This window comes from Phaethon aethereus, assembly GCF_964289735.1.
Source record: "Phaethon aethereus genome assembly, chromosome: W".
NCBI lineage: Eukaryota > Metazoa > Chordata > Aves > Phaethontiformes > Phaethontidae > Phaethon > Phaethon aethereus.
Genome location: NC_138581.1, coordinates 33,542,228 through 33,614,316, shown reverse-complemented (window position 1 = coordinate 33,614,316; position 72,089 = coordinate 33,542,228). Strand labels below are relative to the sequence as shown.

Below are 72,089 nucleotides of genomic sequence, written 5' to 3'. Positions count from 1 at the left end.
TCGGGCCACCGAAGAACATCAAAACAACCATCAGGTGGATCAGGCTGCTAAGATTGAAGTGGCTCAGGTGGATCTGGACTGGCAACATAAGGGTGAATTATTTATAGCTCAGTGGGCCCATGACACCTCAGGCCATCAGGGAAGAGATGCAACATATAGATGGGCTCGGGATCGAGGGGTGGACCTGACCATGGATGCTATTGCACAGGTTATCCATGAATGTGAAACGTGTGCTGCGATCAAACAAGCCAAGCGGTTAAAGCCTCTCTGGTATGAAGGACGATGGTTGAAATATAAATATGGGGAGGCCTGGCAGATTGACTATATCACACTTCCACAAACTCGCCAAGGCAAGCGCTATGTGCTTACCATGGTGGAAGCAACCACCGGATGGCTGGAAACATACCCTGTGCCCCATGCCACCGCCCGGAACACTATCCTGGGCCTTGAAAAGCAAGTCTTATGGCGACATGGTACCCCCGAAAGAATTGAGTCAGACAATGGGACTAATTTCCGAAACAACCTCATAGACACCTGGGCCAAAGAGCACGGCATTGAGTGGGTGTATCATATCCCCTATCATGCACCGGCTTCCGGAAAAATTGAACGATACAACGGACTGTTAAAGACTACACTGAGAGCAATGGGTGATGGGACATTCAAAAATTGGGATAAACATTTAGCCAAAGCCACCTGGTTAGTCAACACTAGGGGATCTACTAATAGAGCCGGCCCTGCCCAATCAAAACTTCTACGTACTGTAGAAGGGGATAAAGTGCCTGTGGTGCATGTGAGAAACATGCTGGGGAAGACAGTCTGGGTTACTCCTGCATTAGGAAAAGGCAAACCCATTCGTGGGATTGCCTTTGCCCAGGGACCTGGGTGCACTTGGTGGGTAATGCGGAAGGATGGGGAAGTCCGATGTGTACCTCAAGGAGACTTGATTTTGGGTGAAAACAGTCAATGATTTGAATTGTATTATGTTAATTGTTCAGAATGACATTACTACTATGGCTGCTATCTACCATATCAATGGTATTATAGTAAGAATCACCCAGACTGATGAAGAATGAGCTTCACTGAAACCAAGCAACATGCAGCAGTGATGAAACCAGAACTGGCTTCAGCAGCTTGCGCCCAACAAATCCCTCGAGATCGACATCTTCGACCTGCAGATCATGGACATGGACCGTGCCAGATGACAATCCAACACCACATACCATCTCCCCTGCCCTGAGAGACTGCTATGATGGATGAAGCCCAGAGTCATGGACTGACTGAACTCCATAGACATTTTAAGTGATGGCCCATGGACTAAGAGAGTGATATCTGTGTGTATATATTAAAGGACAGGAAGAGTAATAATGAATAATTGGAATGTACTGAAAAGTATAGGACCTGGGCATGACGTAAATGGTATGGAATAAGGGGTGGATACTGTCCTGGTTTCAGCCAGGATAGAGCTGGTTTTCCTCACAGAAGCCAGTGTGAGACTGTGTTTTGGATTTGGGATGAGAAACTGTTGATAATGTGCTGATGTTTTGGGTTGTTGCTGAGCCGTCAAGGACAGCCCAGCTTCTTGTGCTGGCCTGCCAGCGAGCAGGCTGGGGGTGCACGGGGAGCTGGGAGGGGACACAGCCGGGACAGCTGACCCAGACTGGCCAAAGAGATATTCCCTACCATACGACGTCATGCCCAGTACATAAACTGGAGTTGGCCGGGGGGGCGGAAATCGCTGCTCGGGGACGGGCTGTCGATCACGGGGTGGTGAGCAATTTCTGTATTGGGCATCACTTGTTCTTATACATTCCTTTGTTGGTATTATCATTATTGTTCCCTTCTTTCTTTCTGTCCTATTAAACCGTGTTTATCTCAACCCACGAGGTTTTTCCTAATTCTCTCCCCCGTCCCGCTGTGGGAGGGAGAGTGAGCGAGCGGCTGCGTGGTGCTTAGTTGCCGGCTGGGGCTAAACCACGACACCACTTCCAAGGTTCATACTCATGAATTTCATTATTTCCAATGGAAATTGCATGTATTCCAGGTCCCTGGAGCATCAAGGGGAGGCAATTTACCTGCTAATGTTAGTCTGATAATTTTGTGCCTGGGTTTGGAGGCATCCTCTACAGCTGTTTCCCCACTAAGTGTTTGGTGTCTTGAATTTTTCATGGCTAAGACATCTATGACTAAGGCATCCAGAAAGATTACTCTTTTATTTGATTTGTGTGGGTGTTATTTTACTCAACACTTCAGTGTCTTGTGACCCATTTATGGGCTGAAACAGGCTCTGGTGAACTTTCATGCCTTTATATTCAGATTGCTCTCAATCTAACAAAAAAAAATCCTCTGAAGCAACTCTATCCTTAAGTTTTAAATCAGAAATGGCTGTTCTATATAAGTGGTTGAAAAAATGTTATAACAGTTCAATTTATGAGTCTCATGAGAGCCAAGTGGGGTCTCAACAGGGCTCAGGGTGCTGGGCATACCTAGAAGGATAAAAAGTGCCAGAGAACGTCGTGAGCTTTCCTTAGTCCTCGTGAAAGCTTGTGTCCCACAGCCAAGAAGGTTGTGGACCTGGGGCATCTCCTGATTTACATGTGGCAGCTGAGGTGAAGCTGCTGCCAAGGCTCAGGAGCTCCTCATCCACCTCCAAATCATCCCGGAAGCAGAAGAGAGCACAGGGAGACATTCCAAGATACCTTTGGAAGAAGGTTAAAAGAAAAGCAAAAGAAGGAATACTTCTACCCCAAAACAACAGTGTCCTTGTGGGGAGCTCTGTTGGTGCCTGGCACTTTATTTTACTGGTATAATTGTGCCAGGAGAATGAGTCTACTCTTCTGTACTGATATGCCCTTAAGGAGTTTAAATGGTTGTCTGTCTTTGAAAACATTGTGAGGAGACAATTACAATGTAAATGCATCTTCAGAGGGAAAATATCACAATATAACAGCTAGGAGTTACAGTCAGGATATCAGCCTTAGAAATGTAGCACACTTGCACAATACCATCACCAGGTTAATCCTATGCAAATAAAGCTACCGAAACATGAAAAAGAAGCGTAAGGCTCCCAGTCTCTTCTTATCTTCACATCAATGCAGGATGTCTTACCAGATGTCCTGGTTTCAGCCAGGGTAGAGTTAATTTTCTTCACAGAAGCTAGCCTGAGGCTATGTTTTGGATTTAGGATGAGAAAATGTTGATAACGTCCTGATGTTTTGAGTTGTTGCTAAGTAGTCAAGGACAGTCCAGCTTCTCATGCTGGCCTGCTAGCAAGAAGGCTGGGGGTGCAAGGGAAGCTGGGAGGGGACACAGCCAGGACAGCTGACCCAGGCTGGCCAAAGGGATATTCCATACCACATGACATCATGCTCGATATATAAAGCTGGGACAAAGAAGAAAGAAGGGCTGGAGGGACGTTCGGAGTGATGGCGTCTGTCTTCCCAAGAAACCATTACGCATGATGGAGCCCTGCTTCCCTGGAGATGGCTGAACATCTGCCTGCCCATGGGAAGTGGTGAATGAATTCTTTGTTTTGCTCTGCTTGCGTGCGCAGCTTTTGCTTTACCTATTAAACTGTCCTTATCTCAAACCATGGGTTTCCTCACTTTTACTCTTCCGATTCTTTCTTCTGTCCCACCCTGGGGGAGTGAGCAAGTAGCTGCGTGGTGCTTAGTTGCCGGCTGGTTCTAAACCACGACAGTCCTTTTTGGTGCCCAACATGGGAAACGAAGGGTTTGAGATAATGACAGATTTGATTGGAATGTGCTAGATTGAATTTATAGCTGTTACTGCTGTTTAGCTATTAATTGTCAGGCTCCTGTGCTTTCCATGAATTTGCTTTCCTTACTGTATATTAGAATCTAGTGCTCGTTAGTGGCTTCTTTTTGCTTTCGCTGCTGCCGTGCTGCTCTACTGCTTATTGTCTGACACTGCTGTGCCTGGGAACATTTTGATAACAGCAATGGCCATGTGCCTGGGCTGGCAGATGGCCAGGGCACCGCTGCTGTTCCTGTGCTGCTGTACTGGACAGGCTGGAACTCCAGTGTGAACTTGATTCGAAGGGGCTGTGACCTGTGGATGAGTCCATGCGGGAGCAGGACACCCCGAAGTATCTGTGGCCGTGGACAAGCCCATGCCAGAGCAGGTATATCTCGAAGCATCTGTGGCCATGGTTATGTCTGTGCCGCAGCAGGTATACCTCTGATGGGATTGTGGCCCAAGAATAAATCCACACTGGAGAAGGTATATCTCGAAGCGTCTGTGACTGTGGATAAATCAATGTTGCAGCAGGTACACCTTGAAGCATCAGTGGTTGTGCATGAGGTCATGCTGGAGCACCTCAAAGCGTGTGGCCATGGATATGCCCTTGACAGTGCAGGTACATTCCTGGAGGGACTAGAACTATGGGTAAGGCCACACTGGAGCAGTTTTACTTCTGAAGGCATTGTGGCTCTGGATAAGGCCACGCTGGAGCAGGTATATCGCTGGAGGTATTGTGGCCCATGGGGGAGGCCATTTTGGAACAGGTGCACCTCAAAGTGACTGTGACTGTGGATAAGTCTATGCCGCAGCAGGTATACCCCTGGAGAGACTGTGGCTCATGGAAGGGACTGCAGTCTGTGGATAAGTCCAAGCCAGAGCAGGGCCAAGGGAAGGAGTTCATTGCAATGATAAACTGCATGGTCCAGTCCAAAGGGGCCAGGGGTGGGGTTTTAATGGAAATACCTTTAAATTGTAACCCATGATTTGAGTTGCATGTTCTAGGAATTACTATAGCAGGAACCACCTGAACCACTGGAGGACAAGCCTTACAAGAAGCAGTGCAACTGCAGCAGTGACCTGACCTGAGCTGGCTTTGGTGCCCAGTAACTCCACACAACACTCCACCTCTCCTGTCCCGAGTGACCACTATAAGAGATGGAGCCCAAAGTCATGGACTAAATTAACTCAATGGACATTCCATGGACATTTGTGGACATCTGTGGACATTTCACGGACATTTTACAGGGATGGTCTATGGACGAAGGGGATGATAATCTGTGTATTATATCAAAGGATGGGAAGGGGGGTGGTGGTCAATGAGCTTGTATTGGATAGTGTGGTACCTGAGCATAACGTAAATGGTATGGAATAAGGGGTGGATACTGTCCTGGTTTCCGCTGGGATAGAGTTATTTTTCTTCATAGAAGCTAATGTGAGGCTACGTTTTGGATTTGGGATGAGAAAATGTTGATAACGTGCTGATGTTTTGAGTTGTTGCTAAGTAGTCAAGGACAGTCCAGCTTCTCATGCTGTCCTGCTAGCAAGGAGGCTGGGGGTGCATGGGAAGCTGGGAGGGGACACAGCCAGGACAGCTGACCCAGGCTGGCCAAAGGGATATTCCATACCACATGACATCATGCTCAGTATATAAAGCTGGGACGAAGAAGAAGGAAGGGCTGGAGGGATGTTCAGAGTTATGGCGTCTGTCTTCCCAAGAAACCATTACGCGTGATGGAGCCCTGCTTCCCTGGAGATGGCTGAACACCTGCCTGCCCATGGGGAGTAGTGAATTAATTCCTTGTTTTGCTCTTTTGGTCTACTTCTAGAGTTGTCTGTACTAGTTCTAGTGATGTTCTAGGATAACAGTCCTTTGTTATTGTCAGAATGTGTCAAAATCAACAAATAGAACTAGCACTATATGAATGTAGTGTATTAATGTAATAAATTTAATATAAAGAAATATCATGTTTCAGATTTATACATACACCTATGAATATATAATGATCTTGATAAATGTAGTTGAAATGTTATCCTCAGATTTTGGGGTCATTTTTGTGCTTTTATCAGCCATAGACAAGATGAGGAATTAAGTAAAAAATATTCATTAAAGACATCTACCGTAACTTTAATGTTGCTGTGATGCAAGAAATTTTAGTTATGTCTAGAAATAGCATAGAGAAAATAGGCTCTCCTTATGCATTTATAGCTCCATTAGAATCAGAAACTATCAAAAGAAGGGGAGGAGGTGGAGTGGTTCTATGAGGTAGTACCTTCCAAGTGGTCCTCTATTGATGCTAGGAAGAGCTCTCTGAATACTCTATCACAGAAAACCACACCAGATCCCTCCTGGCTGTGGACATAAGACACAGGTATCTTGGAAGCAGCAGGTTTATTGTTCCTACAAATTGCAGGGATCAAGCACCAATGGGGATCAACCTCAGTCCCACCTTTTGCTACCCCTTATATTACTGCTCCCTCCTCTTTAGATCCTGAGCTCCACCATCTTGTGATCATTGACGCTTCCCATCTCTGCCATTTCTCCTGTTGCTGTCTTGTTGGTGTAGTCACTGGTCAAGGTTAGCCAGCTGCTGCATATGCATTACTCCTCTTTGCTCTTTGTAATGCCTTGCAACTTTTCCTGTTGTTACCTTGCTAGTGTAACTACTGGCCAAGCTTTGGCCACCTTCACTCATTCCCTAATATTTCCCTTCTCACAGATAGTATGAGAAGGAGCTGTGCCACCCCACCTCTCTGCCACAGAGCCTGCATGCATCTCCCATTGTATGTCCCCTATACTTGCTGTCCTCATAGTGATGGGAGGTTGGCTATATTGGGCATTACCCATGAGGACTGTGAGTAGCTGCAAAGTGATTTCTTTCCCTCTCTGGCATCACTGTGACCCTTTAAAGGCAGTACAGCATACCCACAACAAAATGAAATCAGTAACACCTCTGTAGGGCATATAGTATTTATAGTACAAATAGTCAGGGGTTTTTGGCTTTGATAGTACACGCAACAATTTTAGCGTATTGCTACCTTTTTTGTTAGACATTTACTATTCTCTCCTATCCAAATTCACAGAAGTGCACTGCACATGGTTTTAATAATTATTTGCTCTGAATAGAACTTAGCAAAAATTAAAGCCTAGGGCCTCATTCTGCTATGTATGTCCTGCACACGTGGGATGAAAAGATTGCCTCTTCACCAGAGAGCTTATCATCTAAATTGTTAGAAAGGATGTGCTGTTACAGAGATGATTCAAGCTATTTGATCAAAAAACTAGGATTTTCAAAGGCAGATAAGAAATTCCTGTCTGTGCTTAACAGCATAAAGTATTAATGAGATTTCTTGCATTACTCTCATTTCATCACTCTCATAAACCACTGACATACAATCATTCTAGACAGACTAAAAATTACACTCTTGAACAATTAATAAGTATTAAAGAAAACTTTCAAAGAGCAATCTTCATTCAGCCAGTCTTCTGACTATAAATTCTAAATAGTAATGCTAAAACTGAACAACAGTTTTGTGCTTCTGCCAGTCATATTGCATGAGGACAATAAAACATCACTAAGGACTCTTCCAAAACATCTTGCCCTTTGGAATAATTGCCTGACTTCATAGAAAACCATGGGAAGTCCACAAATAACTCAGTCCTGGGACTGAGTTTAAATGTTATTTACAACTACTGCGACTACAACAGTTTCTAACATGATTCCTGATAAAATATTAGCTGGAATGGCTTTTTTTGTTGCATGCATCAGGGAACAGGCAAAACATGTCTGCTATTGCTGAGATGTGCCATGAGAGCAGCACCAAATCTGTGCTTGCATACCCAAATTTCCATCTGTGGAAGTATAATGATTCTGTGAAAGCTCACTATAGCAGGTTGTGCTGACAATTAGTTGTATGACTAACTGTATTGGGTTTGTGTGGCAAAGTTTTGGTAGCGGGGAGCTGCAGGGGTGGCTTCTGTGAGAAGATGCTAGAAGCTTCCCCCATGTCCAGTAGACCAATGCAAGCCGGCTCCAAGACGGACCCACCGCTGGTCAAGGCCGAGCCAATCAGCGACAGTAGTAGTGCCTCTGGGATAATTTATTTAAGAAGGAGGAAAAAAACCAGCACAGCAATTGCAGCCAAAGAGAGGTGTGAGATTATGTGAAAGAAACAACTCTGCAGACACCAAGGTCAGTGAAGAAGGAGGGGGAGGACGTGCTCCAGGCACCGGAGCACAGATTCCCCTGCAGCCCGTGATGAAGACCATGGTGAGGCCGGCTGTGCCCCTGCAGCCCATGGAGCTCCATGGTGGAGCAGATATTCACCTGCAGCACATGGAGGACTGCGGGAGAAGGATGGACTTCACAACTCTATGAGAGTTATATTCCGAAGCTGTTTATTGTCTTGTCTGACTCCAATATATATCATAATCTTTGTTTAGTCACTGCGCACACACTCATGATTGGTTACAGCTTGTTACACACATTATTGCAGTTGGCTATATACAAAATATCACGCGCTGTCCACGCGCCCCTCACACAGTCAGGATTCGCTGCCTGCAGGTGTTCCTGCACTCCTTTGCTGCTTCATAGTTGTTTTCCACAGCTCCTTCTCCTCAAGGCCAAGCCGTGCAGATATCCAGCTGTTTACCAGCTTCTCAACGCCACAGCTCCTTCTCCTTAAGGTCGAGCCCTTGCAGGGTGATCCCAACATCTCCCCCTTTTTGTTTATCTATAAAAAAAACCTGATGGATCATTCACAACTCGAGGACTGTGAGGAAGATGGACCATCTGTACATTCTTGTATCGTCCTGTGCCACGAACTCAGCCCAGCAGTCGGTAGGTGCCAGCTTTACGTGGGCGTCCCCATGGAGGCAACGGTGGCCTCGCCGTACACTGGCCCACTGCCCTTCGGGAAATCCCGGTATTTATACATTTGCTGAGGAACGAGTTTTGACACATGTGGCCAGCGAGTGTCGGAACACGCCTCGGTTGTCACCTTTTAACACAGGGAGCCTATGGCGCATGCGCCCGCTGGCCAGACGTGCTGCACGCGCCACAGCCATCCCGTCTATTGGTTCGTAGGCTTTGTTCACACGGCATCTTACCATAATCCAGCAGTCACATATCAACTATGCTTAAATTAATAGCAGAATGTTACAAGGCAAACAATTCTAGTTGTACTACTCCTAGCGATGGAAACTACTCCTAGCGATGGAAAAAGCGCCTGCACAAAGCTATGAAAACAAATATTATATCTTACCAAAGGATTTGTAGTTATAGAGCGCTTTGCCCTAAAAGCTTTCCATGTTCCTCTCATGATACTGCTAATTTCAGTGTGATTTACCCATACATTTTCTTTTGGCTGAGGTGGCATCCAGATTGCGATGACACCTGATAGTGTCAAGATGTGTCCGATGACGACGATGGTGACTGTTTCACCCATGGTTTTACCCATTTTGCGGGTACCCGAGTTCCAGAATCTGTAATGACACAAGCATAACCTCGTCCCCAGGTTAGCAGTTGAAAAGGTCCTTCCCACATATTCTTTTCCAAATTTTTAACTTTTACTTGCACATTTTGTGTTAACTCAAACAGACTTCCTGTCATTCCTTTTACATGTTTCTCCTTCTGCTAGATGCAAATAATTTAACACATATAAGGCTTTACTCAAACATTCTTGGAATGGTGTGGTAGCCTCTCCCCCTTTTTGTTTTTGCAATAAACACTTCAGGGAATGATTCATTCGTTCAACAATAGCTTGTCCAGTTGGGGAATGCGCTATTCCAGTAACATGCGTCACTCCCCATTGAGCAAAAAATCTTTGGGTTGACTGGGCTACATAACAAGGGCCATTATCGGTTTTAATTTGTAGGGGTATACCATGGGCTGTGAATGCAGCTCGCAAATGCTTTTGTACATGCCTACTAGTTTCTCCTGTTTGTGCAGTGGCCCAAACTACTGCAGAATAGCAATCAATTGAAACATGAACATATTTAAATCTTCCAAAGTCAGCGACATGTCTCACATCCATCTGCCATAGTTGTAGCGAATGCAATCCTCGGGGATTTACTGTAATCGGGGTTCCTGGGCCTATTTGTTGACAATCAGCACAAGTCTGTATAATAGCTCTAGCGTCACCTGCACTTAGATTAAATTGTCTCACTAAAACTTTGGCAGATTGATGGAAAAAGGCATGAGAGGCTTGTGCTTGACCTAAACGGTCCGGGGCAGGTCCAGCCCATACTGCGGAAGTCAGCCGATCAGCTCTTGCATTTCCTTCCACCAATTCCCCTGGAAGGTTGGTATGGCTGCGTATATGCATAACATAATAAGGATGTCGCCTTTTCTGCAATAAAACCCAAAGCGTTCTAAATTGTTGATATAGCTGTTCCTGCTGTACCTGTCTGAGGATTGAACCTTCCAATCTTTGGAGAACTCCAACTACATATAAAGAATCAGTAATTATATTCACAGGTTCTTCAGACCATAATTTAAAGGCCTCAATTACTGCCTGTAGTTCTACCTTTTGAACTGATCCTGGCACGACAAGTACCCATTCTTTCCATTCTCCGTGCTCTCTCCATACTATTGCTGCCTTGCCTGTTTTCCCACCACCATTCGTAAATACTGTAGCATCTTTATAGATGATCTGGATGAGGGGATCGAGTGCTCCCTCAGTAAGTTTGCAGACGACACCAAGTTGGGTGGGAGTGTTGATCTGCTGGAGGGTAGGAGGGCTCTGCAGAGGGATCTGGACGGGCTGGATCGATGGTCAGAGGTCAACTGTATGAGGTTTAATAAGGCCAAGTGCCGGGTCCTGCACTTCGGTCACAACAACCCCATGCAACGCTACAAGCTTGGGGAGGAGTGGCTGGAGAGCATCCTGGCGGAAAGGGACCTGGGGGTGCTGGTTGACAGCCGGCTGAACATGAGCCGGCAGTGTGCCCAGGTGGCCAAGAAGGCCAACAGCGTCCTAGCCTGTATCAGGAATAGTGTGGCCAGCAGGAGTAGGGAAGTGATCGTGCCCCTGTACTCGGCACTGGTGAGGCCGCACCTCAAGTACTGTGTTCAGTTTTGGGCCCCTCACTACAAGAAGGATGTTGAGGTGCTGGAGCGTGTCCAGAGAAGGGCAACGAAGATGGTGAGGGGTCTGGAGCACAAGTCTTATGAGGAGCGGCTGAGGGAACTGGGGTTGTTTAGTCTGGAGAAGAGGAGGCTGAGGGGAGACCTTATCGCTCTCTACAACTACCTGAAAGGGGGTTGTGGCGACGAGGGTGTTGGCCTCTTCTCCCAAGTAACTAGTGATAGGACAAGAGGAAATGGCCTCAAGTTGCGCCAGGGGAGGTTTAGATTGGATATTAGGAAAAATTTCTTCACTGAGAGGGTGGTCAGGCATTGGAACAGGCTGCCCAGGGAGGTGGTGGAGTTGCCATCTCTGGAAGTGTTCAAAAAACGTGTGGATGTGGCACTTCAGGACATGGTTTAGGGGACATGGTGGTGCTGGATTAATGGTTGGACTTGATGATCTTGAAGGTCCTTTCCAACCTAGTGATTCTGTGATTGTGTGATTCTGTGATTGTGTGATTCTGTGATTGACTACACTTTGATTTTTCTTCTACTTCATGTTTTTTGTTTTTTTTTTTTAAAAAGGTAAACATTTTGTGTGATGGATAATGAATTTGAATGTCACCTTCAAATCCTGATAATGCAGTTTGGAAGGGAACAGAGTGCTGCAAAGCCCAAGTCAAATATTCTTGCTGTAACAGGATTAAAATCGTTTTCGGGTCCTTTGCTGATATATCAATAATTCTGTTGCGTCCTTTCATAATCAAATTTGCAGAACACTCTGCTTTCGTGGTGATGGTTTTTCTCTGCTGCTGAGACAAAAAGACTCACTCTAAAATTCTCAGTGGGTCCGCTTTTGATTCTAGCTTTGTTATCCACTGTATTATAAGCGCATAGGGATGCTGCTCGTGATTGATTACTGCCAAAGTGATCCCTATCGAGGGGTCTATCCTAGAACTAAATGCTTGAGTTACCTTTTCAGAAATGTTTGCTACTGCTTCCCAGGCTTCCTTGGTCAATTGCCGAGGAGAGTTTAACCTGCTATCCCCTCGCAAGAGCTGAACCAAGGGCTCCATATCTTGGTTTGTGATCCCACAAATAGGTCGAATCCAATTAACGTCTCCTACCAATTTTTGTACATCATTTAATGTTTTAGTCTGAATTCTTAATTCAACCTTTTGGGGGGCCACCAACGTTTCAGTGATCATCCACCCCAAGTACCTCCAAGGTGCTTCAGCTTGTATCTTTTCTGGCGCCACTTGCAGCCCACTTTGTTTTAAAAGCTCAACGAGCTCCCCGATCATTTCTTCCGGATTTAATTGATCACCGGCTGTCCTGGTTTCAGCCAAGGTAGAGTTAATTTTCTTCATAGAAGCTAGCGTAAGGCTATGTTTTGGATTTGGGATGAGAAAATGTTGATAAGGTGCTGATGTTTTGAGTTGTTGCTGAGTAGTCAAGGACAGTCCAGCTTCTCATGCTGGCCTGCAGCGAGCAGGCTGGGGGTACATGGGAAGCTGGGAGGGGACACAGCTGGGACAGCTGACCCAGGCTGGCCAAAGAGATATTCCATACCATATAACGTCATGCTCAGTATATAAAGCTGGGACAAAGAAGAAGGAAGGGGTGGAGGGACGTTCGGAGTTATGGCGTCTGTCTTCCCAAGAAACCATTACGAGTGACGGAGCCCTGCTTCCCTGGAGATGGCTGAACACCTGCCTGCCCATGGGGAGTGGTGAATGAATTCCTTGTTTTGCTTTGCTTGCGTGCGCGGCTTTTGCTTTACTTATTAAACTGTCTTTATCTCAAACCATGAGTTTCCTCACTTTTACTCTTCCGATTCTCTCCCCCGTCCCACCGTGGGGGAGTGAGCGAGTGGCTGCGTGGTGCTTAGTTGCCGGCTGGGGCTAAACCACGACACCGGCCAACAATATGTCATCCATATAATGATAGATGAGATATTGAGGCCACCTTTTTCTGATTGGCTGTAAAGCCCAATTTACATAAATTTGACACATCGTGGGCGAATTTTTCATGCCTTGTGGCAATACTGTCCAATGATATCTTTGCATGGGTTGCGCCTTGTTTGTACTTGGGACTGAGAATGCAAAATATTTGGCATCATCTTCATGCAGAGGGATTGTAAAAAAGCAATCTTTGAGATCTATAATCAAAAGCTTCCAATACTTCAGTATCATACAGGGAGATGGTAGCCCTGGTTGCAAGGCTCCCATGTCCACTATAACCTTATTGACTTCTCGCAAGTCATGTAATAGTCTCCATTTTCCACTTTTCTTTGGAATCACAAAAACAGGTGTGTTCCAAGGACTAGTGGTTGGCACAATATGGCCTTTTTCGTCAATGACTCCAGGGAGAACAAAAAGTCCCTGCTTTGTTGCTGAAGATCGTCCTAATAACAAAGCACTCAATCCATATCCTAATGGTCCATTTGCGTTAGTCGGGACATCATAAACCGACATGTCCCATAAGGTAACTTCTACTGTTGGTTCCACGTCCATTCCGGCGCTCCCTCTGGTTTGGGCGCTGAGGCTTGCCAAGCAGCCTGGTGGTGCTTCCCCATTTGTGTTGTCGTGTGGGGTGCCTTCGTGCTCGGTCGCCCGTTTCCCAATTTCATACCATCCCGATGATACTTTGAACAACATTCTGAGGCTTGATGACCAAATTTTTGACATCGACCACATGGTGCTCCTGCTGGGCCTATTCCTTGCTGAAAGGGTCCTTGTTGGAAGGATTTATGACCTGTCTCAATCTGCCTAGGTCCTTTCCTTGTGGCCTTGCACGGAGCTCTAAAATGGCCTGTTTTTCCACAATTAAAACATTTTTTCTCCCCTTTTCCATTTATAAATGGCTTAATTGCTGCTGCAAAGGCACTTGCGAGTGTTTCTGCCTGATGTGTGGCAGAGCCTACTCTGTTGCAGGCTTCTACCGTTTGTACTAACGTTGCTTCTTTTGGCAAAGCTAACAAAATTCTTTTACAATCTACATTGGCATTTTCTACCGCTAAATTCAACAACACTGCTAGTTTTGCATCTTCATTGGTATGCACCTTATTCAAAGCGTCTCTCAGACGATCAACAAAAGACATATATGGTTCATCTCTCCCTTGTCTAATTTGAGTGTAAGATGGTTGCCCCTTTCCCTCCTCAGGGACTGTTCGCAACGCATTCAACGCTAGTCGCCCAACTAATTGCAAGGCTTCTAAGGGCAGCCGAGCTTGCAATCTAACATCCACAAACAGTCCCTGGCCTGTCATTTGTTCCATAGTAATGTTCTGAAGCGGATCGCCGTCTTGACGCTCCAGGTTTCTCAGGGCTTCTTGCATACAGAGTTTATACCATCTGTCTGCCCACAATAACCTTTGGGTTGGTGTCAACAACATATCTATCATCTGCCGACAATCCCATGGTGTAAGAATCATTCCCGTGAATATGTTATCTAATAGAGCTTGCGTGAAAGGTGATTGCAAGCCATAATTTTGTACTGCCTTCCGCACTTTCTTAATCAAGTCCCAATGAAATGGGTCCCAGCGATTGGGCCCATGAGGCTGTACACTAACGGGAAATGCCATCGGTAACTCCGTTTCCTCTTCTTTCATTGCTCCTAAAAAAACGTCTTTCCACCGCTCTCTAGGGTCGCCTTTCATCCTAGGCTCTTGCCTCCCTATAGTCTCTACAACAGGCTCTTCTCCTTCGTTGCTGCTATCAGGCAACGGGGGCCGTAAAGGTGGCAGGGGCTCGGCTGAGGGCTTCAAAACTACGGCTTTCGATCAGTTAAGTCTGGGTGGTTTTGGGGGTGGTGAAGCCCGCCCCATCAATCTTTCACATGGGCACACAGGGGAACATTGAGTACATTGTTCTGGGCAGCTTTGTCCCGTCTTGCCCTCACATATATCATCATAGATCTGTTTCTCTGACCTATCTAATGCGGCCAGTTCACCCGGTGCATCTGGCACCTCAGGCGGTGCATTCGGAGTCGCTGAAGGTCCTGGACCCTCTGACTCGGTTAAGAAGGGATTGGTTGAAGGCGGTTTAACAGCCTCCTCCACATCAGCTGCAGCTTTTCTCTCTGCCTTTAAGGCTTTTAATGTGGTTAATATCAACTTCCACGCCGTCACTAACCCTGCGGCAGTTTTCTCAATATGCTCCCATAACATTTTTCCTATCTCCTCCCACGTCTCTGCCTTAAACACCACAGACGGATCAGGGGGGGTACCCTTCCTTTCAGCTCCAAATTAGAAGCCTTCTAAGTGTATATTCATCATATTTCAGTCCTCTCTTAGAGAGCATATGCAGCAGGAGTCTGACTATCGCCCCTTCTTCATGCGATGTGTTCTGCCCCATGCTGCCCCGGTTGCTCACCTCACCTCACTGGGTGCTTCTCCGTTGCAACGTATTCCTTTTTCTTTTTCCTTGCGTCAGTCCCGCTGACCGCAATTCTTCCAACTGGGCTTCTCCCGCGGCGTCCTCTGCACTCGACCGGTGTTCAACGATGAGATCCCAGAGATCGTATCACGTCGGGGTCACCAGTTGCGGGAGAAGGATGGACTTCACAACTCTATGAGAGTTATATTCCGTAGCCCTTTATTGTCTTGTCTGACTCCAATATATATCATAATCTTTGTTTAGTCACTGCGCACACACTCATGATTGGTTACAGCTTGTTACACACACTATTGCAATTGGCTGTGCACAAAATATCACGCGCTGTCCACGCGCCTCTCACACAGTCAGGATTCGCTGCCTGCACGTGTTCCTGCATTCCTTTGCTGCTTCTTAGTTGTTTTCCACAGCTCCTTCTTCTTAAGGTCGAGCCGTGCAGATCAACGCCACAGCTCCTTCTCCTTAAGGTCGAGCCCTTGCAGGGTGATCCCAACAGAGGACCCCACGCTGGAGCAGAAAGGAGGCTATGACCCCATGGGAAGCCTGCACTGGGGCAGGCTCCTGTCAGGACCTGTGGACCCATGGAGAGAGGAACCCATGCTGGAGCAGGTTTGCTGGCAGGACTTGTGACCCCATGGGGGACCCACGCTGGAACAGTCTGTTCCTGAAGGACTGCACCCTGTGGAAGGGACCCAGGCTGGAGCAGTTCATGAAGAACTGCAGCCTGTGGGAAGGACTCACATTGGAGAAGGTTGTGGAGAACTGTCTCCTGTGGGAGGGACCCCACGCTGGAGCAGGGGAAGAGCATGAGGAGTCCTCCCACTGGAGGAAGGAGCGGCAGAGAAAACGTGTGATGAACTGACCGCAACCCCCATTCCCTGTCTCCCTGCGCTGCTCAGGGGGAGGAGGGAGAGAAAATCGGGAATGAAGTTGAGCCTGGGAAAAAGGGAGGGGTGTGGGGAAGTTGTTTTAAGATTTGTTTTTATTTACTCATTATCCTACTATGATTTGATTGGTAATAAATCAAATTAATTTTTCCCCAAGTTGAGTCTGTTTTGCCAGTGACAATAATTGGTGAGTGATCTCTCCCTGTTCTTATCTCGACCCACAAGCCTTTAGTTGTATTTTCTCTCCTCTGTCCAGCTGAGGAGGGGAGTGATAGAGCGGCTTTGGTGGGCACCTAGCATTCAGGAAGAGTAAAAGTGAGGAAACCCATGGTTTGAGATAAAGACAGTTTAATAAGTAAAGCAAAAGCCGCGCACGCAAGCAAAGCAAAACAAGGAATTCATTCACCACTCCCCATGGGCAGGCAGGTGTTCAGCCATCTCCAGGGAAGCAGGGCTCCGTCACGTGTAATGGTTTCTTGGGAAGACAGACGCCATAACTCTGAACGTCCCTCCACCCCTTCCTTCTTCTTCGTCCCAGCTTTATATACCGAGCATGACGTTATATGGTAGGGAATATCTCTTTGGCCAGCCTGGGTCAGCTGTCCCAGCTGTGTCCCCTCCCAGCTTCCCGTGCACCCCCAGCCTGCTCGCTGCAGGCCAGCATGAGAAGCTGGACTGTCCTTGACTACTTAGCAACAACTCAAAACATCAGCACCTTATCAACATTTTTTCATCCCAGATCCAAAACATAGCCTCACGCTAGCTTCTATGAAGAAAATTAACTCTACCCTGGCTGAAACCAGGACATTATCCACCCCTTATTCCATACCATTTACGTCATGCTCAGGTACCACACTATCCAATATAACCTCATTAACCACCACCCCCCTTCCCATCCTTTAATATAATACACAGATTATCATCCCCTTAGTCCATAGACTTCCCTCCAAAATGTCCATGAAAAGTCTGCTGAGTTCATTTAGTCCATGACTTTGGGCTCCATCCCTTATGGTGGTCACTCAGGACAGGTGAGGTGGGGTGTTGCATGGAGTTACTGGGCACCAAAACCAGCTCAGGTCAGATCACTGCTGCACTGGCACTGCTTCTTGTAAGGCTTGTCCTCCATTCGTTCAGGTGGTTCCTGCTATAGTAGTTCCTATAACATGTAACTCAAATCATGGGTTACAACAGTTTAAAGGTACTTCCATTACAATCTCCACCCCTGGGCCCTTTGGACTGGACCATAGGGTTTAACATTGCAATGAACTCCTCCCCTTGCCCCTGCTCCAGCTTGGACTTATCCACAGACTGCAGTCCCTTCCGTGAGCCACAGTCTCTCCGGGGGTATATCTGCTGCGGCATAGACTTATCCACAGTTGCAGTTACTTCAAGGTGCACCTGCTCCAAAATGGCCTCCCCCACAGGCCACACTACCTCCAGAGATAAATCTGCTCCAACGTGGCCTTACCCATAGTTCCAGTCCCTCCAGGAATATACCTGCACTGTTGAGGGCTTCTCCATGGCCACACACTTTGAGGTGCTCCAAGCATGACCTCATGCACAACCAATAATGCTTCAAGGTGCACCTGCTGCAACATAGACTTATCCACAGCCACAGACGCTTCGAGATGTACCTTCTCCAGCGTGGACTTATCCTTGTGCCACAATCCCATCAGAGGTATACCTGCTGCGGCACAGGCGTAACCATGGCCACAGATGCTTCGAGATATACCTGCTCCTGGCATGGGCTTATGCACAGCCACAGACGCTTCGGGGTGTCCTGCTCCCACATGGACTCACCCACAGGTCACAGTCCCTTCGACTCAAGTTCACACTGGAGTTCCAGCCTGTCCAGTACAGCAGCACAGGAAAAAAAACCAGCAATACCCCGGCCATCTGCCAGCCCAGGCCCAAGGCCATTGCTGTTATCAGAATCTTCCCAGGCACAGCAGAGTCAGACGATCAGCAGTACAGCAGCAGCAAAAGCAAAAAGCAGCCACTAACGAGCACTGGACTCTAATATATGCAGGGAAGGCAAACCCATGGCTTTCTTCACTAGCTTCTGTGAAGAAAACCAACTCTATCCTGGCTGAAACCAGGACAATTTGTAAACCAAAGTTTGAAATACCTTACAATATACTTTAAATTTAATTTTTCTAAATAAACATCATTTAGGAACTCAAAGAACATTGTGCCACTAAATGTTAAGGACCATATTTTTAAAATCTTTATTAAAAAAAGGTTATATAGGTATGATGAATTTAAGTCGTATTGTATGAATTTAAGTCAACTACGTAAGCATCTAAATGAAGTGCAAAAATTGGAAGTCCAGTCATAGATGAGGCTGTAGAGTTGTGCTCAAGATAGAAGAGGTCTACCCATGGCAGGCACAGCTGCACACTCATAAGCTAACTGTCTCAGCATGAATCTTGCAGATCTGAGCGACACCGCCGATTAGGTCAGTTTCATCTAGTTAATATAAACTCTCCCTTTCTAATAAGAAGGATATTAACTCAACTAAAGCTTTCAGTTAAGCAATAAAACCTTTCTAATTAGCAACAAAAAATAAAAATTACATGCTTGCTCTGTTTCAGGCACTTATAAGGTCATAGTTTATTTACTGTAGGTAAAAAGCTAGTATACAGATTAAGGGATCCCTTAAATTTCAACTCTACAGTTATATACCATCTAGTATTCTTGATCTGAATATTAACAAAAAAAAGTTTCTAAACACTTGTAATCCCCACTTTTTCATTGTTATGAGGAAAATAAAAATATATGTAAATCAATGCTTAATTTGTTCAGTGCATAATATTTACATTGTGAAACCAATGGGAGATAACAAGCAGTGGCAAAGAGGCAATAAATTTTAAAAAGCCAAAGTTTTATATTTTTTTACAATACTGTACTAATCAGCATAACTATATAAAAAATTAAAATATAGCAGAGCATCCCATTACAAAAATTTTAATCATCCGAACTGCAGTAATTACTTGCTAACTATTTACATGCAACACCTGCTAGGACTGACTTTTTGTTTTTAAAGTATAAAATAGATTATGAGGTTTAAGAGACAAACATTAATTTGTGTACAAACAAAATTAAAAACTGCACTCAAGAATTGTACTGGTCACAAGCCTCTTCCATACAGGAGGGAAAAAAAAACACCAAACAACAAAAAAACCAAACGATGATAGAAAGTATTTTCTTTCTATACACTATTTATCAAAGGCAATACATAGACTGAGAATACCTGGATAACAAACTCTGTAGACACTGGAAACAAACAGCTTTCACATACATGCTCTTTATAAGGAGGCCTTTCTTTCCATCAAATGGAAATGGCTGATAGCAAATAAGGGGCACCAGGTGTACAACTAAGTAGATCTTGCAAAATACTAAGATGGGGCAGTAGTTAATATACAATTTGAACTATATATACAATATAATGGAATGTATTCCATTCCAAAACTGGTTTATGAAACAATTGGACCTTTCTACACTAGCCTTATGACTCAGCTATCGTTCTAATGAAAACATAAGTACACAAGAGACTTGCATGAAAAGTAAAATTTATGGGGCATTTTACAGAAACTATTGACAGAGCTGCTTAATGGCATTTCTGCTTTTAAAGTAATTTTGTTAGATGATAATTGAAACATCATCTGTGTATAAAATGTCCTGACAGACACATCAACATGGAGCTTTGGTGATATTAAAAGGCCCTTTTTTGATCTGTTATGAATTGTAGTGCAGAAGTATCGATGCATGCACACATCTGTGTCAGCTGAGACTAGTGATCCAACTGCATGCACATTTCCTCCTTGAGGTACTTTCCATGTTACACCACTTCAGTAACAGTAAGATGAAAAATAGACTAAACAAAGTATTTCAGATAACTCAAACTGAATAGTAAATAGAATGCCAATATGGAAGTAAAACTTTTTTCTGTTGTTTTTAAACAGGAAGGTCTCCTGTACCAGCAGAATCCTGTATACAGCTACACAAAGAAGGAGGCAATACACCACTTATAATTCCCATTAAACAAGAGCTGATTCGTCATGTGAGAAGGTACAAATTACAGAAAACATGAATAGTCAATAGAAGAGAAATAACTGGTTTACATGAAAAAAGAGAGAACACTTCAATCTGAACACAGTTATTTTGTAAAAGCTGCTACAACAGCCCACAGAACCTCATTCGTGTTGGCTTTCATACATTCAACCTCAGGGTCTAAATCCAGAAGCTGCCGTACTCTCTTTGTGGCTAAATCATACTGCTCGTCCAAAAGTGGGGCAAAAGCGTTCTCCAGAACATCTGAAGCATGGGCTAAATAAACAAGTGCCAGCAAGCGCCTGTCCATGCGGTGAGGGTCATTCACCCATTTGTCAAGAACGGCTTCTTGAACCTTCTTGATGAGGCGCTGTTTGATACTGTTGTTGGTGAGAGGGTGCGTAGTCATGTCAAAAAGAAGGAAGTTCTGTTTTTCTGTTGTCAGTATGCCTTTTTCCACTAGATTTTTAGCTAACCGTTCACGGACATTTCGCAATTGGTAGTGCAATTTCAATGGGTTCCATGTTTCACCTAAAAAAACAAGCAAAAAAGCCAAGAGTCAGGCAAAGTTTAAGCTGTATTATTACAGTGATTCTCCCCGCCCTGCAGAATGAGCTGTCAAATTCATATAGCTGACTATTACACTGCTGCCTCCTGGCAGCAGATGGAGTTCAACTATCTCCTAGGGGCAAAAGGATTCTTGCTTACGAGCTGGCAGGCTTCATCGAGACGGCTTTAAACTAGATTTGAAGGGGGAAGGGGATAAAACCAGGCTCACTAGAGATGAGCCTAGGGGTGGTGAGTCAGAGTTGGGGGTGAAATCGATAGCCCAGCTCAAGTGCAACTACACCAATGCATGCAGCATGGGCAGCAAACAGGAGGAGCTGGAAGCCATTGTGCAGCGCGACAGCTATGATGAAGTTGCCATCACAGAAACACGGTGGGATGATTCTCATGACTGGAGTGCTGCAATGGATGGCTATAAGCACTTCCAAAGGGATGGGCAAGGAAGGAGAGGTGGTGGGGTGGCTCTGTATGTTAGGGAGAGCTTTGACTGTATAGAAATCAATGATTGTGAAGACCCACTCGAGTGCTCATGGGTAAGGATGAGGGGGAAGGCCAACAAGGCAGATATCCTGCTGGGAGTCTGTTATAGACCACCTAACCAGGATGAAGAGGCAGATGAAACATTCTATAAGCGACTGGCACAAGTCTCACAATCGCTAGCCCTTGTTCTTGCGGAGGACTTCAATCTACTGGACATCTGCTGGAAGTATAACACAGCAGAGAGGAAACAATCTGGGAGGTTCCTGGAGTGTGTGGAGGATAACTTCCTGACACAGCTGGTAAGTGAGCCTACCACGGGAGGTGCCTCGCTTGACCTGCTGTTTAGGAACAGAGAAGGACTGGTGAGAGATGTGGTGGTCAGAGGCCATCTTGGGCTTAGCGACCATGACATGATAGAATTCTCAGTTGTGAGTGAAGTAAGGAGAGGGGTCAGCAAAACTGCTATCATGGACTTCCGGAGGGCAGACTTCGGCCTGTTCAGGACACCGGTTGAGAGAGTCCCTTGGGAGACAGTCCTGAAGGGCAAAAGGGTCCAGGAAGTCTAGACAGTCTTCCAAGAAGGAAACCTTAAAGGCACAGGAGCAGGCAGTTCCCATGTGCTGTAAGAAGAACTGGCGGGGAAGACGACCGGCCTGGCTGAACAGGGAGATTTTGCTGGGACTCAGGGAAAAGGAGAGAGTTTATCACCTCTGGAAGAAGAGGCAGGCAACTCACGAAGAGTACAAGGTTCTCGTTAGATCAATCAGAGACAAAATTAGAAAGGCAAAAGCCCAGCTAGAGCTCAATCTGGCCATGGTCGTAAAGGATAACAAAAAATGCTTCTACAAATATATTAACAACAAAAAGAGAGGCAAGGAGAATCTCCATCCCTTACTGGATATGGCGGGAAACATTGTCACCAAGGATGAGGACAAGGCTGAGGTACTTAATGCCTTCTTTGCCTCAGTCTTTAATAGCCAGACCAGGTATCCGTGGAGTATTCAGCCCCCTGAGCTGCAAGATGGAGATGGAGAGCACAGTAAACTCCTCATAATCCAGCAGGAAACAGTTAAGGACCTGTTAAGCCACCTGGACACCCACAAGTCTATGGGGCCTGATGGCATCCACCCAAGAGTACTGAGAGAGCTGGCGGAGGAGATTGCCAAGCCCCTCTCCATCATTTATCAGCAGTCCTGCTTAACAGGGGAGGTCCCAGAAGACTGGAGGCTTGCCAATGTGATGCCCATCTACAAGAAAGGCCAGAACGAGGATCCCGGGACCTACAGGCCTGTCAGCCTAACCTCCGTGCTGGGGAAGATCATGGAGAGGTTCATCTTGAGAGTGGTCACGGGGCATGTGAAGGACAACCAAGGGATCAGGCCCAGCCAGCATGGGTTCATGAAAGGCAGGTCCTGCTTGACCAACCTGATTTCCTTCTATGACCAGGTGACCTGCCTAGTGGATGAGGGAGAGGCTGTGGATGTTGTCTACCTGGATGTTAGTAAAGCCTTTGACAGCATCTCCCACAGCATTCTCCTGGAGAAAATGGCGGCTCGTGTCTTAAACAGGTTTACTCTTCACTGGGTAAAGAACTGGCTGGACAGCCAAGCCCAGAGAGTTGTGGTGAATGGCGTTAAATCCAGCTGGCTGCTGGTCACACGTGATGTTCCCCAGGGCTCAGTTCTGGGGCCGGTCTTGTTCAATATCTTTATAGATGATCTGGATGAGGGGATTGAGTGCTCCCTCAGTAAGTTTGCAGATGACACCAAGTTGGGTGGGAGTGTTGGTCTGCTGGAGGGTAGGAGGGCTCTGCAGAGGGATCTGGACGGGCTGGATCGACGGGCAGAGGTCAACTGTATGAGGTTTAATAAGGCCAAGTGCCGGGTCCTGCACTTCGGTCACAACAACCCCATGCAATGCTACAGGCTTGGGGAGGAGTGGCCGGCAGAAAAGGACCTGGGGGTGCTGGTTGACAGCTGGCTGAACATCAGCCGGCAGTATGCCCAGGTGGCCAAGAAGACCAACAGCGTCCTGGCCTGTATCAGGAATAGTGTGGCCAGCAGGAGTAGGGAAGTGATCGTGTCCCTGTACTCCGCACTGGTGAGGCTGAGACCTCATTGAGACCTTATTGCTCTCTACAACTACCTGAAAGGAGGTTGTGGTCAGGTGGGTGTTGGTCTCTTCTCCCAAGTTACTAGTGATAGGACGAGAGGAAATGGCCTCAAGTTGCAACAGGGGAGGCTTAGATTGCATATTAGGAAAAATTTCTTCACAGAGAGAGTGGTCAAGCATTGGAACAGGCTGCCCAGGGAGGTGGTAGAGTCACCATCTCTGGAAGTATTCAAAAAACGTGTGGATGTGGTGCTTTGGGACATGGTTTAGTGGGCATGGTCGTGTTGGGTTAACGGTTGGACTTGATCATCTTGAAGGACTTTTCCAACCTTAATGATTCTGTGATTCTGTGATATTGTGCTCATGTCAGCATTTCTCTGATCTCTGACCTACCCCAGATATATGCATAGAGACAGAGACCACGAGAGCCTCTTTCAGGAGTTTCAGTGTACATTTAAAGTCTGGATAAAATGCTAGCTAAGCCATGTCTTGATTAGGGATATGACAAATAAGCACTCCTGTACTGAAGGAAAAGAAAAAAAAATAAAGAAGAAAAAACCCCAACAAACAAAAAAAAGACCCTAGAAACAAACCACCAAACAAACCACCACACACAGTCATGAAGAAAGAGTTAAAAAACAAAAATAAACATCTCCTCCAATCTTGTCCATTTTGTCTACTTCCAGTCTTTTATCAATTCAGAAAGTGGAAGAAGCGTCATTGCTATTCTTTCTGCCACAGAGACAAGCTAATGCACACCTACCCTATAAGTCCTCCTCATTTCTCTCTTCAGGTTTACATTCTTCTCTCCCTTCTTGCCCCCACCAGGTGAAATAGTGACATGCACTGTGTGAATGTGGGTGTGCGCATTACACACAGGCACATGTTGGGCAGGGGCTTTGACGTTTCTATAAAAATTATTTCTAATGTTTTTTTGTTAAGGCAGAAGAACTGGGCACTTCAGAGTGTGTGAGTGTTTGCACTTAGAGGAGGGAATTTTAAAAGCACAAAATCTGCATCAACAGCTACTGAGAAAGCTAAAGTTGCTAAGCAGTGAGAAATCTATCTTTGCTTAAGAGTTTACTTAACAAGCTAAAATTTTAGGTCCAGCCTACCTAAGTATTTATTGTGAATATTAAAATCCCCTCCTGATATAAAAGAGCCTCTGCATTTTAAGAGGGAGGGAAGAAACAGCATGAAGTATTTCTTAAAGATGGGGTTTTTCCCATAAATGATGTGAGAATTTCTATATCAGAAAGCTTTTTAAAAAATCATTGGTTAACGAATAACACCACCACCACACAAATTACTTTAAGGTTTCTCCCACTGTGACTGAAGGTGATGTACACTGTATCCAAGTAACAGACAAGTAAATAAATGAGGTGATACCAACTGCATAGTGAAAGGTAGAGAACCCACCCAGGCCTGAACTTCACAAGTCCCTGTAGGAATCACATTCTCATTGAATGTGATTCCCCAACTTGACCATGAATGATGCTATCACACACCAAAAGAAAAAAAAAAGTTGTTTCCTTACAGTGTTTCACAGGGCAAAGATAATTTCCTAGATGATTCTAAATTTGTTAGGTGGCTATACAATAATAAAAATCAGTACCGTGGTGACACCTTGTGACAAATCTCCTCAATTACACAGGCACTTGCTTGTTCAAACACAGAAAGATGTTACATCTACAGGGAGACCTGACATTTTGATTCAAACTTCTGTATTCCCTATACTTGCTTCCCTTAGAGGCTATCTTATAAACAAGATCAGCCTGGCAAACATTGCCTTAAATGGCCATATAAATATTCCCATGATGGCTTTGAACACTAACTTCAAGCAGCATTCTTCACATCACTGATAATTATTGATAGAGTAGCTATTTTCCAGGATCAGGCCCTAAAGCAAAAATTCTAATAGAGTTTAGCAAAAACCCAAAACAAGACACCAAAATATTTTTCTTCAAGGGCAGTTCTCTAAACCATGGGAAAAGCAAAGAACCCTAATGCCATCCAAGAACTAGCAATTAAATACCCATGTATAAATAAAAATGATTGATCTAAGAGCCAAAGCTTAGCAGGGTCAGGAAAACCTTAGCTTAGCTCACTGAAAAACTACAACATTGTTCATTCACCTTTTTTTGAATCAGTAGTAACTTGATGTGCTCTGCACTGTGAGAGAAGGTGAAATGTCAGCACAAATTATGTATTTGGGACAAGAAAAATTAATTGTTTTTGCAGGCTGTAAAAGCAAAGGAGAGCTGAGCAAGAACTACGCAGTAACAAATAGATTTAGATAGACAACTTCAAGTCTCATTACCCCCAAAGTCATATCATTGACAAAACAGTGGGGTTTTTTTCCTGCACTGTTTGCACAACTAAGTACAGCTCTGATCTACTCCAGGGAAGCTGCATTTTGTGTTTTGTAAAAACACACAAACTTTAGTGATGGATTTTGGCTACAGAAAAAACAAACAAAAAACCCAACAAAAGCACTACATGTTAGAAGACTGTCATTATTAATTTCAGTTTAATTTATGCAGCCTGAAAATACAAACATTGGCAAGGTATATGAAAAGTGTTAACTGCAATTGTAAAGATGAAATCTAATTGACATTTCTTTTTTTATTGACAACAATTTATTAGCTTTACAGGAAGAGCTGTATGCAAAGTACTCGTTTTGAACAACTGTAAGTATCTAATATTTGAAAATCTTTGTTACATATCTCCAGTTAATGGAAAAATAGAAAGAACTCCTGACTCTTTATTGTTTCTTTATGATTAATGGCCAAATCACCCTCAATTTTTACATCTGAACAGTGAGCTCCTTATCTCCTTTCTTTATCAGTAGATCTGAATACTGAATCCATACGGCTATACTCCAAACTTCCACTAACCCTCGTTTCCAATTACAGAGAAAGGCAGTTCTATCTCCAGGGTGCAGACCTGATTTACTTCAGAGTCAGTGGAAGACACCTCTTCCACAGAGCAGAGATGTCCTCTGACACTTCCATCTAGGTCCTTTCTGTACCACGTTAACTCAAAAGCAACAGTTACTTATATTTGATTAAAAGCTACAATCAACAAGAGACTACTCTAGAGGACAGACTAATTAACTTTTTTGCATTCTATCTCCCAAAATATCTTACAGTATAATCTCCAGCGATGCCAGATAATTAGCTTGGGGGGGGGGGGGAAGCAAATACATTATGTTCAAGGCTTACCACTAAGCAGTTCAATCCAATTTTGTACTGTTTCAGGAGGTTGGGTCTCTCTTATGTGTTTCAGAGCTTCATCAAGCAGAACATCTCCTGTAGGAGCATCTGACTTGCAAATCACCTAAGGATAGAATAAAATGCAGTCAGCATTTTGACTTAATTTATATACCATAAACATCCAACAATAAAAACTGAAAAAATCTACCTGTTATCAGAACCAAGAAAAATCTTAAGGAGTGAGAATCCTTCTCTAAGAATATGCAAGTTTAAAAAACACCTAGTTGTTAAAAAAAACTATGTAAGATTTTAATTACAAAGCTACATGTCGTGGTTTAGCCCCAGCCGGCAACTAAGCACCACGCAGCCGCTCGCTCACTCTCCCTCCCACAGCGGGACGGGGGAGAGAATTAGGAAAAACCTCGTGGGTTGAGATAAACACGGTTTAATAGGACAGAAAGAAAGAAGGGAACAATAATGATAATACCAACAAAGGAATGTATAAGAACAAGTGATGCCCAATACAGAAATTGCTCACCACCCCGTGATCGACAGCCCGTCCCCGAGCAGCGATTTCCGCTCCCCGGCCAACTCCAGTTTATGTACTGGGCATGACGTCGTATGGTAGGGAATATCTCTTTGGCCAGTCTGGGTCAGCTGTCCCGGCTGTGTCCCCTCCCAGCTCCCCATGCACCCCCAGCCTGCTCGCTGGCAGGCCAGCACAAGAAGCTGGACTGTCCTTGACGGCTCAGCAACAACCCAAAACATCAGCACATTATCAACAGTTCCTCATCCCAAATCCAAAACACAGTCTCACACTAGCTTCTGTGAGGAAAACCAGCTCTATCCTGGCTGAAACCAGGACAGTATCCACCCCTTATTCCATACCATTTACGTCATGCCCAGGTCCTATACTTTTCAATACATTCCAATTATTCATTATTACTCTTCCTGTCCTTTAATATATACACACAGATATCACTCTCTTAGTCCATGGGCCATCACTTAAAATGTCTATGAAGTTCAGTCAGTCCATGACTCTGGGCTTCATCCATCATAGCAGTCTCTCAGGGCAGGGGAGATGGTATGTGGTGTTGGATTGTCATCTGGCACGGTCCATGTCCATGATCTGCAGGTCGAAGATGTCGATCTCGAGGGATTTGTTGGGCGCAAGCTGCTGAAGCCAGTTCTGGTTTCATCACTGCTGCACGTTGCTTGGTTTCAGTGAAGCTCATTCTTCATCAGTCTGGGTGATTCTTACTATAATACCATTGATATGGTAGATAGCAGCCATAGTAGTAATGTCATTCTGAACAATTAACATAATACAATTCAAATCATTGACCGTTTTCACCCAAAATCAAGTCTCCTTGAGGTACACATCGGACTTCCCCATCCTTCCGCATTACCCACCAAGTGCACCCAGGTCCCTGGGCAAAGGCAATCCCACGAATGGGTTTGCCTTTTCCTAATGCAGGAGTAACCCAGACTGTCTTCCCCAGCATGTTTCTCACATGCACCACAGGGACTTTATCCCCTTCTACAGTACGTAGAAGTTTTGATTGGGCAGGGCCGGCTCTATTAGTAGATCCCCTAGTGTTGACTAACCAGGTGGCTTTGGCTAAATGTTTATCCCAATTTTTGAATGTCCCATCACCCATTGCTCTCAGTGTAGTCTTTAACAGTCCGTTGTATCGTTCAATTTTTCCGGAAGCTGGTGCATGATAGGGGATATGATACACCCACTCAATGCCGTGCTCTTTGGCCCAGGTGTCTATGAGGTTGTTTCGGAAATGAGTCCCATTGTCTGACTCAATTCTTTCGGGGGTGCCATGTCGCCATAAGACTTGCTTTTCAAGGCCCAGGATAGTGTTCCGGGCGGTGGCATGGGGCACAGGGTATGTTTCCAGCCATCCGGTGGTTGCTTCCACCATGGTAAGCACATAGCGCTTGCCTTGGCGAGTTTGTGGAAGTGTGATATAGTCAATCTGCCAGGCCTCCCCATATTTATATTTCAACCATCGTCCTTCATACCAGAGAGGCTTTAACCGCTTGGCTTGTTTGATCGCAGCACACATTTCACATTCATGGATAACCTGTGCAATAGCATCCATGGTCAGGTCCACCCCTCGATCCCGAGCCCATCTATATGTTGCATCTCTTCCCTGATGGCCTGAGGTGTCATGGGCCCACCGAGCTATAAATAATTCACCCTTATGTTGCCAGTCCAGATCCACCTGAGCCACTTCAATCTTAGCAGCCTGATCCACCTGATGGTTTTTTTGATGTTCTTCGGTGGCCTGACTCTTGGGTACGTGAGCATCTACGTGACGTACTTTTATGACGAGATTCTCTAGTCGGGCAGCAATATCTTGCCACAATTCAGCAGCCCAGATGGGCTTGCCTCTGCGTTGCCAGTTGCTCTGCTTCCATTGCTGCAGCCACCCCCATAGAGCATTTGCTACCATCCATGAGTCAGTATAAAGATAGAGTACTGGCCATTTTTCTCGTTCAGCAATATCTAAAGCCAGCTGGATGGCTTTCACCTCTGCAAACTGACTTGATTCACCTTGTCCTTCAGCCACTTCTGCAACTCGTCGTATAGGGCTCCATACAGCAGCTTTCCACCTTCGATGTTTGCCTACAATACGACAGGACCCATCAGTAAACAGGGCATATTGCCTTTCGTTCTCTGGCAGTTCATTATATGGTGGAGCCTCTTCAGCACGCGCCACCTCCTCTTCCGGTGATATTCCAAAATCTTTGCCTTCTGGCCAGTCCATGATCACTTCCAAGATTCCCGGGCGATTAAGATTTCCTATTCGAGCCCGCTGTGTAATAAGCGCGACCCACTTACTCCACGTAGCATCAGTCGCATGATGCGTAGAGGGGACCCTCCCTTTGAACATCCAGCCCAGCACCGGCAGTCGGGGTGCCAGGAGGAGCTGTGCTTCAGTACCAACCACTTCTGAGGCAGCTCAAACTCCTTCATATGCTGCCAATATCTCCTTTTCAGTTGGAGTATAGCGGGACTCAGATCCCCTATATCCTCGACTCCAAAACCCTAGAGGTCGACCTCGAGTCTCTCCTGGTGCCTTCTGCCAGAGACTCCAGGTAGGGCCATTCTCCCCGGCTGCCATGTAGAGCACATTTTTAACATCTTGTCCTGCCCGGACTGGCCCGAGGGCTACGGCATGAACTATCTCCTGTTTGATTTGTTCGAAGGCTTGTCGTTGCTCAGGGCCCCATTTAAAATCGTTCTTCTTCCGGGTCACTTGATAAAGAGGGCTTACAATCAGACTGTAATTTGGAATATGCATTCTCCAGAAACCCACAACACCCAGAAATGCTTGTGTTTCTTTTTTGCTAGTTGGTGGAGACATAGCTGTTATTTTGTTGATCACATCCGTTGGGATCTGTCGACGTCCATCTTGCCATTTTATTCCTAAAAACTGGATCTCTTGTGCAGGTCCCTTGACTTTACTTTGCTTTATAGCAAAACCAGCTTTCAGAAGGACTTGAATTATTTTCTTCCCTTTCTCGAAAACTTCTTCTGCTGTGTTGCCCCATACGATGATGTCATCAATGTATTGCAGATGCTCTGGAGCTTCACCCTGTTCCAGTGCAGTTTGTATCAGCCCATGGCAAATGGTAGGGCTGTGTTTCCACCCCTGGGGAAGTCGATTCCAGGTGTATTGGACACCTCTCCAAGTGAAAGCAAACTGTGGCCTGCACTCTGCCGCCAAAGGGATCGAGAAAAACGCGTTAGCAATATCAATGGTGGCGTACCACTTGGCTGCCTTTGACTCCAGTTCATATTGAAGTTCTAGCATGTCCGGCACAGCAGCGCTCAGTGGCGGCGTGACTTCATTCAGGCCACGATAGTCTACCGTCAGTCTCCACTCTCCATTAGACTTTCGCACTGGCCATATGGGGCTGTTGAAGGGTGAGCGAGTCTTGCTGATCACTCCTTGGCTCTCCAGCCGACGAATCAGCTCATGGATGGGGATCAGGGAGTCTCTGTTGGTGCGATATTGCCGCCGGTGCACTGTTGTGGTAGCGATCGGCACCTGTTGTTCTTTGACCCTGAGCAACCCCACCACAGAAGGGTCCTCTGAGAGACCAGGCAAGGTGGACAGCTGTTTAATTTCTTCCGTCTCCAAGGCAGCTATACCAAAAGCCCACCGGTACCCTTTTGGGTCCTTGAAATACCCTCTGCTGAGGTAGTCTATGCCCAGGATGCACGGAGCCTCCGGGCCAGTCACAATGGGGTGCTTCTGCCACTCATTCCCAGTTAGGCTCACTTCAGCCTCCAGTACAGTCAGCTGTTGGGATCCCCCTGTCACTCCAGAAATACAGATGGGTTCTGCCCCTATATGGCTTGATGGCATCAGGGTACATTGTGCACCGGTGTCCACTAAAGCCTTATATTCCTGTGGGTCTGACGTGCCAGGCCATCTAATCCACACAGTCCAATAAACTCGGTTGTCCCTCTCCTCCGCCTGGCTGGAGGCAGGGCCCCTCTAATCCTGCTCATAGTACTCGTTACCCACTTCTTGTAAATAGGAATCAGAAGTCCCTTCAAGAGGATCAGAGGTGAGATCAGCTCTTCTATTCTTTCTGGGAAGCTGCCCACTGGAAAGTGGAGCGACGATTTTCCTCGAGGAACCTGAACCCCCTTTTGTAATTGTTTTTCCTTGCAGCTCGCGTACTCGTGCCTCTAGGGTCGAGGTAGGTTTTCCATCCCACCTCCTCATGTCCTCTCCGTAGTCACGCAATTGAAACCACAGGGTGGCTCGTGGTGTGTATCCTCTATATCTTCTCTCTTGAACAGAAGAGCGCTTACTCCTAATGGCTGAGACACTGGTCCGTATGGGTGGAGGGTAGGGCATATCCTCTTTGAATTGCCGGAACTCTCGGGACAGTTTCTCTATAGCAGAGACGCAGGCCCGTAGGGAGGAAGAGAGACTTTCTTCGTATTGCCGGAGTTGGCCAGCCAATTCATCCACCGTTGGTCTCTCTCCGTCCTTCCAGGCCATTACTGCTAATGAGTTGGCATATGACGATGGTGCACTCCGTACAAACTTCCGCCACATAGGTTGCGTGCAATTGACTTCATCTGGATCTTTGGATGATTGTCCATTGTCCAAGTCACCATAAATCACTTCCAGCACCGCTAGCTCCCTCAGGTACTGGATACCTTTCTCCATGGTGGTCCACTTGCCTGGGTGACATAGAACATCTTCCTTGAAGGGGTACCTTTCCTTCACACCCGATAGGAGTCGTCTCCAGAGGCTGAGGACTTGTGCACCTTTTCCAATTGCTTTGTCAATGCCCCCTTCCCTAGAAAGGGATCCCAGCTGCTTGGCTTCCCTACCCTCTAATTCCAGGCTACTGGCCCCATTATCCCAGCATCGGAGCAGCCAGGTGACAATGTGCTCACCTGGACGACGGCTGAAATCCTTTCGCATATCTCGCAATTCACTCAGGGATAGAGATCGGGTAGTTACCGTCTCTTTTATAAGTTCTTCCTCTTCCTCCTCTTCAAGCGATGACTCGCTCTCTTCCCTCTTCCGTGCTTGTGATGGCCCTGCTTCAGAGCACTCTGCCTCCTCACTCTCTTCCTCTGGCTCCTTCTTAGCAGGATCTTCCTCCTCCCTTACTAAACGAGCTGACTTCCGCTTCCAAGATTTCTTCTTTTGTACAGGGGCAACTGATACCGGGATGGGCTGGTTCTCTGGTTCAGCTGCAACAGTCTGAGTAGCTACAGTGCCCGCCGTGGGGGTTGGAGTAGTGGCAGTGCCCGCCGTGGGGGTTGGAGTAGTGACAGTGCCTGCTACAGACGTTGGAGTAGTCACAGTGCCTGCCACATTGCCATCAGACCCAGAGAGCCCCTCTCCCCTTTGCATAGTGTTAAATAGGGTTCGGTAGGCATGGGCCAGGCCCCAGCACATGGCAATGATTTGTGTCTCCTTGGAGCTGCCAGGCTGACAGCATACTTCTTCCAGATATTCTGCTAGTTTATCAGGATTCTGCACTTGTTCGGGAGTGAAGCTCCAAAACACCGGAGGTGCCCACCGCCCCAGGCATTTGCCCATGCTGTTCCACACACCCTGCCATTCATAACTATCCAGCCTTGGGGCAGATCTCCGGGTGATATTCTTAAATTGCTTGCCAACCTTAGACAAAACTGAAACCATGTTCCCCAGAAGTAGCAATAGAGGTATTTTAACCAGCCAAGGGTGTTCAAAATACTGAAAAATTATTGTGATGAAGGAGGAAATGTTATGATAGAGGGTATCAAAGGTACCATTCTGCATTTCCTCCATAAAAAACCTTTCAGAGGCAGAAGTATAATTGCTAATCGTCTCCACAAGACTGTAGCCAAAATACAGTAACGGCTTTAGTACAGAGCTCAGATGATACCACATTAAGCTCAAGGTCAGTGCTCTAAAAACAAAATTCACAGGCGAGACATTACTAATCATTGCAGAGTACAGCAGCCCGCAGAAACCAACACCGATCCTTAACATGTACAGCAAAGACGAGAGCATGATGCAAATCAAACTGATATTGTGACCTGCAACCGTTATTATCTCAAGCCTCGGGCCCCACGTTGGGCGCCAAAAAGGACTGTCGTGGTTTAGCCCCAGCCGGCAACTAAGCACCACGCAGCCGCTCGCTCACTCTCCCTCCCACAGCGGGACGGGGGAGAGAATTAGGAAAAACCTCGTGGGTTGAGATAAACACGGTTTAATAGGACAGAAAGAAAGAAGGGAACAATAATGATAATACCAACAAAGGAATGTATAAGAACAAGTGATGCCCAATACAGAAATTGCTCACCACCCCGTGATCGACAGCCCGTCCCCGAGCAGCGATTTCCGCCCCCCCGGCCAACTCCAGTTTATGTACTGGGCATGACGTCGTATGGTAGGGAATATCTCTTTGGCCAGTCTGGGTCAGCTGTCCCGGCTGTGTCCCCTCCCAGCTCCCCATGCACCCCCAGCCTGCTCGCTGGCAGGCCAGCACAAGAAGCTGGACTGTCCTTGACTGCTCAGCAACAACCCAAAACATCAGCACATTATCAACAGTTCCTCATCCCAAATCCAAAACACAGTCTCACACTAGCTTCTGTGAGGAAAACCAGCTCTATCCTGGCTGAAACCAGGACACTACATTAAGTCTTAAGTCATCTATAACCTGAATTAACCTTAATTGACTAAAACTATAGTATTAATAACATGCTTAATACCTAATTTTTTAAGGAAGATAATCCACTAAACCTGGCCAGATCCTTTGCTTCCTCCCCAAAACAAAGTATACTACAGTGTTAAGTTGCTCTCTGATGGCAGTCAATTTTACTTCTTCAAGTCAATTTATTCAGAATACTGCAGTTAAACAATTAGGCCACGTGAAATTGAGAAATCAATTAGAAAGTGAAAAAGCAGGAGAACTGGTTTTCTTCCATATATTGATGGATAAAAATAGGTTCAAGACAACATCTATAAGTTTTACAGCTCTGAAGAACATGTTGACCAGCAACACTACATTCCATTCACTAACAGTTAAAATACACATACTAGGCAAAATATGTACGTACCAATAAATCCCTTAATATGCAATACTAAATGTAATATCACTTAAGTTTGTTATTTAAAAACTTCTAAAATTATTTGAGTTCTTCCCCCAAGAGAACGCAGTAGAGAAAAAAAAACATTTACAGTAACATAATAAAATTTAAGAATGTAACTACTTGTTTGCCAGTATAAGTAATTACATAAACCATGTACAAATACCTTTTTTTCTGGTTAGAAAAACAAGAGCACCAAACTAAAACATACAGATTTAACTAGCCCAAGTCAATATGTTTGAATAACAAAACAGCCACCAAATTCTATCTTTCTTTAAAAAAAGAATTACTGCTGTTTCAAAGCTATTTATGAAAATAATTATTAAATCTGGCAATTTAAATAGTTTTACCAGTTAGCACTTTATAAGTATCAGTTAAAAAGATAACAAGCAATTGACAGAAGAACTAACATATCAAATTGCTTGCCAATGTGACACCCGTCTACAAGAAAGGCCGGAAGGAGGATCCTGGGAACTACAGGCCTGTCAGCCTGACCTCTGTACCAGGGAAGATTATGGAGCGGTTGGTTTTGAGAGTGCTCACAGGGCATCTGCAGGACAAGCAAGGGATCAGGCCCAGCCAGCATGGGTTCATGAAAGGCAGGTCCTGTTTGACGAACCTGATCTCCTTCTATGACCAGGTGACCCGCCTAGTGGATGAGGGAAAGGCTGTGGATGTTGTCTACCTGGACTTTAGTAAAGCCTTTGACAGCGTCTCCCACAGCATTCTCCTGGAGAAACTGGCGGCTCGTGGCTTAGACAGGTTTACTCTTCGCTGGGTGAGGAACTGGCTGGATGGCTGAGCCCAGAGAGTTGTGGTGAACGATGTTAAATCCGGCTGGCGGCCAGTCACAAGCGGTGTTCCCCAGGGCTCAGTTCTGGGGCCGGTCTTGTTCAATATCTTTATAGATGATCTGGATGAGGGAATTGAGTGCTCCCTCAGTAAGTTTGCAGATGACACCAAGTTGGGTGGGAGTGTTGATCTACTGGAGGGTAGGAGGGCTCTGCAGAGGGATCTGGACAGGCTGGATCTATGGGCAGAGGCCAACTGTATGAGGTTTAATAAGGCCAAGTGCAGGGTCCTGCACTTTGGCCACAACAACCCCATGCAACGCTACAGGCTTGGGGAGGAGTGGCTAGAGAGCAGCCCGGCAGAAAGGGACCTGGGGGTGCTGGTTGACAGCCAGCTGAACATGAGTCGGCAGTGTGCCCAGGTGGCCAAGAAGACCAACAGCGTCCTGGCCTGTATCAGGAATAGTGTGGCCAGCAGGAGTAGGGAAGTGATCGTGCCCCTGTACTTGGCACTGGTGAGGCCGCACCTTGAATCCTGTGTTCAGTTTTGGGCCCCTCACTACAAGAAGGACGTTGAGGTGCTGGAGCATGTCCAGAGAAGGGCAACAAAGCTGGTGAGGGGGCTGGAGCACAAGTCTTATGAGGAGTGGCTGAGGGAACTGGGGTTGTTTAGTCTGGAGAAGAGGAGGCTGAGGGGAAACCTTATCACTCTCTACAACTACCTGAAAGGAGGTTGTAGCAAGGTGGGTGTCGGTCTCTTTTCTTAAGTAACTAGTGACAGGATGGGAGGAAATGGCCTCAAGTTGTGCCAGGGGAGGTTTAGATTGGGAAAAATTTCTTCACTGAAAGGGTTGTCATGCATTGGAACAGGGAAGTGGTTGAGTCACCATCCCTGGAAGTATTTAAAAGACATGTAGACTTGGCGCTTAGGGACATGGTTTAGTGGTGGACTTGGCAGTGTTAGGTTTATGGCTGGACTCAACGATCTTGAGGGTCTTCTCCATCCTAAATGACTCCATGATTCTAAGAGTGGGAAATCAAGTGGGTTGGGGATCTTGTGAATTGAATCATTATACATGATGAAGCATCTGCAAGGGGGTATTCTTTCTCTCTAATAGATGAAGCTAAGGTAAAGAAAGAAGCTAGGATCCTTGTTCTTCAGAGATGATGGTCCTTAGCCTTACTGCCAAGAATATTTCTTTATTCCAGTTTTTTCAGTGATTTATCATGTAATAGATTTGCCTTTTATCCAACTGCAGAAGACATTTCAATTATAGAGAAAATATAATTTTCATTTTCCACAATGCAGTTTTGCAATTAAGCAGTGCTAAAGATGAAGCATCTCTTGCACTGATTTTTAAGTAAACCTCATTATTTAGTTTTAATACAAAAATTCACTTGTGCATTAATCACTCAGAGTTGTCAACTATAAAATACTGAAATTAATCCACCAAGAATTTGTTGGGATTTCTTTTAAGAACTGTAACTATTGTGTTTGCTTTCTGAGACTGTAAGGCAGCATAAAGTACCATTTTCTATCTTCAGTAACCACTATTCTTAGAGATTCTTCCTATTCCACCTACAGGAGGCATTGCACTTGCAGGCTCTCGTCCTGCTGAGGGACTTCAATCACCCCGACGTCTGCTGGAAAAGTAGCACAGCGAGCTGCAGGCAATCCAGGAGACTCCTGGAGTGCATGGAGGATTATTACCTGGCATAGGAAGTTGACAGCCCTACCAAAGGGGATGCCCATTTTTAAAAAGGGTAGCAAGGAGGACCCTGGGAACTACCTACCTGTCAGCCTCACCTCTGTGCCTGGGAAGATCATGGAACAGATCCTCCCTAAAGCTATGCTAAGGCACATGGAGGACAGGAAGGAGATTCAAGACAGCCAGCATGGCTTCACCAAGGGCAAGTCCTGCCTGACCAACCTAGTGGCCTTCTGTGATGGAGTGACCACATCAGTGGACAAAGGAAGAGCTACGGATGTCATCTCTCTGGACTTCTGTAAGGCCTTTGACATGGTCCCCCACAACATCCTTCTTTCTCAGTTGGAGAGATATGGATTTGATAGGTGGACTGTTGGGTGGATGAGGAACTGGTTGGATGGTCGCACCCAGAGGGTAGTGGTCAATGGCTCAATGTCCAGATGGAGATTGGTGACGAGCAGTGTCCCTCGGGGGTCCGTGTAGGGATCAGTACTGTTTAATACCTTCATCAATGACATAGACAATGGGACTGAGTGCACCCTCAGCAAGTTTGCAGATGACACCAAGCTGAGTGGTGCAGTTGACACACCTGAGGGAGGACGGGATGCCATCCAGAGAGACCTGGACGAGCTTGAGGAATGGGCCTGTGTGAACCTCATGAGGTTCAACAAGGCCAAGTGCAGGGTCCTGCACCTGGGTCACAGCAACCCCTGGTATCAATACAGGCTGGGGGATGAAGGGATGGAGAGTAGCCCTGCCGAGAAGGACTTGGGGGTACTGGGGGATGAAAAGCTGCACGTGAGCCAGCAATGTGCGCTTGCAGCCCAGGCAGCCAACCGTATCCTGGGCTGCATCCAAAGAAGCATGGCCAGCAGGTCGCGGGAGGTGATTTGGTGATTCTGCCCCTCTACTCCGCTCTGGTGAGACCCCACCTGGAGTACTGCATCCAGCTCTGGAGCCCTCAGCACAAGGAAAGACATGGACCTGTTGGAGCGGGTCCAGAGGAGGGCCACAGAAACAATCAGAGGAATGGAACACCTCTCCTATGAGGACAAGCTGGGAGAGTTGGGGCTATTCAGCCTGGTGAAGAGAAGGCTCCAGGGAGACCTTATTGCAGCCTTCCAGTACTTAACGGGGGCTTATAAGAAAGATGGGGACAGACTTTGTAGCAGGCCCTGTAGAAACAGGACGAGGGGTAATGGTTTTAAACTAAAAGAGGGCAGATTCAGACTAGATATAAGGAAGAAATTTTTCACAATGAGGGTGGTGAAACACTGGCACAGGTTGCCCAGAGAGGTGGTAGATGCCCCATCCCTGGAAACATTCAAGGTCAGGTTGGATGGAGCTCTGAACAACCTGATCTAGTTGAAGATATCCCTGCTCATGGCAGGGGGGGTGGACTAGATGACCTTTAAAGGTCCCTTCCAACCCAAACTATTCTATGATTCTATGAAATTACTTTATTTATACATAAAGCTCAACATTCATTTATTCGTTTCTAAAAGTGATACCAGTAGATAGAACCCCAAAATTCTGCAGTGATTAAATACTCTGAAGGCAAATTTACAGGGATGTTGCAACATAAAATACATCATATTGACTTTCAGAAGTTTCACTAACGTTCATTAAGTCCTTGTCTGATAGTTTCTCAGTCTCATTTGGCTCTCCTCTATGGCATTCAAGTGTGAAATATGTTCATCTGATTCGTGTGATGAAGTGTAACCACCTGTACTTTTATGGATTTCTCCTGCACCATAAAAAGGGGTATTTTACAGGAGAAAGTTAAACTACTTTGCTGGTATATCAGCTCAAACCAGTTTGACCACTGACCGCATAGTATTGTGTAAAGAAAGTGCATGCATAAGGTTTGGGGTCATCCTGGGGGCACGCCGAGGAAGATTCGAGAAGACTCTAGCAGGAGAAGAGGGCATGCGCTGAAGAAGACATGCCTGTTCATTAATATGTATTAGAAGACATGCCTATTCATGAATATGTATTAGCGAACAGGATCACGCTGAGGAAGATTCGAGAAGACTCTAGAAGGAGAAGAGGGCATGCGCCGAAGAAGACATGCCTGTTCATGAATATGTATTAACAGACAGGATATAAACCAGGAACAGGAACTGTACGGCGTGCGTCTTGGTGGAGCGGAGACTCCCAGCACACCCAGTGCTGTTTGCTTGCCTCTATTCGCTTAATAAATTGTAAATTTGAATTGGAATCCTGTTTGGGACTAAATCATTTATAACAATTGGGGGCTCGTCCGGGATGGTCTTGGTTCCTGAATTCTGACTTGATCTAGGAGGGGCGCCCCACCAATTTGGTGGCTCCTGATCGGGTCGGGACTAATGTCATCCTGAACCTGAATAGGGCCAAGCAAAGAATTTGATTTTTTTTATGAGCTCCCTTGCTGGCTGCAGCAGTTTATTTTGCCCGTAATTCTGCGCGTGAAGATCCGAACGAAGACGACGGAGTCGTAAGTATTTAAGGTGTATACCGTTCGGTTGGATAGGATTCGGTTGCCTGTGTGTGTAAGAGTGTGACTGAGATGGAACCTAGTTCCGAAGCGATTGCGGAGGTCTTCTAACCGCGGTTCCAATCTCCCGCGAGGGACTTGGCCGGTGAAGGACCGAAGCGATTCTTAGAGGATTCGTGGGTGGGTGATAGGTCCTAAACCCCCTGCAAGACACTCTTACTGGTAGCCAAGGGCTGTAGGAATTGCCACAGTAAAAATTCCTGGATGGGTCAGACGAAATCGAGAACCCAGGACCAGAAGAAAGGGAGCGAATTACTAGAAATACCTCCGGAGAGTCCATTAGGAATAATGATTGAAAATTGGAATGATAGGGGCCCCAGAAAAGGAAAAAGTAAATTAAAATTAGTTCAATATTGTATGGTAGAATGGCCAAAAGAACCTTTAAGACCACATGTCTTTTGGCCTGTTTTTGGATCTTTTGAAGACTGGGTCTGCCAGGCCTTAAATATATATGTTAATTCAAAGGAACCTTTTAGTCAGGAGGAAAGTGATTATGCAGGATTATGGGACAGAACTTTACGTCCTTTTCCAGCCTCAATACTTACATTAAAAACAGATAAAATGTTTGAGGAAGAAGAGGAGAAAAGTGAAAAGGAAAAAGATGATAAATGGGAGCCACTGGATAACCTACCGCCTCCATATTCTAATAATCCATCTCCGCCGGCGGCTCCCCCTCCGGTGGCCATAGTACCTCTACCTGTACCACCGTTGCCCCTATCTCCACCACCAACAGCACCGGAATTAGATCGACCTCCGGCTGTATGTACGAGAAGTAGGACTGCTGTATCTGAGGGACCTTCTCTATATCCCTTACAAGAAGTACCCCTCGGAGGCAATCAGGGAGGCATCGGGTTTGTGGCAGTCCCATTAAATACCACAGATGTAAGAAATTTCAAGAAAGAAATGGGGACCCTATTAGATGATCCCCTCGGAGTAGCTGAAAAATTGGACCAATTCCTAGGCCCCAATACTTATACCTGGGAAGAAATACAGTCCATTTTAGGGATCCTATTCACTGTTGAGGAAAGGGGAATGATTAGACAAGCTGGAATGAGAATTTGGGAAAGACAGAATCAGGCAGGACCCCCGGGAGATCAGAAATGGCCAAATGTGGATCCCCACTGGGATCATCAACAACCCCAAGGAAGACAAAATATGAGGGATTTGAGAACGTTAATCATACAGGGAATAAGGGAAGCGGTTCCCCGAGGGCAAAACATTACTAAAGCATTTAATGAACAACAAGGGAAAGACGAATCTCCAACAGAATGGTTGGAGAGGTTGAGGAAAAACCTGCAAATGTATTCTGGAATTGATCCGAATACAGTGGCTGGGACCGCACTCCTTAGAACACAATTTGTAGCTAAATCCTGGGGGGATATAAGAAGGAAATTAGAAAAATTGGAAGATTGGCAAGAAAGAGGATTAGAGGAGTTACTTAGAGAAGCCCAGAAAGTCTATGTTAGGAGGGACGAAGAAAAACAAAAAGCAAAAGCAAAAATTTTTGTAGCAGCAGTAAGGGAAAGTCAGAAAAATAAGACGACTCCTGGAGAGAAAAGGGAAAAAAGAATAGAGCAGACACCCCGGGGACAGCCTTATCGAGAAAGATTTACAATTCCCGTCTGTTACTACTGTAACAAGAGGGGACATGTTCAGAAGTACTGCCGTAAGCGGGAACAAGATGAGAAGATGTTCAAAGAAGACTAGGGGTGTCAGGGGCTCTATCTTCTGGGGACTTCAACATCAACAGAGCCCTTGATAAAATTATTAATTGGTCCCCATAAAGAGGAAGTTTTATTTTTAGTGGATACAGGGGCCGAAAAGTCAACCATTCAAAAACTTCCAAAAGGAATAGAAAAAGGGAAGAGTTACGTGTCAGTAGTAGGAGCAAAAGGAGAGCCTTTTAAAGTAAATATATTGAAAGATGTAGAAGTAGAAACAGAAAAGAAAATTTGTCTTAATGATTTACTTTTGCTCCCTGAAGCAGAATACAATTTATTAGGAAGGGATTTGATTTTGAAGTTAAACTTGAGCATTCAGAGTCAAGGGGACAAATTGCAGATTAAATTATACACTTTAACACAAGAGGATGAAGAAGCTATTAACCCCTCAGTGTGATATAAGGAAGGGGAAACTGGAAAGATAAAAATGGACCCCATAAGGGTTCAAATAATAGATCCGCACCGCCCAATTAGAATCAAGCAATACCCTATACCTATGGAGGGTCGAAAAGGATTAAAACCTGTAGTTGACAGACTTTTGGAAAAAGGAACCCTAGAACCATGTATGTCACCTCATAACACGCCCATTCTTCCCGTAAAAAAACCAGATGGGTCATACAGGATGGTGCAGGACTTAAGAGCTGTAAATCAGCGAACAATCACTAAATTCCCTGTGGTGGCAAATCCTTATACTTTATTGAGTCATATATCTCCCAAACATACTTGGTATAGTGTAATAGATTTGAAAGATGCTTTTTGGGCCTGTCCTCTGGATGAGGGATCCAGAGATTATTTTGCCTTTGAGTGGGAGGACCCCGAAACAGGGCGAAAACAACAATTAAGATGGACTGTGTTACCACAAGGGTTTACAGAGTCACCAAATCTATTTGGACAAACTTTAGAAAAAATTCTACAAGATTTCACAATACCTAAGGAGGTAAAATTATTGCAATATGTGGACGATTTATTAGTAGCAGGAGAAACTGAAGAGGGGATCCGAAAAGCCACCATTAAATTGTTAAATTTTCTAGGGGAAAAGGGATTAAAGGTGTCCCGATCAAAGCTACAGTTTGTAGAACAAGAAGTAAAATACTTAGGACATTGGCTGAGTAAGGGAAGGAAGAAGTTAGATCCTGATAGGGTATCTGGGATTCTATCCTTAAGACCCCCGCAAACTAAAATGGAAATTAGGCAAATACTGGGATTATTAGGATATTGTAGACCATGGCTTGAAAATTATAGTGATAAAGTAAAATTCTTATATGAAAAATTAACTAATAACCAACTTAAATGGTTTATTGAAGATGATCAGAGATTTGAGGAAGTAAAAAAGGCATTAATACAAGCACCTGTATTGAGCCTCCCAGATCTAGAAAAACCTTTCTATCTCTTTGTGAATACATCAAGCCAGACAGCATATGGAGTTCTTACTCAAGACTGGGCAGGAATCAAAAAACCCGTGGGGTATTGTTCTAAGTTACTTGATCCAGTAAGCAGAGGATGGCCTGCTTGTCTCCAAGCTTTGGTTGCTACAGCATTATTAATAGAAGAAGTTAGGAAGATTGCCTTTAGTGCTCCTTTAAAAGTGTATACCCCACACAATGTCAGAAATGTTTTACAACAAAAAGCGGAAAAATGGTTAACGGACAGCCGAATCCTAAAGTATGAAGCAATACTAATAGACTCCCCTGACTTAAAACTGAGGGTGACTTCTGCTCAGAGTCCAGCACAATTTTTGTTTGGAGAACCATCAGAGGAAGTACAACATAACTGTTTAGAGGTAATTGAGACCCAGACTAAGGTGAGACCAGATTTAAGAGATGCTGAGTTGGAAAATGGAGAAGCGCTGTTTATAGATGGCTCCTCCAGAGTGGTAGAAGGGAAGAGAAAATCAGGTTATGCAATAATTAATAAGGACTTGGAACTTGTGGAATCAGGACCTCCGAGTCCATCATGGTCAGCTCAGGCTTGTGAGCTGTATGCCCTATGTAGGGCCCTGGAATTATTAAAAGGAAGAAGCGGGACTATATTTACAGATTCTAAATACGCATATGGGGTGGTCCACACTTTTGGAAAAATTTGGGAAGAAAGAGGTTTGATTAATACTCAAGGGAGGAATTTAATATATCAAGAATTAATAGTAAAGATTTTGAAGGCGTTAAGAGAACCAAAGGAGATAGCAGTGGTACATGTGAGGGGACACCAAAAGGGATTAGATTACCGAACTAGAGGAAATAACTTAGCAGATAAGGAGGCCCAGGAAGCAGCCTTGAGGACTAAAGTTGCCAAAATTAATGTAATACAAACAAAGGAGGACACCAGCAAAGAAGAACAAGAGGAAAGAGAGAAGAAGTTTACGCCAGAAGAACAAACAAAATTGGAGAAAATAGGAGCTAAATTAGAACAAGGAAAATGGACACTGCCCGATGGGCGAGAAATGTTGCCAAAAGCCTACACCAGGCGAATATTAGAACGTTTGCATGCGCAAACACATTGGGGTACAAAAGCGTTAAGTGATGATTTTCTTAAACAATTTGGTGGTATTGGAATTTTTGAAATAGCAAAGCATATTACACAAGGTTGCTTAACCTGTCAAAAGGTAAATAAGACAGTGTTTCGACAAACAGCCACGGGAGGGAGAAAAACAGCTTACAGACCTTTTGAGAAAGTACAAGTCGATTTCACTGAATTGCCTAAGGTAGGGAGGATAAAATATTTATTGGTAATAGTAGATCATTTAACACGGTGGGTAGAAGCTTACCCTGTAGCACGAGGGTAATTACTCAATTAATTTGGGTACTAAGAAAGCACCCCCTTAAAGGAAAGAAGAGGGCAAGACCGGAGGGGAACTGGTGTTGCGGCTTAAAAAGGGTCTGCCAAGGGCTGCAACCCCTTTGGGCTGTGACCGCCGATCACTATGGCCCTGACCGGACCTCTTCTAGTTCTACTTGGGGTGAGTTCCTTGACTCTGACTATGGCAAATAACTGTAGTCCATATTGGAACAAGTCCAGCTGGGGTTTACCCCAGAAAAATGGAAAAACTGAGGACCTTTTCTAATTGTACAGCCCGTACCTGTAATCAACAATAAAACGTAGTTTTTTCCTGTTACCCATAAATTAGGGAGAGTGACTAGGAGTCCAGGTGTATAACGAATGGCCTCCTGAGAGATAAACTTGGAATGGAATCAATCTAGGAGGATTTTGGGGAGATTTTATGAGTGGTGATTTGCTTACTAAAATCGGGATAGTTGTATTGAGGATATGTGGGGAATTGTTACTAGATTAATCTACTCGGTTATACTCAATTGGAAATGAAAACACGAATCAATACTATAAAGAAAAATATGAGGGATTGTGAAATATGTTCATCTGATTCGTGTGATGAAGTGTAACCACCTGTACTTTTATGGATTTCTCCTGCACCATAAAAAGGGGTATTTTACAGGAGAAAGTTAAACTACTTTGCTGGTATATCAGCTCAAACCAGTTTGACCACTGACCGCATAGTATTGTGTAAAGAAGTGCATGCATAAGGTTTGGGGTCATCCTGGGGGCACGCCGAGGAAGATTCGAGAAGACTCTAGCAGGAGAAGAGGGCATGCGCTGAAGAAGACACGCCTGTTCATTAATATGTATTAGAAGACATGCCTATTCATGAATATGTATTAGCGAACAGGATCACGCTGAGGAAGATTCGAGAAGACTCTAGAAGGAGAAGAGGGCATGCGCCGAAGAAGACACGCCTGTTCATGAATATGTATTAACGGACAGGATATAAACCAGGAACAGGAACTGTACCGCGTGCGTCTTGGTGGAGCGGAGACTCCCGGCACACCCAGTGCTGTTTGCTTGCCTCTATTCGCTTAATAAATTGTAAATTTGAATTGGAATCCTGTTTGGGACTAAATCATTTATAACACAAGCATGGATTTAATGCATCTTTATTACTTCTGAAGTTGTGTCTTAGTAACTGCAAAAAATAATCAGCAAATATCCACCAGATTTTACACTTGAAGTGTAAAACTTTGTAGCTAGTAATTTTTTAAGTCAGCTCTGTGACCAAGGCCACCATTATCTGGTTATAAATTCATATTACTACCCAAAGAACTAGTTCTACCCTCCTCTTGTTCTGACCTTATTGCTTGTGCCAGCAGTCTCACTTGATCTTGTCATCAGATGGGGCACAAGAAAGTGATTCAAATAAAAACTGAACTTATCAAAAAAGTGAATTAGTTTTCAGCAGAGTGGTTACCTGACAAGGCTGCACAAACACTAGTAACAGCCCAAGAGAGACTCCAATAATAAGCCTCTTTGCAAAGACAGGACTACCCTTCTCAGCTGCAGCACAGGCTAAAGTGACTGAAGCCTAAACTCCTCCCTTCAGACCATGGCTTGAAGATACAGGGTTTAAGTCACAAATCAAAGCTTTAGTTTTAATGAGATTTTATGTTTCCACAAAGTCCCAGAATGGAGCAGGGGCAGGGAGGGAAAAGGGTTAGCCTGAGGGGCAGAAGCTATATAAAAATGGTATTGCCACTGAACCTCCACCTCACTGAATCACAACCCTGGATGCAACTAGACAGCTCATTCCACTCACTAAGCACAGTATTTAATTCACAGAGAAAGCTGAGGGCAAGGGAAGCAAAGGCTGCAAAAGGGGGACGAGGGGGACACTTGGTAGAGTTGAGACAATTAAATCTAGCAAAGGACAGAAATGAGACTGAAATTTAGTGTTAATGCAAGACTTCAAATAAGGTATAAAACAACACAAGTCGTTCATTAGAAGGATTTTTAAATTGAGAGAGGCGGGGGCAAGGGGAGAAGAAACATCATATATATCAGTAGTTAGGGATTTTATTTGCAAGAAATTCCTTCAGCAGAAATCAATCTTAATTTGAATTTTATATTAAGCTTTTTTCATAGAACCCTCCTGCCTGCAAAAAGAAATCTCTCGATTGCCTTACAACAGCAGAAAGAACAAAGCATTTAATATTGGGTAGCTTTTAGCTCTCCTTAAACAATGGGGGAAAAAAAGTAAAAATTGAAACAAACACACCAACCCACCCCCAAAAATCTCATGATAAAATTAAAAAAAGGAAACCAATAATTTTGCTTGCATTCTTTATTGAACATATGCACAGGTTATTTTTCCATTTTCCTAAAAGACACAGTTAAAGTTTCAGTTAGAGACGACAAGGTTTGTGTAGAATGAAAATAACTGCTAAAGAACGTTCCTGAATGCCTAAGGAGCCAAAAGCTTTGGAGGAAAAAAAAAAAATGGTGCAAACTAATCAATGCTGGATATGCTTAAATGAAGCTAAAAGAAGTAGGAGCTGTTTGTCTGAACAGAGGTTTGATTCTTCAGAAGAGGAAGCTGGGAGAAGGTTGGGAAATTTGTAGGCTTTCCTTTAAAAAATTTAGCAAGGGATAATATTGACAGGGAAATGTGCCATAAAAGAATTTATTTGTGATGGATAGACAACATTTGATCATGTTTTCAATAAACTTATTTTACAAGTATCCTCTAATGCTGATTGAGTAAAAATTCTTCAAACAGTGTGACTTTGCACATTTTGTACTAAGGAAAAAAATCCAGTGGCAAAAGTAATAAATTAAGGTGCCTCAAATCTTCAGCCTAATTCAATAAAGAACCTTAAAAATTTGCCCATCTTAAAGGTCAGTGAGTACAACAAATTTAACACACTGGTCACATGCTTAAACTAGATACAGTTTTGTGTTCTCAGGGGCCCAAGGTACAAGGATCGTTTCCCTCCCATGTATTGCAAGCACTAACTGCAACACTGTGTACACCAGAATTAAACTGGTGACCTGCAGGATACATCTGGCAGGCTGTCAGTTAGCCATCCAGCCCACATCTCACCAACATTGCAAAATCCAGTTCCTTCAGCAGATTACAACTGGTGCTACTGGCTCTCAGCAGCAACTGCTGCCACTGCACCCTGGCCAGAACCACTGCCAACTGTTTGTGCAGGGTTCCCAACAGCAGCAGGAACACATCAAGAGAACAAACAGGAGCAGAGAACAAGTACAGAAGATTTTACAAGGCACTTCATTTCACCGTTTAAACTCTTTAGGTAACAACTCTCTGCATCTAACTTAAGTAACTACTCAGAATCCCTATCCTCACGTAAAGGAAAAAAAAAAAGTATTTTTCTTACAACCAGTTGTATTTTATAGCTATTGTACTACCTGGAGCATGACACAAAAGTAAATGTGACTATTTTCCTCCACTTACCTTTCTTGTTAATAGACTTTTGCGCCTCATTCCACAAGCCTCTAACTGAAGACGCCCTCGCAATGCCAATTCAATTAACATACAGCCACGCAATCCCGAGGAGATGCAGTCATTCCAGAATGATGTGTAACCCTGTGAAGAATGAAAGACAGTAAGATATTTCAATCTCCACCTGAAAGCGAGAGGCTTACTGCATTCTCTAAGCAGTTCTCCAGCCCTCATACACTTCTGAAGCAGCATCACTAGTCAACTACCATTCCTGTATGGAAAGCATGAAAGAGAAAACAGACCCATCCCCTATTAGTTTCGACACTTAAGTCTCCGCTCTTTGAAGAGCAGGGAAACTTCAGGAAAGTGATAAAAAACAAAACAGCAAGAACTGCGAGATATAAAGTATAGTTTATATCTAGTCAAAATAAACTTACTACATTTTAAAGACATCAAGCATTTGGCATAACCGACATCACACAGGCTTATTGGAGTTTCCTGAGAAATATTAACATGATTTTACATCCATAAACAATATGGCTCCAATGAAGTAATAATAACCTGAAAAAAATCAATATTACATAAAACATGGAGTATATTGGAAATTAAAAAGTCCAAACACAAATGTGGCAATCAGCACAAACCACAGAACAGATTGTTCAGCTTGAATATAGTAAACCAAAAGACAACAGTTTTCAAGCAAACATTTGGAACAGCTACTATTTTGTGATTTAAATCCTTTAAAAACATATATTTCTAAAACTTGGTGCATGTTTTTGTGGTGGGTTGACCCTGGCTGGACACCAGATGCCCACCAAACCCACCCTTCTGTCACTCCCCTTCTTCAGCTTGGGCAGGGGAAAGAAAGTATAACAAAAGGCTCTCCCCGTCCTTATCTTGGTCCAAGAGATCATTCACCAATTACCATCAGGGACAAAACAGAATCAACTTTGGGGAAAAAATTAATTTAACTTATTACCAATCAAATCAGAGTAGGATAATGGGAAATAAAAACTAACTCGTAAAAACACTTTCCTCCCACACCCTCTCTTCTTCCAAGGCTCAACTTCACTCCCAAATTCTCTACCTCCTCCCCCTGAGCAGCACAGGGGGGCAGGATGGGGAATGGGGGTTGCAGTCAGTTCATCACATGTTGTTTCTGCCACTCCTCCCTCCTCAGGGGGAGGACTCCTCACACTCTTTCCCTGCTCCAGCATGGTGTCCCTCCCATGGGAGACAGCCCTCCACAAACTTCTCCAACATGAGTCCTTCCAACAGGCTGCAGTCCTTCAGGAAGAGACTGCTCCAGCATGGGCTCCTCTCTCCACAGGTCCTGCCAGGAGCCTGCTCCATGCAGGCTCTCTACGGGGTCACAGCCTCCTTCAGGGCACATCCACCTGCTCCGGCATGGGGTCCTCCACAGGCTGCAGGTGGATATCTGCTCCACTGTGGACCTCCATGGGCTGCAGGGGGACAGCCTGCCTCATCACAGTCTTCATCACGGGCTGCAGGGGAATCTCTGCTCTGGCGCCTGAAGTACCTTCTTCCCCTCCTTCTTCACTGACCTTGGTGTCTGCAGAGTTGTTTCTCTCATGTATTCTCACTACTCTCTCCGCTGTTGTTCTTCTGCAGTTTTTTGGTTTTTCCCCTTCTTAAATATGTTATCACAGAGGCGCTAGCACCGTCACCAATTGGCTCAGCCTTGGCCAGCGGTGGGTCCATCTTGGAGCCGGCTGGTATTGGCTCTATCGGACACGGGGGAAGCGTCTAGCAGCTTCTCACAGAAGCCACCCCTGTAGACCCCTGCTACCAAAACCTTGCCACGCAAACCCAAAACAGTTGTTCTTATATGGACTGCAAAACTGCAAGCCACATTTATTCTATGAACCACACCACGTCTACCACACCATCTATATTTCTACATTAACAGCTGTCTGCTTAAATGGCAAAACACAATATTTGACACAATACATTTACTCAATATCTAGAAATACATGTGCTGTGTTTGGTACTCCATTGCTCAACAGTTATGCCCCCCCCCCAATCTTATAAGAAGGATTCTATTTTAGAGTAGTCAACAGTTAAATATTAAAAAACATGGAAGAACAGTATCTAAGTCAAAACAAAATAATTCTGAGAAATTATGTGTCTGTTGAGAAATGACTGCAGAAACACTTGGCATGAACCAGAAAGACTTTCCAAAACTCCTCTACTGATGCATCTCTGAAAACATCCACTTTGGGATTCTTTAGAGAAAAGTACAGGAAACAAGAGAACAAAAAAAGAGAGAACACTCCCTTACATAAAATTTATCCTAACTAGCAACAAAGACTAGCTTAAATCAAGAGCAATACAATTTTATTCCATACGCAAAAATAAGCTGCCAATGTATAGAGATATGTCGTGGTTCAGCCCCAACCAGCAATTAAGCGCCACACAGCCACTCACTCACTCACTCCCCCCCCAGTATGACAGGGGAGACAATTGGAAAAAACCCATAGGTTGAGATAAAAACAGTTTAATAGGACAGCAAGAGAGGAGGAAACATCAATGATGATGATAATAATAATAATAATAATAATAATAATGACAAAGAACAAGTACAAGAACAAGTGATGCCCAATGCAGCAATTGCTCTCCACCCAGTGATCAACAGCCTGTCCCCGAGCAGCAATTCCCACCCCGCAGCCAACTCCAGTTTATGTACTGGGCATGACGTTATATGGTAGGGATTATCTCTTTGTCCAGCCTGGGTCAGCTGTCCCAGCCGTGCCCCCTCCCAGCTTCTTGTGCACCTCCTCATTGGCAGAGCATGGGAAGCTGAAAAGTCCTTGACTGAGTATAAGCACTACAACTACTTAGCAACAACTAAAAAAATCAGTGTGTTATCAACATTATTCTCATATCAAATCCAAAGCACAGCACTATACTAGCTATCAGGAAGAAAAAACAACTCCATCCCAGCTGAAACCAGGACAAGATATCAGATGGATACATCTGAAGTCTGCTAAACACACAAACCAGTCACTAATGCATGCCATTCAATATAGATTTTTAGGAACATGATAATATTTATTTCCATTTAGCACTTAGCTATTTTCAAGAGCTGTATTACATAGATGACCAATACTTCTGAAAATTCTACAACAGCTCTGAATCTCTAGAAAGTAATTACTGAAATATATCACAGACATTTATTTTAAAGGCCATAAATACAAGGTTGGAAAGGCATTTGAGAAGTTATCTAATCAACCTTCTACTCAGAGCTGATATTTTGCTAGTAACAGCTACTCTCATAAGTCAGACATTCTGTAAATTAAGATTTTGGTTGGTACCAGACATTTCTTTGCTGAAAAACATGGAAGATAACGTACAATATTTGCTCGATGAAAAAACAAAAAAACCCAAACACCCCCCCATACGACTCCTACATTCAACTATTTTCAAATAGCCTCTTTACATAAAAATAATTTTAAAAATCAGACATAGACAGTGGAGTAGAGTGCACTCTCAGCAAGTTTGCAGATGACACCAAGCTGAGTGGTGCAGTTGACACACCTGAGGGAGGACGGGATGCCATCCAGAGAGACTTGGACAAGCTTGAGGAATGGGCCTGTGTGAACCTCATGAGGTTCAACAAGGCCAAGTGCAGGGTCCTGCACCTGGGTCACAGCAACCCCTGGTATCAATACAGGCTGGGGGATGAAGGGATGGAGAGCAGCCCTGCTGAGAAGGACTTGGGGGTACTGGGAGATGAAAAGCTGCATGTGAGCCGGCAATGTGCGCTTGCAGCCCAGGCGGCCAACCGTATCCCAGGCTGCATCAAAAGAAGCATGGCCAGCAGGTGAAGGGAGGTGATTCTGCCCCTCTACTCCTCTCTGGTGAGACCCCACCTGGAGTACTGTGTCCAGCTCTGGAACCCTCAGCACAGGAAAGATGTGGATCTGTTGGAGCGGATCCAGAGGAGGGCCACAAAAATGATCAGAGGGATGGAACACCTCTCCTATGAGGACAGGCTGGGAGAGTTGGGGTTGTTCAGCCTGGAGAAGAGAAGGCTCCAGGGAGACCTTACTGTGGCCTTCCAGTACTTAAAGGGGGCTTATAAGAAAGATAGGGACAGACTTTGTAGCAGGGCCTGTTGTGATAGGACAAGGGGTAATGGTTTTAAAGTAAAAGAGGGTAGATTCAGACTAGATACAAGGAAGAAATTTTTCACAATGAGGGTGGTGAAACACTGGCACAGGTTGCCCAGAGAGGTGGTAGATGCCCCATCCCTGGAAACATTCAAGGTCAGGCTGGACGGGGCTCTGAGAAACCTGATCTAGTTGATAATGTCACTGCTCACTGCTGAGGGGTTGGACTAGATGACCTTTAAAGGTCCCTTCCAACCCAAAGATTCTATGATTCTATGAACACATATGCAAACTAAAAACCTATTGGACAAACAGCTGTGGCATAATGAATATACACTTCTATCTATTCACAAAAACTGTTATATTATTATGGAAACAATTCAAGCACTAGGAATATTTTCCCTTGTTTAGTATTGAAAACTGAATTTATTTTTGAAGTGAGTATTTTTCAGTGAAGTGATGTTAACTACACCACTCCTGGCAGCAATTGCCAGATATAAACTCCTCTGCTCCAGCAGTTATTCAACATATAGGGCCTCACGCTGTGGGTTGCAGAGAAATACAGGATCATAGGATAATTCAGCTTGGAAGAGACTACAGATGTCTAGTCCAACCTCCTGCTCAAAGCAGGCTCAGCTATGAACTCAGATCAAGTTGCTCAGGGTTCTATCCAGGCAAGTCCTGAAAACCTCCAGGGATAGAGACTGCACAACCATCTAACAGTTTTTAATCAAGTGATCCTGAAAGTCATCTCAAAAAGATTGTGGTCTTCATAAATGGAACTGATTCCTCCAGTAGGCTAGATGACGTTGAAGTCATAGAACGTATACTGCCTCACCCTCTGTTCTGTTTTTTTGGTGGTTCCCCCCCCCCGGCTCAGAGTTTGCAGATAATCTACAAGAGAAGGAACATCATATTTCAATATACAGAGATTATACTGATATTAAACAGTGGGGAAAAAAGATATTTTGTAACAGTCAGTGTCATCCTGAACATTTTTCAATCCATTGAACTGATCTTTCCAGACAGTTCAGGCAGACAGACTGATCATTTCTGGCACTTACTGCAAAGACCTCAGACAACTGAAGGAACCTTCACAGAAGGTCAGTTTAGCACACAACAGTCTAACTAAATCATCCTTTAAATTAACTCAAACTTTCTGGTGTACCTGAAACAGAGTAGAAGCAGACATTTATCTTCAACACTGCAAACAGTTCCTTGACACCTACTTTAAATGGCATACAGCATAACTAGAAAAAGGTGCACAAAAAACCAATAATGCTCAGCATTATAGAACTACTGCCTATTAAAGAGGCTAGAGAGGGACAGTGAAGAAAAGGGGTAGAAAGAATAATAATGCACATAGAGGGAGAACAGCAATATAGAATAATGTACTATTTGCACAAGAAAATTATTTTTTTTCTTTTTCCACAGACAAGAACTAGAAGGTGGTAAATGGACTAGCTCATGGGTTAGAAAAGTCAAAGGCCAACTTCTTTTCTGTGTTTCTATTCAACTGTTTTTATAGGAAGGCAAAAGTTTAAAGAAAAACAAAACACCTTTAAAAAAATTAGTTAAATTCATAGGAGACTGATAATGAAGTTTGACAGACAGCAATGGATCTGTAAGCCACGCATGGCCTGGGAAGCATCCACCCAGTTGAAGTCAGTGTACACTGGAGGAATATTCATTCCATGTTCCCTGAACATGGCCTGACCATTGCCGGTTACAGGTTATGGAACAAGGATTTGGTTTGAACTTTTAACACTGTTCTCATATTCCAAATACCTAACAGTCTCAAAACACTTAGACTGAAGATCAAAGATCACTATAGATGCAAGTCATTCCACTATTTAATGCTTTTAAATAGCACTAGTATTCTCACAAATACACCACCACAAATCTTTGCTTTATCTGTCTTCCCACAAGTCTTTTATAATTTTATAAACATCCTAACTCAATGAAATACTTATTTCATTAAACTTGCTAAGCAGGGAATTATTTTTATCTGCCAGCAATCACACTAGAATAGCACTTTAAGCTATGACTAGCTCCCAAGACAAAATTTTAAATCTAGATTGATTCAAAGATCAAAATAATGCTTACAACTGTCATGTTTGTTTACACAAAGACAGCACAAAAGCATTTTTTGTCAGAGCTGACCTAGAATTTTTCAAGTAAAAACTAATTTTGTAGACAAGCATAAAGGGAAATTAAAATAAAGTTTATAATAGAAACTTGTTACCATATTAACTTTGAAAGCTCAGACTTTCCACTCAGGTATGGCAAAGCACAGAGCTAAGACTAAGATCTTATTTCTGCTTAAAGAATAAGTTATCCAAAAATCCATGTTCATTAGACCATTTCTCTCCCACTACCTCCTGTAGCATTTATTCACTTTCTCCTCTTCCCATGCCCCTTACCCAAATTCCCAAGCTCACACATGTCTTCCTGTTCAGTTATCCATTAATCACTTGAAACTCTCACTTATTAAATACTGTCCATTTCCTAATGATGGCCCTGTGCCTCAATGTTACCCAACCTACCTTATCTTCCGCTCCCTACTTTTACCTTGCCTCTTCAGCTGTACTCCCCCACCACCACTGTGACACACTCTCTCCTACTGCATCCCCCTTCCCCACCTCATTTTACCGTGACATATAATACATTAACTTTTCACTTCCAGGTTTATAAAGATCTGAATTTCTGTGACCCTCATGGATTTCCTTAGACCTGTTCACACAAATGGTGTGGACAAGATAGCAATATGTACGCTATATATGGTGAGCAGCCATCTTATTCTTGTCTCTGCTCCAAGAGGGGGAAAGCCACATGATTATATTAGCATACGTACAAGCAAGTAAGCCTTACTAATACGCTGGGTTTAGCTTTGCTGAGCAAAGCGCAAACTCTTGCAGCTTCTTCCTACTTACTGTAGGAACACCCCAGCTCAGATGTGCATACAAAAGAGCGCAAACATATACTAGGACCCAGTCTCCTAAAGATGCTGGCATGCAGAGCGCAACAGGAGACAGGGTTCATACACATAGCCTGCAGGAAAGGAAGGGACAGGGAAGAGACCCTGAACAGAAATGCCCTACCGATGTCCCTTAAAACTTTAACTTACATTATTCCCTAATGACGTCCTTTCCCAGTTTGCCTCCAAGATCCCTGACTCTCAAAAACTTCACAAAGCTATACTAAAAACGGAATAGGGTCCTAAGACTTGCAAAAAAGCATTTATAAGGATTGCTAGAAATTATGAGAAATCCTACATAGACAAAGAACTAATGTTGTTCAACAGCTGAAACATTATCACCCCAGCTGTGAAAAACCTAGTAGGATCATCTGTTTATGCTATAATAAAGCCATAGCAAGATGGGCAAACTATATATAGAGAAAACACATACACATTAGCTCTGACAACACCATAGCATTCTAAACTTGGTGGCTATTCAAATATTTTGTTGAAGCACTCAGTACTAAGTATTACAGAATAAGAGCTATTGCAGAAGTATTAAAGCACACTTCTACAGAACACATGGATTTCCAATTTTTCAAGACACTCAAAATTTGAATTTCTAGATATTTAAAACCTGTAAGTTGCTCAAAAGATTTCATAAATCAAAGACGCTTTCTCCATCTCTGATCCCAAAAGGCATTACAGTAATGACCACTATAATTTACTAAGTGTGTAAACAATCAGAAGATTCTAACATGACCAGACTGCCTGAAGGTATTTGCCAAAGATCAGTGCCAAGTGTGTTAGCAATTTCTACACAATCAATGCCACTTTAAGAACTTACATGAAACTTCAAAATCATTTAACTTAAGCAAAAAACAGCCAACCTTCATGGAAGAGTCATTCAGTTACCTCTTACATTGTTCTACTCAGCTTCCAGGCAATTGTCAAGCTAGTTCTATTAAAAAAAAAAATTCAGTATCTTCTCTATTCCAAGTGCAAATTAAAGCCACCCAGCAGCAGCAGTGCAAAAACTACAATTAAATTCTGTGCTGGTTTTAGCTGGGATAGAGTTAATTTTCTTCATAGAAGCTAGTATGGGGCTATGTTTTGGATTTGTGCTGGAAACAGTGTTGCTAATACAGGGATGTTTTCATTATTGCTGAGCAGTACTTACACAGAGTCAAGGCCTTTTCCATCTCTCACACCACCCCTCCAGCAAGTAGGCTGGGGGTGCACAAGAAGTTGGGAGGAGACACAGCTGGGACAGTTGACCCCAATTAGCCACAGGGATATTCCATACCATATGATGTCATGCTCAGCATATAAAGCTGGGGGAAGAAGAAGGAAAGGGGGGACGTTCAGAGTTATGGTGTTTTGTCTTACCAAGTAACCGTTACGTGTGATGGAGCCCTGCTTTCCTGGAGATGGCTGAACACCTGCCTGCCAATGGGAAGTAGTGAATGAATTCCTTGCTTTGCTTTGCTTGCGTGCGTGGCTTTTGCTTTACCTGTTAAACTGTCTTTATCTCAACCCATGAGTTTTCTCACTTTTACCCTTCTGATTCTCTCCCCCATCCAACTGGGGGTGGGGGGGTGGGGGGTGTGTGTGAGAGGCTGTGTGGTGCTTAGTTGCTGGCTGGGGTTAAACCACGACAAATTCTAGATGGCATTTCACATTTATATACATCACACCCCTCAAAATACTCACTGAGAAAGTCTCTGTAATGGATTACAGAGTGAAGGCTAAAAAAAAAAAAAACAAAAAACCTACCTTCCTTCATAGAAATGAGGACAAAATACTTATGAGACCACATAATGTTTTACTTCAGAATACTTTAATTGTTTTACTTCAGAATACTTTATTTGTTTTACTCATAAGAGTTTCTAAAAGTCTCTTCCCACTACGGACATATACATTCTCTCTCTAATTTTCAGTTAACTCCTAATAGGACAGCAGCAGTTCTACTATAACTAGCACAGAGCAGAAAAAGGTGAGGAAGAGTAAAAAACTCTGATTCAAAAGAAAGGAAAAGAAAAGAAGCACTTGCAGAGTTCCAACCCTGAGACTTCAAGATACGTACATGGTAATTAAAAAAAAAAAAAAAGTGTTTAACTTACTTTCTTAAGGCCACCTGTTTACAGAGCCTTCTACAGAAAATATAGAATGCGGCTGACAACACATTCCCTGATCTAACCCAGTGAGTTTCAAGTTACTATAGATTACTTTGCAGACTACAGAGCCATGGCAAATAAAAATCAGCTTCATAAGTCTTTCAAAAAAGCATCATAAAGTCATGTAATAGTCTATGAAGATAACTGAGGGTTACAACAGCCTGCTCACCGTAAAATAAAATAAAATAAAATTATTTCTTTATTTTAGCAACAACAGGCCCCCAGGCCCATCCTCAATCCACACAGACTCATATTCAGTATTAGAAGTCAGTGTTAGGTCAAAGTCTTGACCCTAACTCAGACTCAATTTACATTTATTAAGAACCACAACAGCAGAGCTTCTCTGGGGTAATGCATGTAACACTGCCCAGTCTAAACATCTTTCTAAATGCCTTTTCATTTTATATTCAGACTTAACAGTACTCCTTAAACACTCACCTAACACCCTCTACTTAAAAGCAAAACAAAAGATCTATTGTGATGAAACTTAAATAAACCAAAGGGGAAACTTCTGAAAAAGAAACATCACCAGAGTTATCTGAAACCCTGAATTCCTGTTCTCAGGAAATACCAAATTCTTATTTTATGAAAAACACAAACAAAGAGACTTCAAAATTTAGTAAAGACGACAATTTCTGAAACTTCTTTTCGAAACAGCATAAAATGTTTTATCCCTTTTCAGCCATGGTAGCCCCATGAGAAGGACAGCTGTCCAACCTGGAAATAAACAGAAAGCCAAGAAAGACAACAATTACAGCCCCTGAGGAGTCTGAAAGTCCTATCTCTGAGGCAATATATCACAGAATCGTTAAGGTTGGAAAAGACCTCTAAGATCATCAAGTCCAACCATCAACCCAACACAACCATGCCCACTAAACCATGTCCCAAATCGCCACATCCACACGTTTTTTGAATACCTCCAGAGATGGCGATGCCACCACCTCCCTGGGCAGCCTGTTCCAATGCTTGACCGCTCTCTCGGTGAAGAAATTTTTCCTAATATGCAATCTAAACCTCCCCTGGTGCACCTTGAGGCCATTTCCTCTCTTTCTATCACTTGTTACTTGGGAGAAGAGACCAACACCCACGTCACCACAACCCCCTTTCAGATAGTTGTAGAGAGCGATAAGGTCTCCCCTCAGCCTCCTCTTCTCCAGACTAAACAACTCCAGTTCCCTCAGCTGCTCCTCTTAAGACTTGTGCTCCAGACTCCTCAACCAGCTTCGTTGCCCTTCTCTGGACACGCTTCAGCAACTCAACGTCCTTCTTGTAGTGAGAGGCGCAAAACTGAACACAGTATTCAAGGTGCGGCCTCACCAATGCCGAGTACAGGGGCACGATCACTTCCCTACTCCTGCTGGCCACACTATTTCTGAAACAGGCCAGGACGCTGTTGGCCTTCTTGGCCACCTGGGCACACTGCCGGCTCATATTCAGCCGGCTGTCAACCAGAACCCCAGGTCCTTTTCCGCCGGGCAGCTCTCCAGCCACTCCTCCCCAAGGCTGTAGAGTTGCATAGGGTTGTTGTGACCCAAGTGCAGGACTCGGCACTTGGCCTTGTTAAACCTCATACAGTTGACCTCAGCCCATCGATCCAGCCTGTCCAGATCCCTCTGCAGAGCCCTCCTACCCTCCAGTAGATCAACACTCCCACCCAACTTGGTGTCATCTGCAAACTTACTGAGGGACCACTCGATCCACTCAGTGAAGGGGCGAGGCGAAGGGCTCCGGAGCGAAGGATCGCACCGGGGGACCCTTCCTGAAGCGGCAAAACCGCGAAGGCGGCAGCACAGGGAGAGAGAGTGTGCCCCAGCCCGCCCCCCCCCCCCCCCCAAACCAAGCCAGCAGAGCGGGCTCCTGACGAGCAGCAGCTCTGACTCAGCGTGGGCAGGGACTAGAGCAGCAGCAGCCAAAGTCCCTCATATACAAGAGCAGCCCCAGGGAGCGCAAGCGACCTGGAGCGCGGAGAACAGGGCAAGCAAACAGGACGTGGCATGTCAGAAGGATGTGGCGTGTCAGTTTGCACGGCAGTTCACACAGGGAGTGCAGGGAAGACGTGTGGGCAGGGCACGGTCCCCCCCAGCACTAGAGGCTCTCTGACGAGCGGTCATCGGCCTTCCAGAAGAGGCTCAGCCATGGTCTCCACTTGGCTGAAAACCGTGGCCCGAAGGAATATGGCTACACAGACAGAGCTCCCGCTCAAGCACGCGCCTGTCCAGGTGTCCAGCTGCAAAGAGTGCCTGAGCCCGTCACTTGTGCCAGAGACCAGCGGAGACAACACCTGTGTGCGATGAGACGAGGTGAATGATCTGCTCAGCCTGGTGGCAGAGCTAAAAGAGGAACTGGAGAGGAGGCTGAGGAGCATCAGGGAGTGTGAAAGGAACATACATTGGTGGAGCCACACCCTGACATCCCTGAGGCAGGGGCAGCAGGTGGAGGTTCCACAAGCAGCAGGGGATCCCCTACCCTCTTGTTGCCAGGCAGAAGGAAGGGACCTAAGAGATGAGGGAGAATGAAAACAGGTCCCTGCTCACGGCGGCAGGCGAATCCCCTCCCAGCCTCCCTCACCATCCCAGCTGCCCTTACGCAACAGGTATGGAGCTCTGGAACTTGAGGGCCAGGAACATAAGGACCCTGATGAAGGTCCATCCAGGGGGTTGCCTAGGGTGAGTCAGCCAGCCACACGCATCAAGACATCCTCTGTTAAGAAAAAAAGGAGGGTAATTGTCTTAGGCGACTCCCTTCTGAGTGGTACAGAGGGCCCCATATGTCAACTGGACCCAACCCACAGGGAAGTCTGCTGCCTCCCTGGGGCCCGGGTGAGACATGTCACCAGAAAACTCCCTGGTCTGGTTCGGCCCACTGATTACTACCCCCTGTTGGTCCTCCAGGTTGGCAATGATGAGGTTGCACTAAGAAGCCCAAAGGCAATTAAAAGGGACTTCAGAGTGCAACAGAGGTGGTGGGAATTATAATAAGGTTATATAGATGTAACCATAAGAACATTATGCACCAGCAATGCTGCTCAGAAGTCCACCCAACCTTTCCATCTTGATTTAAACATCAAGGATCTAATCAGTATGTAACATTGTAATTGTATAAGATCAGAATTAAGAGTAGTATGTCTCGTTCTTTGATAGCAAATAGAGAACAGTGTAACTAGTCTGAATGGTGTAGTATAACAGAGTGAAGGCAATTTTTCTGTCTTGAAATAAAGACTTTGAAATGAATAATTTTGTGTTTGTGTTAACGATCCGTGAAGGACCATTTGGTATTGCCAAATTTAAGTGAACTTAGAGAAAAGGTAATTCTGGCAGGGGGAGATCGCGACCACCGACTCGGAGACCACCCACTCAAGAAACCCTCCGACCCAAAAGATCAAGGAAGTAAATTCTTAGAAAGTTATAGTGAGCATGCATAGTCATTTACATGTTAGGCGAAGAATTTTTAACCAATCATTGTATAGAGGATGATGAATATGTATTTGTGTATCTATAAAAGAATGTTTCTTAGACTGATTGAACAAACACGATTTGGGGAGGAGCTATCCCCCGTGTTCCCGGTGCCGTGAATAAAGAATGCCTGCCTTTTAACACTACATAGGTGTTACGAGGTTTATTCCCGATTTCGGTGACATCATTAGAGAGATGCCCAGATCTTGAAGAAAGAAGTAATATACCTGGGATTTGTGATTTCTAAGGGACCGAGACAGCTCAGGAATGACTGAAAAGAAGCTATTTGCAGGACTCCAGAACCGACCACGGTAAAAGAGCTTCGAATCTTTTGGGGAATGACAGGTTGGTGCCGGTTACGGATCTATAATTATGGACTTCTGGTTAAACATCTGTATGAACTACTGAAAAATAGCCAGACACAATTAATATGGGCTGATGAAGCCAAGAGGGCATTCAAAGAACTGAAACTGGAGCTAATGAGGACTCCAACTCTGGGCCTGCCTGACATAACAAAGCCCTTCTGGCTGTTCTCGTATGAAAGGCGAGGAGTGGATTTGGGAATTCTAGCCTGGAGGCTGGGTCCTCACAAGCGAGCAGTAGTGTACTTTACCAAACAATTGGATGAAGTCAGAAAAGGATGGCCAGGAAGCCTTCGGGCAGTGGCCGCCGTTGTTTTGATTATTCAAGAAGCCTGAAAATTCACTTTGGGGCAAAAGATGATTGTGCACACTTCCCATGCTGTAACTTCCGTTTTGGAATAAAAAGGAGGACATGAGCTCTCGCCATCAAGGTTCCTGAAATATCAAGCAGTCCTGATGGAACAGGATGACGTAGAAATTGTCACATCTACTGTTATCAACCCTGCTTCTTTTCTAAGTGATAAGCAGGAAATGGAGACTGTTGTGCATGACTACATAGAAACCATCGAGACAGCGTACGTAAGCAGGCCTGCCTTGAAGGAGGAGCCACTGGAGGAAGCTGAACACACTTGGTACACTGACGGGAGTAGATTTGTAAAGGATGGAGCTCGAATGGTGGGGTATGCCGTGACCACCACAGACCAAGTGGTGGAAGCAAAGTCACTCCCTAAGGGTACCTCTGCACAAAGAGCTGAATTAATGCTTTAGTGAGAGCATTAGAGCTTGTTGAAGGACTGCAGTGAATATCTGGACAAATTCAAAATATGCCTTTGGTGTATGTAGTTCATGCCCATGGGGCTATCTGGAAGGAACTGGGACTTCTGATGGCCCAAGGAAAACATATTAAGCATGCTGACATGATCCTAAGACTTTTGGATGTGGTACAATCGCCTTTGGCGGTTGCAATTATGCACTGCAAGGGGCACCAAAAGGGTAACTGCTCAGGAAGTGGGGAAGAAATCGGCAGATTATGAGGCAAGAAGAGCTGCGGAACAAGGTGAGGTATTATGTTTGATTTCTGAAAAAGCTTTGGCACTACCAGACTTGGTTGATTATGATGAGAAGGATCTTAGATTAATCAAAGATTTGGAAGCAGAAGTTGAATCATCAGGTTGGGCAAAATTAAAAGATAACAGAATAATAGTTCCCTTTAGAATATTATGGAAACTGGTAAAAGCAGAAGACGACAAGACTCATTGGGGAACTGAAGCCTTGTATAATTCCCTTATGAAGCAAATAGTAGACAGAAATTTGCTTTAAACTGTAAAAAACATGGTTAATAAATGTGAAATAGGCTTAAAGAAAAATCCAAAGGTAAAAAAATAGTGCAAAATTTGGAAGTATTGATAAAGGGAAAGTTCCAGGTCAAAAATTGGCAAATAAACTTTTCTGAACTCCCAAGAAAAGGGGGGTTTCGGTACTTGTTAGTATTAACAGATACCTTTTCGGGCTGGCCAGAAGCTTTCTCCTGTAGGACTAATAAGGCTAGGGAAGTGACACGAGTACTTTTAAACGGAATTGTTCCCAGATTTGGAATACCAGCAGTAATATCTCCTGATAGGGGTACTCATTTTTGTGTGCAAATAGTGCAACAAGTTAGTAAAATTTTAGGAACAAACTGGCAACTACACACCCCATATCGGCCACAGGCAAGTGGACAAGCTGAGAAAATGAATCACTTAATTAAACAACAGCTAGCTAAAATCAGTCAAGAAGCAAATCTACATTGGTACCAAGCTCTCCCACTAGCCCTATTATGAATCAGGGTAAAACCAAGAACTAAAGAGAATTTAAGTCCACTTGAAATTTTGTTGAATGACTTTAGATGACACCTTTTGGGAATTTGAAGAAGTTTGGAACAAATTAACCTCTTGGTTACCAAATTTTAAATGGATCAGAGAGCTGTTTGTACTCATATTAGTTGATAGCTTTTTTATGTACTTCTTGTATGATTTGATGTTCAATATGGTGTTGTCAGAAGAACGTAGATGATTATGTTACACGAAAAAAGAATAAGATCAAACGAAGTCGCAACAGGGAGGTATTTTAATCAATGGACAAGTGATAATGGTATGTTATGAGGGATTGCAAAAGAATTTGCAAGGATAATAGAAAAGGAGGAAATGAAACAAGGATCTAAAACAATTATAAGGTTTCAACATGTGTCACTAATCAACTGTAAGTTTTGCAAATTCCTTAATATATGGAAGGCTATTGATTACATGATTAGTTTGACTTTAGTATAGAATTCTTTAGTCTAATAACTGTGTGATTATGTTTAACGGCCTACTCTCACAGTCCTTGGGCTGTGTTTACCTCAATGCTAACATTGTAACTATGTGTAAACAGTTAATCAGGAGGAAAGCAGGCCTCATGAAAATTAAAACAAAGAAGAGTTAAGAGCAAGGAGTGAGAGATTAAAGAGAACAGAGAAGATATCTTAACCCTGAGAATAGAAACATCCTAGCAGGAATGCTCTAACAAGGATGATAAGAAGGAACTGCTTGGCTGAACAATAGAAGGGGTGAACATTCAAGGAGAAGAAGTTATCCTCAAGAGACCCATGACCATAAAAGGGAAAAAGGAGTAGGGGGCTAACTCCCCAAACGACCACCCGAGACCCCCGCGCAACGCCAGCATTATGTAAATGTAGAGTATAAGCAAGGAGGCGGTGATTTCTTGGAAAATGTGTGAATATTCATGTTTAAGGTATATAAAGGATGAACTTTTGTTTCAGTGCACGCATGTTAGGAGGAGATATCCCCCATGCGTCCAGCGCTGTAATAAACATACCTGCTCTATAACTCTTTCGAGTTGTGAAGTTTGTTTCCGCACATCACTCCATGGAGGAGGACCTCGGAGTCCTGGTAGACTATAAGTTATCCATGGGACAGCAATGTGCCCTGGTGGCCAAGAGGGCCAATGGTATCCTGGGGTGCATTAAGAAGAGCGTGACCAGCAGGTCGAGAGAGGTTATCTTCCCTCTCTACTCTGCGCTGGTAAGGCCTCATCTGGAGTATTGTGTCCAGTTCTGGGCTCCCCAGTTCAAGAGAGACAGGGAACTTTTGGAGAGTCTCCAACAGAGGGCTACAAGGATGATTAAGGGCCGGGAACATCTCTCGTATGAGGAAAGGCTGAGAGACCTGGGGCAGTTTAGTCTGAAGAAGAGAAGGCTGCCAGGGGACCTTATCAGTGTCTGAAGGGTGGCTGCCAGGAGGATGGAGCCAGTCTCTTTTCAGTAGTGCCCAGTGATAGGATATGGGGCAATGGGCATAAACTGCAGCAGAGGAAGTTCCACTTCAACATGAGGAAAAACTTCTTTACTGTGAGGGTGATGGAGCACTGGAACAGGCTGCCCAGAGAGGTTGCGGAGTCTCCTTCTCTGGAGACCTTCAAAACCCGACCGGACGCGTTCCTGTGCAACCTGCCCTAGGTGATCCTGCCTTGGCAGGGGGGTTGGACCAGATGATCTTCAGAGATCCCTTCTACCCCCCCTACCATTTTGTGATTCTGTAAATCTTCAGCAATAAGTGAAGTTTCTGAAAGCCAAACATGAGTAGCAAAGATCCAAGAGAATTTCTGTACCTAACAAAGTGATTTAACATTACCTCACTCTCACAAATGACATTTTAGTTTTCACCAATGAAAGCATAAATAAAACCAGTCTGTCGCAGCAGACTGCAGTACATGACGATTATTTCAGTGTACTTTATGTATATTTCCTTTCAGGAAATAAGGAATTAGTTACAGATCAAATAAGTATTTTATCTTACTAAATATAATTATCTGAACTACAGAAGTAGGTGCTGTGCCTCTATAGCTGCTTCAATTTGTTTAGTTATGGCACATTGTATAGAGGACAGGAGCAGCTGTGTGCATTGCTGTATTTTAATGGATTCCCAACTTGTACCGAGAACTCCAAAAAGGGAAAAAAAAAAACCAAAACCAACCATATAAACACACCTACATGCCCAAAAAACTTAAATGGAATGACAGTTACACAGCACAGCCACCTAGCAACCTCTCAGTTTTCTATGGGACTGAGTTACAAAATGTCTGGAAAAGCTGTAATGAACAAACTGGCCTGTACTCATCTCTTAGCTGCCATTTTTAAAAAGCTAACTTAATGTTTATCACTCCTTACTTTTGGGAGTGATGACCTCAGATGCTTCAGTAGTTCTACAGACTAACCTCCCTTTTGCTGTGGCTTTGACCTATCCTACTGCAATACTGTTTTTAACCTAATACAGCAAAGTATTTTATTTTGGTAAGTATTTTTTATTCCTATAGCAACAAGCTATTGCTCTATTCTAAATGGATGAACATGATCCCCTTTCCCAATCATGTTTCTGAGGGGTTTCCAAATAAGTTGTAGGTGTTCTTGTGATGCTACTTTTGTTCTAGTATATTACCTGCTCCTCCAAGGACACCGCATCTGTCATGTTGTGCAAGCATGCACATATTTTAGCACATACCCCTTAAAACCTATCTTGACCTTGGAATAAATAGTTATGTATACACAGAAGATACAAACGGAAGAGGAACCATTGGTGGAAAAAAGAGCAACCAGCCCACATACATAAACTACATTTTAATTAGACCAAAGGGGGGGGGGGGGTGGCCATGTCCAGGAAGCACATGCAAATGCAGTTAATTGTGTTCAAGCATTAAGAATGGGATTGAGGTGTGCTGTGTTTGGTTTAGCGCAGCTGGACATTCCCATCACTGAACCCTTACTGCAGCAACAACTTAAAAGTTTTGCTGTGATTGCTACAATCATTGCACTATCTTGAAAGTGGGATTCACACAAATATCTAATAATCTCCTAGAAACACTAAACTCATCAATCCGTCACTGTCTGAATCTTCCTGAAAAACTCTCTCCTATGAGTAAAGGTTCTGTCATCTACACTTAAAAATTATAAATGGTAGCTCCTTACATGTGAGGCTTTTTAATACAATTTACATAGCATTAAGCCATATTCTCCAGTGTTTAATATTAGAAATAAAATTACCCAAAAAACCCTTAAAGCCAAGTTATCAATGCAGTTATCAGTGACTTTTCTGAGAAAGAAGCTATTTTTAGGGAAACCTGTTCTTAGGCCAATTGAGGCTCCTTTATTTATTTTAAACTCAACACTAAATTATTTTATCCTGTTGCAATAAAAAGGAGGGATGTTACCAGCTTTAAATTTACTGGCTTTCAATTGAGCTTATAGATCACATACCTGCCTTTGCCTTTTCTCTTACACTTTGTGTAGTTTCACAATTATACTTTACAGACTCTATATTGCTTTTTTCTGCTTGCTGTCATGACAAAATCTCACACAAATGTCATGGGAAATCAATTCTACTGGAAGTAAAAACTTTATAAAAAGCATTTCCAGATGCATAAAGTACCTAAGTTTTGCTTACTTATCATTAGAAAAATAGAGAACAAACAAAATAACCGTTGAAAATGAATCTACAATTTTCAGTTTTAAAAGGGGAAAACCATGGAGACAAAGCAGTTTACATAGTATAAGAGAGAAGTGTACAAGCAGACACAAAACCAAAATACAAACCCTAGTGATTCATGTCTAACAAAGCTCAGAAACGATGTATGCTGCAGTTTGTACGCATAAGCCCCCTACCCTACAGATGACATTATAATTGCCTGACATCTCAACTGCAAAATCTCAAGGGAGGCATGAATATCTGTGCCACTGTACGGAAAAAGTAACTAAGTGATTACAAAGAAATATTTGATTATCTGCAGCATTTGCCACTGCTGCATTTAGCAAAGTTAGATGATTTACAGTTTTGATGCACACTGGTGCAAAGCTGGATTTTTAGGCCCAATGTTAATTATTAACTTTTTATATACTAGGAATACTTACACCATATATTCTTTCTAGGCAGACAGAACATTCCCTGCCTTGAAATCTTTACAGCCTAATGCCCACAAATTCAGAAGATTTAGAACACAATCATGGGGAAAAAAAGGGCTGAAAGATCAGTCTATCCCATCTTCCTCAAGACAAGACCTCCTAATGCAGTTGAAACAACTTTATTACAATGCGCTGTAATAAAGATGTCTGCTTAATAACACTTTGATGTGTTAAGTTTGAATTTCTTAAATTTGAATTTCTTTGAATCACAGTCCTGCCAGATATCTGTCTTGTCATAACTAACTTACTTTCCTGCAACTATTCAGGTATGTAGAAACGTGCATACGTACAAGTCTTCAGATTCAACAGGAGGAAGAACACAACACCAAATACCTACTGACTTTATTAGGACGCCATGGCAAGGTCTGTCTGAAAAAAATGGGATTACAAGAATATGGCCCAAAACACACAATCTGAAAAATAAAATATGTTATTGAGGCAGGTATATATACACAGATATACCCACACACATTAAAAAAACAAATGTTAACTAGGAAAACTACTCTTTAACCTATTCATTATCAACCAGCAAATTTTTTTTAGCTGCAACGTACAGTCAAAGAACATATTACTCAGCAGCTTTCCCTCCCCCCCATTATTCTGTGCTCATGAACACGCACAGTTTTAAGAGCGTTCCACCCAAATCAATGAACTGGCTTCATTAGTTTACTTATCACAAAAAAAAAAAAAAAGCAGGTTGCTTAATTAAATACATATTATAACTCATATCTAAAATAAAGGTATATTATGCTTCACCATACACCACATGAAACTAAACTGACAGGACTGACTTCCTGCAGTGTGCATGCTTTTTATATTGATTACGTCTCAAATGAAACCAAAAATCCAGCACACTGATAGAAGTATACCTTCCTCAATGACTGTTATTCGCAGTATCATGACACCCAATTAAGCTATAAATTCAGTAAAAACACAGAATTACATAATAATGCCATTTCCTCATTTTGACACACTTCTCATTATTCAAGGCCCATTTTTGTCAAATGTATCTCCCTGAAGTTTAAGACATTTTTAGCATGCATTAGTCTGGAAAGTCTCATTAAAGAGGGCTGCTAAGCATCCTAAAGCACCTGAGAACCCCGTAAGTACCATATAGTTGTGTCTGACAACATACAAGGAGTAGACAAGGCTCCCGCATTAGAGCTACGAGTAGGTATAGGAGTATAAATATCACAGGTCTAACCAGGGCCTCCAAGACAACCACCAACGCTGTCAGAGGCTCCAGGTCCCCATCCTCCCCCAAGCCCTATGCTGCCTTCCTTGAGACGTTACAAATATCAGAGCCCCTCTGCAAACCCTTCATCCAAAGAGTGATCAGAAATCTCCACCAGGTTCCCTTTCACCCAACATCCAAGCACCTTCCCCACGTCCTCCAAAATCCCGAGCCTATTCCAGCATGCACCCCTACCCCTAGCAACATCACCGTCCCTGTCCCCAGCAACGCCTCTGCCCCAAACCCACAGCAACACTCACCCAGCAGGCGTCCTTGCCCCTATCCCATCTGCACCCTAGTGCCACTTAGGCTCCCCTTCCCCATCAATGGCCTCCATTAGCCCCCGAATAACCTGTGTCCCCCCAGCACCACTGGGACTCCTCAGCCACCCCCTGCCCAGCACCCCTCACCTCAGCCCGCCCCAGCCCCGCCGCCATGGCTCCGGCCGCACCTCACGGTCCTTGAGGCCCAGGAGAAGCACCTCTTCCATGAGAGTGAGCCGCGTTTCCTTGGAGTCGCCCTTCTCGTCGTCGCCGGGCTCGTCCCGGTGGCCTTCATCCTCCAGGCCGCCCCCCACCCCCCGCTCCTTGTCGGCGGCGGCGCTGCGGGAGGCCTCAGTCCGGCGCTGCACCAGGCCAGAGCTGCGCTGAGTCAGGGAAGTCATCGCTGGAGGCGGCGGGAGGGCAAAGGCCCGCCACGGGGAGAAGGGCTTGGCGACAGCTCGGGAGGGGAAGAGAAAGGACGGGAGCCACTCCTTGCCTCCACCCTATCCGCACCGGGCCAGCGGCCGGCCGGGGGGAGTCATGGGAAGCAGAGCTCGGCCACAGGAGGGGAGACGGAGACAATGACGGTCGGGACGGGACCGGACGGGACCGAACCGAACCGAACCGGACCGGACCGGACCGGACCGGACCGGACCGGACCGGACCGGACCGGACCGGACCAACACCCCCCCACAGCAGCCAAGCTGACAGAGACGACTTCTCCGCTAATATGGCGGCGCGGGCTGATATCAGCGGAGGATGTGGCAGCTGCAGGCGGGGGGGGGGAACGAACGACATGGGACCGGAAAGGGCGGGACCGGGACGCGAGCGGGAAGAGCACACATACCACCACTACCGCCACCGCCGCCCCCCCGCACCGCCCCTCCCGTTGACTGTTGTTGGCCGTTACTAACCGTTACCCGGTGCTGTGGAGGATGGTTAATCCAACACTCTAGGCAGAGGGGAGGGGGGACTGGTTGGTGCCCACCGTGACATAACCCAGGGGCTGGGTAGTACACTATCTTAAATTAATATTTTTTTCTTTCAACGTGCCTTATTTATGACCTTAAGTCTGCTTGATTTAATTTTTAGCCACAAGACCATATCTGATTGCTAGTGCAGCCCCCCAGGAATATATCTTCGTGTATATATGTACTCATCAACTAAGCTCAGGTGAGCACATGGAGCTCTCAACAGTCTTGACTTTAAACCAAGCAAATAGAGTCCCTCGGCTTTGCTGTCGATGAGGCATCTTTTCAAACCTTTAGCCTTTTTGAGTGTGGCGTGCCAAAAACTCAAAACTACTTATGAAGGCTAAATCCCATATATGTTTCCAGGTAGCATATTTTATTAAAGAAAAAAGGTGTTTAGGATGCAAGGATGGCCTATACTTTTTAGTCCACAATTAGGATATTGCATTTGGCCACATTGAGAGATACATAATTAAAAATATATATATAATATGTAAGTAAGATATAAATAAAATGTTTATATAAATATATATATATTTAGGTGCACCCTGTTTACCAAGAGCTCCAAGTCACTTTGTAAGTCACTCCATTACTTCCTACACCCCTAATTCTTGCATAATCTGCTAATGTGACTTCGTGATAATTCAACATAGCTTCTTCAAGATCACTGATAAAAAAAATAGCAGATAGATTGGAGGATCTGAATCACTTATAAAGGTGTTTGCCGATTGTTCCTCTTCTGTGTTTTGAGGCCTGCCAATTATTCACAGTCTACTTATTGTGTGACATTCTGATTTTTGTAACTTTCTAGTTTTTTTAATTAAAATGTTTTGCTGTACCAGGTCAAATGCCAAACCAAAGTTTAAGGATATAACATCACTGTTACTTTTATCAAATAATCATTTGCATGAAGAATAAGAAAGGTAAAAGTGAGAAAACTCATGGGTTGAGATAAAGACAGTTTAATAGGTAAAGCAAAAGCCACGCACGCAAGCAAAGCAAAACAAGGAATTCGTTCACTACTTCCCATGGGCAGGCAGGTGTTCAGCCATCTCCAGGAAAGCAGGGCTCCATCACATGTAACGGTTACTTGGTAAGACAAAACGCCATAACTCTGAACGTCCCCCCTTTCCTTCTTTTTCCCCCAGCTTCTTCATGTATGCTGAGCATGACATCATATGGTATGGAATATCCCTGTGGCTAATTGGGGTCAGCAGTCCCAGCTGTGTCTCCTCCCAACTTCTTGTGCACCCCCAGCCTACTTGCTGGTGGGGTGATATGAGAAGCAGAAAAGGCCTTGTGTAAGTACTGCTCAGCAATAACTAAAACATCCCTGTATTATCAATCAACACTGTTTCCAGCACAAATCCAAAACATAGCCCCATACTAGCTTCTATGAAGAAAATGAACTCTATCCCAGCAAAACCCAGCACGTTCTCCACCCCTTATTCCACGCCATTTACGTCATGCACGCGTCCCACACTATCAATACAACCTTGTTAACCACCACTCTCCTTCCCATCCTTTGATATAATACGCAGATATTATTCCTTTAGTCACCCCTGTGAAACATCTGTCGAATGTCCATGAAATGTCCATTGAGTTCATTTGGTCCATGACTTTGGGCTCCATCTCTTATGGTGGTCACTCAGGACAGGAGAGGTGGTGTGTTGTGTGGAGTTACTGGGCACCAAGGCCAGCTCAGGTCAGGTCACTGCTGCAGTTGCACTGCTTCTTGTAAGGCTTGTCCTCCATTGGTTCAGGTGGTTCCTGCTATAGTAGTTCCTATAACATGCAACTCAAATCATGGGTTACAACAGTTTAAAGGTATTTCCATTACAATCTCCACCCCTGGGCCCTTTGGACTGGACCATAGGGTTTAACATTGCAATGAACTCCTCCCCTTGCCTCGGCTCCAGCTTGGACTTATCCACAGACTGCTGTCCCGTCCATGAGCCACAGTCTCTCCAGGGGTATACCTGCTGTGGCATAGACTTATCCACAGTCACAGGCGCTTCGAGGTGCACCTGCTCCAGCATGGCCTTCTCTATGGGCCACAATGCCTTCAGACATAAACCTGCACCAACATGGCATTACCCACGGCTGCGGTCCCTCCAGGGATGTACCTGCTCTGTCATGGACTTATCCATGGCCACATGCTTTGAGGTGCTCCAGCATGACCTCATGCACAGCCACTGATGCTTCAAGGTGTACCTTCTCCAGTGTGGACTTATCCTTGGGCCACAATCCCATCAGAGGTATACCTGCTGCGGCACAGACATAACCATGACCACAGATGTTTCGAGATGTACCTGATCTGGCATGGGCTTATCCACAGCCACAGACACTTCGGAGTGTCCTGCTCCCGCATGGACTCATCCACAGGTCACAGTCCCTTCGACTCAAGTTCATGCTGGAGTTCCAGCTTGTCCAGTACAGCAGCGCAGAAACAGCAGCCATGCCCTGGCCATCCGCCTGCCCAGGCACATCACAACTGCTGTTATCAAAAAGTTCCCAGGCCCAACAGAGTAAGATGATAAGCAGTACAGCAGTACAGCAAGCAGCGAAAGCAAAAAGCAGCCACTAACGAGCACTGGACTCTAATATACGTAAGGAAAGCAAACCCGTGGCAAGCACAGGAGCCTGCCAATTAATAGCTAAACAGCAATAACAGATATAATCTCAATCTAGCACATTCCAATAAAATCTGTCATTATCTCAAACCCCTCAAGCCCCACAGTGGGCACCAATAAGGACTCTTGTGGTTTAATGCCAGCCAGCAACTAAGCACCACGCAGCCGCTCGCTCACTCCCCCACAGCAGGATGTGGGAGAGAATCAAAAGGGTAAAAGTGAGGAAACTCATGGGTTGAGATAAAGACAGTTTAATAGGTAAAGCAAAAGCCATGCACGCAAGCAGAGCAAAACAAGGAATTCATTCACTAATCCCCATCGGCAGGCAGATATTCAGCCATCACCAGGAAAGCAGGGCTCCACCACATGTAATGGTTTCTTGGTAAAGACAAAACGCCATAACTCTGAACGTCCCCCCTTCCTTCTTCTTTGTCCCAGCTTTATATGCTGAGCATGATGTCTTATGGCATGGAATATCCCTTTGGTCATTTGAGGTCAGCTGTCCCAGCTGTGTCCCCTCCCAACTTCTTGTACACTCCAGCCTACTAGGTAGTAGGGGTGGTGTGAGGAGACGAAAAGGCCTTGATTCTGTGTAAGCACTGCTCAGCGGTAATTGTATTATCAGCCCTGTTTTGAGCACAAATGCAAAACATAGCCCCATACTACTGTCCTGGTTTTGGCTGGGATAGAGGTACTTTTTCCTAGCAGACAGTATATTTGGATTTGGGATGAAAATAATTTTGAT

General features: G+C 44.5%; 1 protein-coding gene across 1 annotated transcript; it reads right to left on the bottom strand.

The window, feature by feature from the left end:
• Positions 1 to 20,269: 20,269 nt before the first annotated feature.
• Positions 20,270 to 68,141, bottom strand: LOC309415053 (Golgi phosphoprotein 3-like; the record flags this gene model as incomplete). Its single annotated transcript, XM_082012444.1, has 4 exons — positions 20,270 to 20,694; positions 26,547 to 26,661; positions 47,184 to 47,315; positions 67,929 to 68,141. The coding sequence occupies 4 exons, from the start codon at positions 68,139 to 68,141 to the stop codon at positions 20,270 to 20,272; spliced, it is 885 nt and encodes a 294-aa protein (XP_081868570.1).
• Positions 68,142 to 72,089: the final 3,948 nt, after the last annotated feature.